The sequence below is a fragment of the Pseudochaenichthys georgianus genome, chromosome 10, assembly GCF_902827115.2.
Source record: "Pseudochaenichthys georgianus chromosome 10, fPseGeo1.2, whole genome shotgun sequence".
Classification (NCBI taxonomy): Eukaryota; Metazoa; Chordata; class Actinopteri; order Perciformes; family Channichthyidae; genus Pseudochaenichthys; species Pseudochaenichthys georgianus.
This window is the reverse complement of record NC_047512.1, coordinates 39916626-39980125: the sequence shown is the minus strand read 5'-3', so window position 1 is coordinate 39980125 and position 63500 is coordinate 39916626. Positions and strand designations below refer to the sequence as shown.

The following is a 63500-nucleotide window of genomic DNA, read 5'->3' as shown; positions in this document are numbered from 1 at the left end:
TATAAAAAGAAGTCCAAGTATGTGACACTCCAGAAGTTCTTTCTTCCCAGGAACGTCCTATAACTTACCAAACGCTCAGGCTAAGCTTGTTTAGTATTAGCTGTGAAAAACCAAGTGAATCTCAAACCAAACAACTGTCACATGTTGTGATCAGGGATCAAGGGCTGAGGCACCCGGCTGCACTCTTGGCAGGGAAAAGAGGAAAGACGGCTATGCCATCAAAGAAGGATCAGTAAACACATACCGTACATGCACACCGTCCTTCAAGTTTGTTAATTACATACCCCCCCTTTTTATTAGTTCTCATAATAATAATAATCCAATAACAGACAGGTGCTTCCTTATTGTAACATGTGGACCAGTGGTGGGAAATTACTAAGTACATTTAATCAAGTTCTGTATTTAAATACATTTGTGGGGTACATTTTTATTTAATGCTACTCTATAGTTTTATTCTACTTGAGGTGTTTTATTCAAGTAAAAGTAAAGAAGTATGGGCTTCGAAATATACTTAAGTAATAAGTAACTATAATTCCCAACTGTTTTATAGAGTTACTGGTAACTGGACCTCACTTTATAGTAATAGAACATTAAAGATCTTCTATTTCAAATGGTAATAATGTATGTTTCAACACTGAACAACCACCATTTACGAGACAAGCAAATAAAAACAAAGTGGGGAGAGGGAAAAAATTGCCTAGGCTACATTGTAGACTTGTAACTTTATTTAAAATTGTGGGATACAATTATTATCAACCCAACTAAATAATTGTGTGTGTGTGTGTGTGTGTGTGTGTGTGTGTGTGTGTGTGTGTGTGTGTGTGTGTGTGTGTGTGGTGTGTGTGTGTGTGTGTGTGTGTGTGTGTGTGTGTGTGTGTTGTGTGTGTGTGTGTGTGTGTGTGTGTATGTTTGCAGAATGACAGAGACAGCAAGATGGCATGATTGCCTTCGAAAATCAAACAAATGACCATTAAGTAACATGCTAGCTGAAAACATCAGTGTAACAATGGTTTCCTGAACCACACATTAATAAGCAGGCTCTGTATTTGATGAACTGTATATGTAAGGCAATTTGATTATTATTATTATTTATTTATTTTTTAATATTGTATTTATAATTTTCAGGTTTATGTAACAATTAAACATAACAAAAAACATGTAGCATACAACGCAAAGCATCCCCCCTCCCCCCAAATAACAAAACAAAAGACAAACAAAAGTCCCTGCGTAGATCAAAACACAGTGAGATACTACACATACACAGTGCGACTGTATATCCAGAGGCCTGTTGGTTAATCAGATGATATACCTTTGGTGGCGTAAGTGATGCATCTATAAACTCTAAATAAGGCTGCCAGATCTTCAGAAAGGTGTTATATCCTTTTCTAAGACTATATGTGATATTTTCAAGAGGAATACAACTGTTCCTTTCTAAAGACCATTTATCAATGAGGAGAGTCAGATTTCCATGTTACTGTTGTGTATTTCCTAGCCACACATAAAGCAATTTCCATACATTTAATTTGGCATTTAGTTGAAGATCTATTGACACTTGTGAACATTTGATTATTATTGAGGATATATATTATGATATATATTATGGTCTTCTGGTGGTGAATTAGATTGAAATAAAATGTGAGTTAGCTAACCATATGAATATATTTATGTTAACTAACGTGCACTGACGTTAAAGTTAACAAACACATGTGGTGCACACACATGTTGTCATTTTTAAACTATTGTTTACATAGGCTTTAATGCCATTCATTTTTAAATAAGACCATTATGCTAATTGTGCAAATTGCCCAACATATGCGGATTAGCATCAGGCAGTTTCTGTTGTGCTGGGAACCCTACTACTATACATTTCTAACATAAAACTGGTGTACTCAATATTTCCGGGTTCACTATGCTGGCAACTATAGTGAGGAACTGTTGACAAAATGTTGATACTAAACTTATTTGCGGTACGTGGTTCCTGGAACTGTCCTAGTAGATCGTGTTCGGATAAGACCGGATAAGTGCCTGTGGGAGGATTAGGCAAATTAAGCCGCTGACGTCACTTCTTCTTCTGCTTTGGGTTTACTGGCAGGCCACAAACAACTTCACGCCGTATACTGCCACCCGAACTCCCGGAGTCCGCCGGAGTTGGGGACTGGCTTCAGTAGAAGCTGCTGGGTAGCGTCCTCTGAGTAAATCGCCACAAGCACTGACACCTCCACATCACTCCACCGCTCCCGTGTTTTCTTTTGTGTTGCCATAAGTTAGTCTCTCTCCGTTGGTGCGATGGGCTAATGCTAATAATGCTAATGCGAGCAAATAAAATGGCAGCTTCACAAGACCTTTCGGAGTTTTACGGGGCGTGGTTTGCAATTCACCCAGCCAATTAGAAATTGTTAGTGTGGCCGACACACCCACAAACCACTTCCTCCCCAGGAAAGTACCTACTCTCTAGCAGGGACTATCTGGGGGTGAAAAGGTTTGCGCAAACTAGGTTCTAGTTCCAGATCTTTTTGGTGTGAAACCAAAATCGCCAGAACTATCGGCCATAGTTCCTGGGAAAAGTACTCCGGTGTGAAAGCGCCTCTTGATTCAATTATAAACCTGGGAAAACATTATAAAACTATAGGAGGACTGAAGTAATGCCAGGCACATCTGGGTTTTCCAGAAGATATTGTTGCAGGATCCTTAAATCCTTTAGTTTCTGCACAGTAATGAAAGGTCCAAGCAACATTATCCTCAAATACCCTTCCTTAACCCCTTTCCCGCTTTCCATAACTCGTACTCCCTTAACTTATAATTGAAATATGTTCACTTACATCTGTTTTTCTGAGTTATGGGGGCTCCCACAGTCATGTGTGGCTGATCATGGGGCCAGGGAAGATGTGGCTGAGACACCTTGTTGTTAGAGAGCCAGAGATAACCCTCCCCCTCTGTCCCTGCAGGGGCCCTGTCCTACGCTGAACTGGGGACCTGTATAAAGAAGTCTGGTGGACACTACACATACATACTGGAAGCCTTTGGACCTCAGATGGCCTTCATAAGGCTATGGGCCGAGCTCATTGCTATCAGGTAATGTATGCCTCCTTAATCCTCACTGAACCTAGCCATAAAACTGCATTCATCAATCATTCACATCAACATTAGGTCTGCCATGTAGACCTAATGTGTCATGACCATGTGTCATGTAAAAGGGACTTATTGTAATAATATCTCCACTCAAAATGATTACCTAATACTGCAGCAGTTGTATGGAGCTTCTTAGCATTACTTAGTTCATTGTTTGAGTTTTAGGGCCCACATCTTCACTCTTTGGGTTCACTCTCTGCCCTCTCACCATGCTGGTTTCCAGCAGCAAATAACACACTGTGCTCCACCTGCTCTGAAGCACTAAAGAGCCCCTTTAGTTCAGCTTTATCATTCCTTTAAGGGTCATTGTAACTGTTGATAATACCTATCATGATAATCATACCAACAGTATAATACAGTGAAACCAGGTTATTTTCTGAGATGCATGAAATCCACTCCAGCCAAATGGGAATATGTTCACCCATAATCCATCATGTGAGGCCTTGAGTATGACTTACTTGGAGCTATTGGCAGCTATATGTTTGTTCAAACTGTTGGAGCGCTGAGGACGGTGGTCTGAAGCCCACCTCGGCTCCACGCGTCCCTTGATGAGCTGGTTAAATTATAAAAGAAGGAATTCGAAACACCAGGATAAAGGATAAACAATAATCTGTATTAATGGTAAAAAAAACAACAATACAATTGAAAGGAGTACCCCTGCTCTGGTCCTAGTGCTGGTAGATCTTACTATCTTGGCAGCACTAGTTTAAACACTGCTTAGAGGTAACAGAAATCCTGAGATCCCATAATAGTTCCGAGCTGTGAGGTGAGAACATTCTCTGTGCATGTACACAGCCAAGGTGAGTAGTGAAAACAGTCTAGTGAACTGCCCAATTTTATGCTGACCTCGGGCTAATGGGACTCAATGAAAGCATGGGAAATGAACAGAGGTGGGAACCGCAAATGAAAACAAGAGCGAGGGAGACGCACAGATTTCCCCGGCTTCAGCAGCTCAGTGCTGCTGTGGGAAATGAAGAGGGAAACACTGATGAGCTATAATATGAGCCTGAGGCACAGCCTCATTCTTATTGAGCCAAGCCTTTAGCTGGCCATCACACACACACACACACACACACACACACACACACACACACACACACACACACACACACACACACACACACACACACACACACACACACACACACACACACACACACACACACACACACACACACACCGCACAATCATATGTGCTGAATGAGTACATTTTGAAGGCTGCCACTTCAGAGTGTGTTATGGTAGGCTCTGGTCTCCAGTCATTGTGGAAACTGGGCTTTACACATATTTCCAGAACATTTACAAATACTCAGTTTTAAGAAGATAGTGGACATATATTTGCACTGTTATTGTTTGTTTGTAGTTGTTATGTATTGATTTATCTGCCTTCTGAAAATAATGTGATTGGAAAACCAAAGTGTAATTTATTTGTTGACCTTATACAATAGTAATGACAACAATAAAACCTGGAACCAGTCCACTCAATAGCTAGTTTCCTTCACCTGTGAAATGCTGTCACAGGCTTTATACGTGGAGATATTCCTTTATTGCTCTTCATGGAGATAGCTGAACTGTCAACATTTAGTTTACTATATTCTAAATAAGAACATTACGTATGCTGAGTACAAGAACAATTGTTATCAATGTTGGGCCCTAAGGGGCAATAGAACTACAACTACACCCGCTCAGAAACACATTCTAATCTATTTACAATGTTGCCGATACAAATACGAGACAGTGAACCTGTAGTGGCCGTATAGTTAGAATAATAGTAGTAGAGGAGGACGTCCAGTGACTTGGTGGTAACGCATAACGTAGGTGGGAGGACAGGATGGCTCAAACAAACATAACCCGGAATACCACAGTTTAATGTTTCGACTACGTGAGCAAGTTCGGTAACATACGATACGAAATAATACCATATACTTGATTGTACCCGTAAAGAAATATTTTGGACTCATTCATTCTGCAGTTCCACAAAAGATAGAACAATTCTAAATACTACATAGTGCATGATAAAAAGCCAATAGCATATTCTCACATGACTTATGTACATGTACACAGTTTGCATTTACACGTATACACAGACAACCTACTGAGAATGGCGACCTAATGCACAACCCTCATGGCCAACATTTAAACTGCACACTACATGTGTTCTTGAGAAGCTGAATGGACCCTGGCAGTGTGTCAGCCTGCTTTGAGGAACCCGAGTCTCCTACCAGAAGGTCAGAGCCGGAGCTCTGGGTGGAGGATGTTGGGGGACCAGATGTCATTTGTTGTGCCTCTCTAATGAGTTACTGCTCATACATGTTTAGGGGGGGATGGGTGTTTTTTAACCCCCATCATTTTTCTTGGCAGTCTGCCTGAGGCGAGCGATCTTGATTCAGCTGCAGTGTGAGGTTATCATGCAGACTGTGATCTGATGATGCTCTCCATCACTGCGTGGTAAAGAAAAGCATGCACTCCTGCTCTACTCTGTAGGCCCCTTAGTGCACGGTCAACATGGACCCTCCAGCTTAGTGCACTATCAACATGGACCCTCCAGCTTAGTGCACTATCCACATGGACCCTCCAGCTTAGTGCACTATCCACATGGACCCTCCAGCTTAGTGCACTATCCACATGGACCCTCCAGCTTAGTGCACTATCCACATGGACCCTCCAGCTTAGTGCACTATCAACATGGACCCTCCAGCTTAGTGCACTATCCACATGGACCCTCCAGCTTAGTGCACTATCCACATGGACCCTGCAGCTTAATGCACTATCCATGTGAACTCTCAGGTATTTTTGGCTGCTGACCTGAGATATGGGTGCATTGTGGATATCTATCGGCCTTTGTTCACCCACTGCCTTTGGGTCCCACACCATCAGTCTTCTCTACATTTAGATGGTTAACGTCACAAGATTGCACAAATCTCTGTATTACAGAGTAGTAGGCTGATGGGCGTACTATAATAATAATAATAATAATAATAAATGGAATTTATAAAGCGCCTTTCACAGGACCCAAGGTCGCTGTACATGGTGGACAGACAAAACAAAACAGACAATGAGGAGCGAACAAAACAAACAAAAAATAAATAAAATAAAATAAAGGAAGCCGGGGGACCAGGAAAGGACTAGGGTCCGAAGGCCATGGTGAACAGGTGTGTTTTCAGTGAGGATTTGAAGATGTCCAGTAAGGCAGCGTTCCGGATCTCGGCAGGAAGTGCATTCCAGAGGGTGGGGGCCGCAACACTGAACGCCCTGTCACCCACAGTACGAAGGCGAGAGCAGGGGATGGAGAGCAGGCCCGTGTCTGAGGACCGCAGACTCCGAGAGTATATATATATACACTTAATTTACATTATGTCACGTTATGGGACAACAAGGGCATACTTATTTTATCCCAAACACTGACCTTTCTTCTAATCGTAAGAACATAGTTTTGGCGCCAACACTGTAACTGAAAGTGACACAAAACTTTATTGCATACAATTGCATATATCTCTTTAAGCATTAGAGTGTTAGGGAAACACAAAGGACCGACATTTACAGTAGATCACTTTTTGGCAGAAAGCTGGGTACCTACAAAACCTCCAGACATACACATCTTTATTAGGTCCAGAGCACAAATGTGCACAAATGTGCCAAAGACCCGACGGTGACCTAGAGACGAAGAGCAAGCCACCTCTTTGGAGCAGATTCATATTTTTCTGCTGTTTATGGGGAGCTTGAGGGTCTTAGGCTGCTCGAACACGCAGGAACATTTCGCACAGACATTGGGAATGGCGAAAATCTGCAGTGAAAAGGCTTTGAAGTTGCCAGCAGGCTCTCTAGCGCCCCCTATAGAGCATTTTATTTTAAAAGTCCAAACTTGGTCAGTCCCCATGACCTTTTCATAATGATTAGAATATTGTACATTTGAGGTAAAATTGCTCTGTAGTATTAACAAGTGTCATATTATTCCAGACTGCTCGTACATACAGTAGTTGCCGCCATTTTCAGAATTCAGTACACATTCAGCTCTGTTTGGGTCTTCACCGGCCCATGAAAGAAATATGTATCTCTTAGCTGCTAAATGCTCCACTTTCTTCTTCAGCTCTTCTCTCACTGTGTCTGTCTGCTGCTGAGCACCAAGTAACAGAGAGAAATAGAATGGGATGGAATGAAAAACTCTGCTTTGTGAATGACCATTCTTTGTGTGTTCAATACCCTATAACTATAAGCGAACAATATCAATGTACATGTGTGTGTGTGTGTGTGTGTGTGTGTGTGTGTGTGTGTGTGTGTGTGTGTGTGTGTGTGTGTGTGTGTGTGTGTGTGTGTGTGTGTGTGTGTGTGTGTGTGTGTGTGTGTGTGTGTGCGTGTGTTGTGTGCGTTGCGTGCGTGCGTGTGTGTGTGTTGGTGTCCTCCAGGCCTGCAGCTATGGCGGTCATCTCTCTGGCGTTCGGTCAGTACATCCTGGAGCCCCTGTTCATGCCCTGTGCAGTCCCCCCCATGGCGGTCAAACTGGCAACCGCCATCGGCATCAGTATGTATACCTAGACAAGCATTACTTTAAAACATCATAACAATGTCAACATACTGCAATAGTTTGACTCGTTGTAACCTCTGTGCAGTTATAGACGGAGAAGAAAATACCAGTAAAATGTATTTCATGATTGTACTTGAACACAGTTTCCGTGGCAGACAGTAATTGTCACTCTGTCTTTTCCATTTGCCAACATGACACAAGACGAGTTCTTGTTTGAAACAATCAAAAGATGACGTTCTGTTCATGACTTTAACAGCACTTGCAAGACCTTCAGACACATTAATTGCAAAGAACTTACTAAACTCACAAAGATTTACTAAATAAGATATTTTCAAGAGACTCACACATTATAAAATGATAAGCACTGGTTTTGGCGGCTTTAATTTAAGTCCCATTTCATCAGCTCCTCTTGACCCAGGCCCCAAACAACTCAAACACAGCTCCATTAAACATTAACTGTTGAATTGTGCTGAGACACAAACTTTGGTCTGCACTTTTTTTGCTGCTGCCATCAACCCTCCTGACTTCTAGATTCTAACGGCCCCTACACACGGCAGCGCGCGTTGCCGCTTCAACGCTTCTGCCCATTCACTTTGAATGGGGTGACGTCACGATTCATATGCCGAACTGCATTGTGGGAGCAAAGCGTAGCTTCTCTCGCGGTGCTCGCTGCAAAAGTAGAGCAATGTTCTACTTTTGCCGCCTCGACGGAGGCGTCAGCCAATCAAATCCCTCATAGGAAAATCTGACAGTACAAGCACTAGCCAATCAAACCGTGTGTATGTTGGGAGAGCCAGACCGCAGTTATTTCCCTTATGTCAAAAAATGGAGGAGAAAATTATCGTGGCGGTAGGGAATCACCCGGTACTCTATGACCAGTCCCTCTTTACATACAGGGATACAAACCGGAGGAGCCAGGCATGGGGGGAGGTGGCAGAGACAGTGGGTGAAACTGGTAGGTTTTCGCTTGTTTGGGTAGTTTATATCCAGTGTACTTCGTTTGAATGGACAGCTAGCAAGCATAGACAGTATATTTAGCCAGCATGGATGTAGCATGAATGCTTTGCTTTGTATGTCCGGGGCGGGACATTCATGTGATTGGTTGTTGGTCGTGTTGCTCGCGTTGACTCCCCAAGCTCAAGACACGCCCACCGCCAAGCGGCAACGCGCGCCGCCGTGTGTAGGGGCCGTAACTCTCAGATTTTGTCCATGAAGGTGACACTTTTTGCTGCATTGGCAGTGAATATTGACAATGGGTATAAGATAAGATAAGATAAGATGAGATTCAATAAGTTAAGATAAGATGAACCTTTGTTGATCCCCTTAAGAAAATTAAAGTTTTGGAAACACAGTATAGGACAGGTAGGAGTTCAAATAAGTATAATTAACTTAATAAATGGTCTGCTTTAACATTTCTATTATTCCTGTCCCTGTAGCTTCTGTTATGTACCTGAACAGTATGAGTGTGACATGGACAGCTAGGATTCAAATCGTCCTCACCTTCTGCAAGCTGCTGGCCATGGGTGCCATCATAGTGCCTGGAATGTACCAGCTCTTTAAGGGTAAGCACCTTCACTATCACCACCAGCATCATCATCACCACCATTATTAGCATATCCTCTAATGGCCTCTATTAGTAATATACTATAGCACAGGGGTGTCCAAACTTTTTTCCCTGAGGGCCACATACAAAAAAAAGCATTAAGGGGGGCCACTCACTAGAGGTGATGTATATTGCCTAATAAGTTAAGTTATAAATTAGCTAAATATATCAAATGTACGTACATTAGGCTTGACACTTGAACATGCTTTAAGAAAACCAACAGCATACATCACAGCTCTCTTTAGGGCAGGTCGATCGCGAGATGTGTCTAAAAATAGAACAACAATATTCTGTTTTATCGTTAATATAACATAATCTTCCTGTGCCAGAATAATGCACTTGAACGCATCAAAGCTTTGTGATTGGCCGGCGTAACCCCATGTGTCGGGGCATGGCTGGTGGGCAGTGGGCACTATTTCGCTGACGTTGTCCGTGTCAACAGGAGTGACAGTCCACACACACACACACACACACACACACACACACACACACACACACACACACACACACACACACACACACACACACACACACACACACACACACACACACACACACACACACACACACACACACAAGACCGCAATTATGGCAGAAGAAAAAAAGCCCAAAATATATAATTTTCACTCAGAGTGGGAGGATGATTATTTTTGTATCTATTCCAATTCAAAGTCTATCTGTCTCATCTGCAATGCGAGCGTGGCTTTATCGAAGAAGGGTCATTTAGGAGCGGCATTTCAAAACAGTGCACAAACGCTACGAGACGGAATTCCCTCCTAATTCTGTCCTACGCTCCAAAAGGTGAGGGGCCTGAGAGGACAGCTAAATGCACAGCAGTCCATTTTCCCCAGGCTCAACAACAAGAGCAAGGCTGCTCCAGAGCATCTTATCGTGTCAGTCACGTTCTTGCGAAACACATGAAGTCTTTCAAAGACGGCGAAGTTGTGAAAGAAGCATTCCTGGAGGCTGTGACGCACTTTTTGGGGACAGTAAAAATAACAAGCATTTCAACAGGTTTTTGATACAATACAAACTCAAGTTAGATACATTACATTGCATTTAGCTGACGCTTTTATCCAAAGCGACTTACAATAAGTTCGATCGACCAACAAAATACAAACTTGAAGAAAACAGAATCATATACGTAGCCTACATCAGGTTTCATAGAGCAAAAACATTTCAAGTGCTACCGTTATTAATCAGCTGTAAGTTTTAGTTTGTTTGAACTTATTCATTATAATTATTGTACACAATGGTATAAGAATGCAAACTTAAATTGATTATAGTCTATTATCAATTCAGGTTAAGAAACTAGTGTTGCTTGCATCCTATTTTAAAGGCATTTATTTTTATACTCTACTAAAATGCAACAAAAAAAGGGTTTGATTCTATTGCACTGTTGCAGCAGATTCCTGAGTAGCTTCAGATCTCAGTTGTCTTATTAGTAAGCCTAATTTATACTTTTGTAGCAACACTGTTTTTATATAATGGCAAAGAAAGGGTTCAGAGTCTTTTCTCTTTTTCTTGTGTCATATGTGGCAGCACTGTTCAATGTTTCTTGAAAACATTACCCACTGTAGTGACGTGTGAATAAACTCCAACTCTGTATCAACAACACGGTTGTGTAACTCCAGTTAAATACTTGTGTGTAGATTAGAAAGAGGTGTGTATTTACCTGGTAGTAGGCTGTCAGTAATGGCTACGCCTCTCTATTTGGACTGGTAGATCTCGGCAGACTGACAACTTTAAAAGTAGCTCTCTGTTCAAAAAAGGGTTTCATTGATTTTGTTAAAAATAAGTGTTGGCAGCTCATTCCTTAAAACCGAAGCCTCAGATTGCTTATTAAGGGGAAATATGATGGGTATATTTCAAGTTATTGTGGTTTTTGTTCGAAAATGTTTTAAACTTGAATTTATTTGAAAAGTGGGCCATATTCCATTATACTTTTTGAATTTGATGAGGGCCAATTCAAAATGGACAACGGGCCACAATTGGCCCCTAGGCCGTAGTTTGGACACCCCTGCTATAGCACATAAACTGTGTAAACTTTTATATTTTACGCTGTTTAACTACTCTGAAGGGTGGTATTCGCAGTGGAACACGCAACGGAGAAAAGGAACAATTGCTCAGCTGTATCAATTAACATGGCTTCCTTTGTCATACACAACAACATGCAGTGTAAATATAACCTCGAGGCCACGCGGGCCGTGAGACACAGCTGCTCACACAAGCAACAACCAGCTGGGGCTTCAGGGGGCCCTGCACCCTCAGAACACCTGCCTGCAACATCTGACTGTGAACATCAATCTTACACATGCATTGGGGATTTCTGGATTCAGCATTGTCATGACATATCATATACATGTTAATGGGAATGCTCTCTCATTAAAGTATTGAGAGTTCTTGAGCTGCAGACCAGCTCTAGGTTCTTCCTCTGACCCTGATACCTGATTATATATCGGAAATGTGGACCCACGGCCCTATCAGAAAGATGCTATCAGAAACAATGCCCGACTGTTTTGGACGTAATATGGTCTTTGTTTACATTAGCAAGCATCGCGAACACTCAGAGCTAACCTGTAGTGGAGAGAGCATGTGTAAAAAAGCAGGAAATAAAAAGGAACTCACCTTGTGGTAAACCCGCAAGAGAAAAAGCATTTGAGCATACTGTTTCAGAAATAATCCTTGATGTGGTTTATGAGGCTAGAATGAGGGATATGTTTGGTATTTTGAGCAAAACACTTCATAGACATGTTTTTTATATATTTGTATATATCTGAGACCTATGCTATTGCTTAAAAATAGCATGATACTGTAGAACCCTAACCCTAATGAAACTACATTTACAATACTGATAAACACCAAGGCTCCGTATTTATAGTATTCCAGTGTCTTTGTGATCTTTGGATTAATTGCACATTTCTTTGTGAGTATGCACTACAGTAACGGCAAAACAATATCCAATCAAATGATAAGGGGGGCGTGTGGCGCAGTGGATAGAGCCTTGGGCCCTTTCTCATTTCATCAAATCCCCCTCCTCGATTCCTCGACTCCTCGGTCCTCCGGTAGTGACCCGGAAATGAATTTTAGCGCCCCATGTTGAAGGACATCTAATTTCTCTAAATGCACTTCGAGGACCGAGCGTCGAGGAGGCTCTCTGGAGGAGCTCTCACCGAGGATACACTAATGGGTCCTCCACGGCTGCTTCGTGGATACATTTCCGGGAACAGAGATGTTTCAAACAGTCGTGACGCACGGCCGGACTTATCTCAGCCAATGACAGCTCTGCATGCATCCCCTGGATATTATTTTAGAAACTGCTTTCATCTTGTTGCGATGTTTCCAGAGAGAACAGCTGTCCGTGCAGAAAGCAGAGCAGTGTGTATAATCACTCAGTATAACAGGCCTACTCTCTTTATTTGCTTTAGTTTAGTAGATATCTACAAACAAAGAGTCGATATTTTTCTAAGATCATTTAGTGCTTCACATAATAAAATACACAACGGCTGTAGCCTGATTATATACTTTAGGTTAGGAGCTGTGCGTGTGTGTGGTACAGTGTGTAGGTGTGTGTGGTAGGCCTACAGTGTGTGTGTAGATGCAGCGGACAGACAGGTCGCAGTTGGTTTGGTGTCCTCTGCTTACTTTTAATACTTGTAAATAAATAAAACTTTTGGCCCGTAATTTATTTTCCTCATTGTAACGACCAGAGAGGGGGGGGGGGGATATATCCAGTCTCTGATAATGTTACGTTATTATGAGAGTGCTCTGTTTGATTCTGAAATGGTATATATTTATATAAATATATCCATATATATATGTGTGTGTGTGTGTATGTGTGTGTGTCCGCATCTGTAGCCTGTTATTGTCTCATTATACCGCACTGTGAATGAATCAAAGTAAATATATAAGTCATCATGAACACATCTGTCCATCAGACAGAGGGCTGCTGTGCCTCCTGTCATCATTAATGGACGTCTCTTTAAAATGACCGCTCAGAGGAGAGGAGTTCTCATTTCTCTCACCGCCTGCTGCTTCGCCTCCTCTCTCCTCGGTTCCCCTCCTCGGCTCCTCCGCTCGTATCTCCTGTGGGCGGGACTAAGTCTCGAGGATAGGAGTCGAGGAGGGGAGTTAGAGAAATGAGAAAGGGCCTTGGTGTTGGGATCAGGGGGTCACAGGTTCAAACCCCACTGCAGTCAGCATGTCGTTGTGTCCCTGAGACACTTCACCCCAAATTGCTCGTGTGGGGATTGTCCACAGTACTGAGTATGTAAGTCGCTTTGGATAAAAGCGTCTAACAAGTAACATGTAATGTAATGTAATAAGAGCGGTAAGAAGAGTCCTGATTTGTTGCTTGGGTTCTGAAAATTGACAAGGTGCTTAATAATACATTTGTATTAAACCAAATTAACACAAATGTCCAGCCAATTGGGGCCTCTCAACAGCCCTGTATTATTTATATTCACCCCTATGCATGCAGTGATCATCATCACAAACGATTCACGCCTCTCTACACCTCAGTACGACTCGGGCTGTTTAATGTGTCTGTACGAGCAGTTTGTGTTCATAAATGTGAGCTCCTGTATACGACAGAAGAGTTCTTACATCGAGTGTTTTAATCCATCTGACATATCTGTGTTCGACAGAATAATGCATTTCCAAGCTAATAGGGCTGACTATATCTCTATTCAATCAGTCTACTCAATTGACAATTGGTATTGTTAATGTCTCGGCTATATCACTGCTCATCTTTTGTAAGAACTGTTTGCATAGATCATTTAATTACTAACACAGTCCCTCTGAGCAATGGTGCTTCAGAATGTCAACAAAAATAATTGTGTGTGTGTGTGTGTGTATGTGTGTGTTTTTTTTTTTTGCAGGAGAGACCAAGAACTTTGAGAATGCCTTTGACATGAACAATGTGCAATTATCTGGTATGCCACTGGCCTTCTACTCAGGGATGTACGCATACGCTGGGTGGTAGGTATGGTCCTCGAACACACACACACACACACACACACACACACACACACACACACACACACACACACACATACACACACACTTTCAGAGTCGTGCTTTACAACTGGAGGTAAACAATAAGTGTTTCCTTTTGCAGGTTCTATCTGAACTTTGTGACAGAGGAGGTGGATAACCCTGAGCGGTAAGTTTGATTTATGTTTTGTTTTATATCATTATAGTGAATCTTAATATTATTTTTGCACTTCTGTGAAAGAAGTTGCTGATAGAGATTGACCCACAGAGAGGTTTAGCTTTGTGCTGTTGAGCAGCCTGCCACATTACTGTATTGTTTTACTCTCATGACGCTGAGGCAAATATTCGTAGTGGCCACATGGCGGTACTACAGCTGCTATGTTAACATACATGGATACTTCTGCTTTCGACAACCAGGCATGACGGGTAATGTGTGACTGTTTGCTCTCTCGAGCGTCGGGCCATTTTGTCTTCATGCGCCAATGAGCAGCTCTCATAGTGATGAACGAGGCCCTGCCTCCGACGCTGTATCCAGTTCTTTTTTCTCATACTGATATTCTGAACAATCTGTGCTGTTGTATTTGTAGGCTATTTTTATTTTATGTACAGCACTTTGGCTCGACCAAACATCGTTTAGAAATGTGCTATATAAATAAAACTTGATTTGATTCTTATTATACATCCATGGTTTCAACCAGCAGCTGGCAACCTAACCCCTCTGTACTCTGCCTGCTCTGCTGGTGAACATAATGTAGCATTTAACAGCTTAAGAGCTAACTAGACCAAACCAGAGCTAAAAGGGAGAGAATATTTTCAAATGTCAATGAGTGTATATCTGATAGGGATAGATCTATTGTGTATGGGATCATACAGCTCCATTGTTGTCAAACCCTATTCAAACACATCAATGAGCCACACTTAATACAGTCTAAGGTTTACTGTGTGATTTGCTGTGGACATAAGATTCAAAATCCTCAATATTTGTTTCACTGTTACACTAGCAAACATGTAACTTCGTTACCACAACAACACATACCGTAGTTTTTTTTACTACACATACACCATCCTTAACAAATCCTAACTAAAGCTCCAGACGTGGTTGAACTGTTTGAAATACTACAGTGTCTCCTACAGTGATCAGCTGTTGAGTGTTATAGTGCTTTCACAGTTCTTTCTATGAATAATACATGAGAAAGGTGAAGGAAACATACATGTGAATGACGGTGTAATGCTTCTGTTATTCTCCCTCCTGCCATCAGGACTGTGCCGTTAGCTATCTGTATCTCCATGGCGATTGTGACTTGCTGCTATGTGCTGACCAATGTGGCGTACTACACTGTGATGTCAGCAGAGGAGCTCCTGGCCTCGGAGGCCGTCGCTGTGGTAAGTCATGCATCTTAAGTTATTTTTAAGTCAAAGACCCTTGATAACATCTTATTTTCAGTTGGATGACGAAAGAAGGTTTTTTTTTTACATTTTTATTGGAAAATCACCAACTAACGTCAGGAAACAGAACATCTTTGAGCATTTCTGGCTTTTTTTGTAACACAACTTCTCCTGATCCTGGTAAATATAATTGAACATACATTTTTCAAGCTAATAACAAGATCTAATTTATCTAAATAGCCCATCTTATTTCAAGAAATCTTACCAAGCAAATGTTCACTGATCTTTTTACTTAGCAGCATTTTTCCAGTGTAACATGTTTCATTGAGTTGAGCTCTCACCTCTTTACTGTTAGTGATGTTTTCTCTTATGGAGGCACCACGGTTGCCTTCCTGCACTTAACATGGAATTATTAGCAAAGTGTCTCTGACTGCTCAACTTCCCAGCAGCTGTTAATGTGATTGTTCCAGCCCAGCCCTGTTAAAGCTAATTTCAGCCACCACTGCTTATTAGACTGAGGACTGCTATCAGTGCTACTGTAAGCCTTCAGCAAGCAGAGACTCATTCACTAAGAGATCTCTGATCTTTTCTAACGCAGTTAGTCGTATTGCCCTTTGTCGGATGAGTGATAGGAGAGCCTTAAGAAAGGTGTTAAGAGGATTTATCTGTTCTTAGAAGGCTGTGATGTGATAAAATAATTACAATCTGTACACCTTCCTCACAGACAGCTGGCAAAAGTTTACATCTCAAACTTAATTTGTCTAGAAGTTGTCTTGAGGAGGCTGGCCTCCGGGCACAATTAGTAATTGTATACCGCATACATTTAAGGTCAGTTCACATAATGTAAGTTTGGAGAGGCGGAAAGAGTTGAAGGGTTGGAAGACTTCCATTCGGACAATTGTCCCTGAGTGTCTCAATGTAACAGGCTGGAGGGAACCATGTTGTTCAGTTTGTGATCAGCCTGAATAGAACTACGGTGTAAAAAACTGAACATTATGAGTGAACAGCGATCTCACATCCCTCCCTATCCAGATGAGATGGGTTCAGAGGGTTTCAGTCATCTAACTTCAGACCAACATAATAAGCATTAAAACAGTAACAAAACTGTATCGCATCATTGTTGAGTGTGCTTCCAGTGTCCTTTTGTATACAACTACAAATACATAGGACACATTCAGATGTGTTTCTTCATACAGCCCCCACTCATCCACACAAGAATGGACTGTGATTAATCAGCACTGAATGGCTTCATGAATAATAAGCAGCTTTTGCTCCCACTTGTGCACGACCTATTTATGACAATTACTGCCAGCAGCACTGTCAACCGCTCAAATTCTAACCAGCTACAGTTAATAAAAAGACAAAACCGCAATTCAATAAACTGATAGCTGGAGAGTTTTATACATTCAAAGCAGAGCCCCGCTGTCATTTTATCCAACATAATTGTTTGCTTCATTTCTTTCTTTGGTTTTGTTAAGTACAATGCTGGATTCAGAACAGAGAGGAATGGAAGAAATGAGAAACAGCTAGCCAAGCTAGTTACAAAATACTCCAAATAAATGACCGGAAGCTCTAAGCCCCCCAATACCATGTTCTAGTTTGTTTGTGAGGTTCAGTTTGGAGCAACAAGCTAACTACTTCCTGTCATTTTGAGATGTGATATATTATTTTCTTGGTAATGGAGAATTTCTCAACCAGTAAACAGACAGACAGATCCAGTGAAACTCACGTCATGGTGATAGTGATACTTATTAAGTACTTTAAGCCATATCTCCACACTTTTCTCCCTTTGATGCCTGTTGTTTTGTCGCCACAGACTTTTGCAGAGAAGCTGATGGGAAAGTTCTCTGTCGTGGTGCCGCTGTTTGTGGCCTTGTCCTGCTTTGGCTCCATGAATGGCTCCCTCTTCGCCTTATCAAGGTACAGATAGGCTTCCTCTCCACTGGCTTTAAAGCTTTGAGTATCATCACCAGTATCTTAACAAGCAAAGTGACTAGAATGTGACCACACAAGTATAAAACACACACTTACAGTATATAAAGTGAGGCAACACTAACCAGGCAGAGTGGGATGCTGTTTGTTTTTACCTTTGTTTACCTTACTTTCAATGCCCATCCGTTCGCTGTCATTTCCTGTTTTGAAGACCAGCACACTGCCTCATACGTTTTCCTGTAGTCTTTATTATAGCAGCTATCGGTGGAATAAGTACATACACAAGTAAAATCATAATGGAAAAAAAACGCTGTTAAAATATGCCTGTAGAAAACGGCTAATTCCACAATATGATAACAACAAACAGTCAAGATAGTCAGATTAGCTTGGGTTGATGCTAACATCACCTGTCTAATAGCAGAGAAACTTTAATAACGGCGTTGTGATGCCAAAAAGCATCAACTCAGACTGAAACACATTCACCTATGGGGATGGGGGATATGCTATAGTTGCTTGTGTGACAGTCAGACAGTGAATGACTGTTTTCCAGCTAGTTAACGGTACTAAACGGTAGAATAAACGCTGGTGGAACAGCAGCATTGCAGCGGTCAGTAAATGCTGCTCATTAATCACATTAATAATCATCCGGCTGGTGGAAACACAACTGGGTCTTAAAAGAAGAACCTTTTCAGAACCAGAAAAGCACAGTAACATAATTCAAATGAGCTAGTTAGCAGCTATCACATGATCAGTGGAAAAACCGCTGTGCGATTACTGGGTAGTTGTTTTCCTGAATTATATGTATATATTTACATATATATATATATATATTTACATGTCATTCTTGTGTGTGTGTGTGTGTGTGTGTGTGTGTGTGTGTGTGTGTGTGTGTGTGTGTGTGTGTGTGTGTGTGTGTGTGTGTGTGTGTGTGTGTGTGTGTGTGTGTGTGTGTGTGTGTGTGTGTGTGTGTGTGTGTGTTCAACAGAATGTTCTATGTGGCTTCTCGTGAAGGACATCTCCCTGAGGTTTTCTCCATGATCCACGTCCGCAAACACACTCCACTGGCTGCTGTTCTCATACTGGTCAGTACTACAGAGTGGTGAAGGAAGGACGTCAGTTTGTAGGTCACCCCAAAAGTGAGCGTCGCACTGGTTACCCCGACAAAAGGCCAATTGGATTAATGCAACAACAAAAAAACCTCTTGGAAACAAAGGTTTATTATACTCACACATTATTTTCAGCAGATTAAACTCCACACGTTTAGACCACACCTGTGTTGTGTTAGGTGTAAATGCAATCGCATGAATTAAAAAACTAACATTAGCTTTGTCTACAGCTTTGTCACATGACTTCACATCACCACCGCTAAGCTAAAGGTGGAGTGATGGCATTTGGTAGACTCTGGTTAACTTCTTGTTTTATCACACAGAGAAGCATCAGAATTTCACCTGACTTTCTTGTCGAAAATGTTTGAGTCTCTTCAGCTTGTGTTAACAGAGACATATTTTAGGCTTCTAACCAAAAATACATTCAGAAAACCCAGTGAATTAAAACAAAGGAACCGGAAATGCTAAAATACTAAATCATTAGCAGTTTTTAGGACTCATTCCTGCACCACTCTATATGAACAATAGTGACAACAGTAAATATAATACCACTACTTGACTTATCAAACATTAAACACAACCAAGTTAGTTCTCAACACAAATCTATAATGACAACATATATACCTTGGTTCAAACTAATTCATCACTATACCAAATGTTAATTATCATCTGCTGGTATATTTCATTAAGGATAGTGTTGTTGCTAGGGTTACTGAGATATGGTTACGGCAGTGGCTCAGTAAGTAGGGGCTTGGACTGTGAGCCGTAGGGTCGCTGGTTCAAGTCCCCGACCAGACCTAAATATGGAGTGTGGACTGCTACTTGGAGACGTCCCATTTCACCTCCTGGGCCCTGCTGTGGTGCCCTTGAGCAAGGCATTCTGGGTGCTGTACAATAGCTTCCCACTGCTCCTAGTACTAGAGTCCGGGTACTAGGATGGGTTACATGCAGAGGTCAAATTTCACTGTGTGTGCTCTGTGCTCTGCATGTGTGACCATTAAAGAGGGTTTCATCCCTCCGATTCTATCTTCTACTCAAACCTTGCATTGTTAATATAAAAACTCTGGAGAGGTTTATTTAAAAACACTGCAATCTTTTCATTCACAAATGTTTGCCAATGATGAACAACGATTATTAAGCCTTTTGCCTGTGTGTGTGTGTGTGTGTGTGTGTGTGTGTGTGTGTAGTACCCTATGACAATGCTCCAGCTTTTTTTGGGAGACATCTACAGCCTGTTGAACTTCATGAGTTTCCTGCGGTGGCTGTTCATCGGTGTGGTGGTGCTGGGATTAATCTACCTTCGATATACCAAACCTGACCTCCCCCGGCCCTTTAAGGTCAGTTTTCCTACAGCTGTTCACACACTCTGAATGTTCCCCACAGTTTTAACCAACACACATTGTATTCCACAGTTCCTTTTTTTGTAGCTGCTTTATATTGCTGGGAAAGTCTTTAGTTGTGTTTAAAACAACTCAAATGTTTTGGACCCAAGAAGGAAGGAATAAAAGTCAGCGCTGAGCTTCAGGCGGTGTTTTCACGAGAACGAAACAGGTTGTATCTGCTACTTTTCTCTCGCGTATAGCCCGTTCGTTCACCCGAGGCCGTAACGGAACCGCGGAAATGGACCCCGCAAACGATAACGGGTCCCAAGGTGGATAGATCTGCAAACTGAACACTCTGGGGGGCCAAACGGCTCCGTGTGTACGTCCTATACGATAATTTTTTGATAACGATGAAGCCATAGCCCCACCTCTGCTGCTCACTGCTGTAGCATGGTCAGTAGCTACTGCTAGTGCTACTGCTACTGACCATGCTACAGATGTTAGTGCAAAATCTACAGCTCCTCTACCACAACCATCAGCAACAAGTGGACATGGAGAACTACATGGACTACATGTTGCTAAATCCACCGCGGGGCATAAACAGAAGGGCAACCATGGCAACCATGCTCGGGGGTCTTCTTTCCTGCTTTTGGTGTATTTTGTGGCAGAAGTACAGCGCCACTTACAGGCCCGCATATGTACTACAGCGTTTCCAGTGGTCTCGTGTGAACGAACACGTTAAATGAGCCAAATGCGTGTGAACGGAATACTTTTTTCATAACGAATTCGGTCCGTTTGCGCCCCCGTGTAAATGGGGTCTAAGTCTGCAATGTTCAAAACAACAGATATTGCCAGAAATTAATCAATCAATCAATGTTTATTTATATAGCCCAATATCACAAATGTTACATTTGTCTCAGTGGTCTTCACAGTGTGTACAGAATATCAGTATGACATTACGACACCCTCTGTCCTTAGACCAGGGATCACCAACTACATTTGTCCAAGGGCCGAAATGTAACCAATAGACGTTATCGCGGGCCAGCGATTTTTATAAATAGTATTCAGATTACTTTTGGAATACTTTCTTTTTCCATAACAGATGGGTATGTTTTGGTGCACAGGAGACACTTATTTTACTGTTTTCATGGCTTATCAAGAACTCAAACACAACATCTTGGTGTCATTCTGGACAGCTCTCTCATCTGCACCCCACATAAAAAACATCACCCGGACTGCATTCTTTGTACTGTCTTAAAACCTTTCCTTGGAATATGTTATGCATTGTAAGATGTCCTTGGGTGCTTTGAAAGGCGCCCCTAAATAGAATGAATTATCATTATTATGTATTATCTTAAACGATGTAATAACTTTTAAAACTTTTTCCAGTCACTTGCCCCATGCATTCAGCAGCAGCAGGCCATTCACTTTGATTTCATCCCGTTATGAAATGTCATCATTTCGACAATAAAGAAATGCTACATAAACGTTATCTTGCACATTTTATCTAACCATCTCCGTTTCTAACTTTCAATATATTTTAAAAGAGAACTCTCTCTCTCATCTGCGTGCGGGGGCGGGGCCTCACAGACACGCTGCATCTCTCTCTCGCTCACAGACACGCTGCATCGCTGTGCAGTGTGCACACAGTTCTGCCGGTAATGAATATTACATTTTGTGAGGAAACTTTTCCACCAATAATTCCAATAAGTATTCCAAAATGTATTCACTTCAGGTTTACGAAAGTAACTGTAATCAGATTACTCGTTTTTCAAATGTAACGCCAGCTGAATACAGTTAGCCTACTTGATTTTTGTATTCTGATTACGTAACGCCGTTATGTTTTCCGTTACAACCCAACCCTGGTTCTAGGCTACTGTCCCGCAGCTCCAGCCTCTCTGTTGGACTCTGTCGTAGCAGGACTACTGCTGTTGTGCGGAGCGCATTAACCAGACTCTTCACAACGAAGGATCACTTCTTCTTCAGGGGAGGGAAGGTTTCGCAGTACGCAGTCTACTGTCCCGTAGCTGCTGCCTCTCTGTTGGACTCCGGTACTGCACCTTACTCACGAGACGTTGTAAACAAATAAATGGGTGGGGGGCGAACGCAGTAACCACTCCGCCAACGCCACAGTCACACCCGTCGTGCGCGGGCCGCCAGTTGGTGGTCACTGCCTTAGACCCTCACATCGTACAAGGAAAAACTTACGAAGAAAACCCAGTTTAAAGGGAAAAATGGGAGAAACCTCAGGGAGAGCAACAGAGGAGGGATCCCTCTCCCAGGACGGACAGTCGTGCAATAGATGCCGTGTGTAAATTGAAAAGATAATACATTTGCAACATAGGTAGTACAGAAATCTAGGCAGAGTCATGGACTCTGACCTGCGTTTCAACAGTCACATTAAAACAATTACTAAATCAGCCTACTATCACCTAAAGAACATATCTAGGATTAAAAGACTAATGTCACAGCAGGATTTGGAAAAACTTGTCCATGCTTTTATCTTCAGCAAACTGGACTACTGTAATGGTGTCTTCACAGGTCTCACTAAAAAATCTATTAGAAAGCTGCAGCTAATTCAGAACGCTGCTGCTCGAGTATAAGAAAGTGGATCAGTCCTGTTCTGAAGTCTTTACACTGGTTCCTCACTAACACTAAGAAAGTGGATCACATCAGTTCTGAAGTCTTTACACTGGCTCCTCACTAACACTAAGAAAGTGGATCAGTCCAGTTCTGAAGTCTTTATACTGGTTCCTCACTAACACTAAGAAAGTGGATCAGTCCAGTTCTGAAGTCTTTACACTGGTTCCTCACTAACACGAAGAAAGTGGATCAGTCCAGTTCTGAAGTCTTTACACTGGTTCCTCACAAACACTAAGAAAGTGGATCAGTCCAGTTCTGAAGTCTTTACACTGGTTCCTCACTAACACTAAGAAAGTGGATCAGTCCAGTTCTGAAGTCTTTACACTGGTTCCTCACTAACACTAAGAAAGTGGATCAGTCCAGTTCTGAAATCTTTACACTGGTTCCTCTCTAACACTAAGAAAGTGGATCAGTCCAGTTCTGAAGTCTTTACACTGGTTCCTCACTAACACTAAGAAAGTGGATCAGTCCAGTTCTGAAGTCTTTACACTGGTTCCTCACTAACACTAAGAAAGTGGATCAGTCCAGTTCTGAAGTCTTTACACTGGTTCCTCACTGACACTAAGAAAGTGGATCACTCCTGTTCTGAAGTCTTTACACTGGTTCCTCACTAACACTAAGAAAGTGGATCAGTCCAGTTCTGAAGTCTTTACACTGGTTCCTCACTAACACTAAGAAAGTGGATCAGTCCAGTTCTGAAGTCTTTACACTGGTTCCTCACTAACACTAAGAAAGTGGATCAGTCCAGTTCTGAAGTCTTTACACTGGTTCCTCACTGACACTAAGAAAGTGGATCACTCCTGTTCTGAAGTCTTTACACTGGTTCCTCACTAACACTAAGAAAGTGGATCAGTCCAGTTGTGAAGTCTTTACACTGGTTCCTCACTGACACTAAGAAAGTGGATCAGTCCAGTTCTGAAGTCTTTACACTGGTTCCTCACTAACACTAAGAAAGTGGATCACTCCTGTTCTGAAGTCTTTACACTGGTTCCTCACTAACACTAAGAAAGTGGATCACTCCTGTTCTGAAGTCTTTACACTGGTTCCTCTCTAACACTAAGAAAGTGGATCAGTCCAGTTCTGAAGTCTTTACACTGGTTCCTCACTAACACTAAGAAAGTGGATCACTCCTGTTCTGAAGTCTTTACACTGGTTCCTCACTGACACTAAGAAAGTGGATCAGTCCAGTGCTGAAGTCTTTACACTGGTTCTTCACTAACACTAAGAAAGTGGATCACTCCTGTTCTGAAGTCTTTACACTGGTTCCTCACTGACACTAAGAAAGTGGATCAGTCCAGTTCTGAAGTCTTTACACTGGTTCCTCTCTAACACTAAGAAAGTGGATCAGTCCAGTTCTGAAGTCCTTACACTGGTTCCTCACTAACACTAAGAAAGTGGATCACTCCTGTTCTGAAGTCTTTACACTGGTTCCTCACTGACACTAAGAAAGTGGATCAGTCCAGTTCTGAAGTCTTTACACTGGTTCCTCACTAACACTAAGAAAGTGGATCACTCCTGTTCTGAAGTCTTTACACTGGTTCCTCACTGACACTAAGAAAGTGGATCAGTCCAGTTCTGAAGTCTTTACACTGGTTCCTCACTAACACTAAGAAAGTGGATCAGTCCAGTTCTGAAGTCTTTACACTGGTTCCTCACAAACACTAAGAAAGTGGATCAGTCCAGTTCTGAAGTCTTTACACTGGCTTCCTGTCTGTCAAAGAACTGATTTCTAAATACTGCTGCTGGTTTATAAAGCATTGAATGGTTTAGGCCCAAAATACATTTCTGACCTCCTGCTAAATGATGAACCATCCAGAACTCTCAGGTCTTCTGGGACTGGTCTGCTTTCTGTCCCCAGAGTCAGAACTAAACATGGAGAAGCAGCTGTGAGCCTCTCCGCTCACACAGGGTTCAAATAGGGACGGAAAGAGCAGGTTGGTTGATCACAGGCGTTTATTAGCTCCAAACAAAGTATACACGAGTCTCAAATGTTGCCCGTGTGGGAACCTTCTCAGGTCCTTTGGCGACCTTGCAGGATCCCGCCTACTGCAAAACAGCCCAGAACCAAGTTACGACATGCTTTTATTCCGGCACTGAATACCTGATTCCGATCAGCTGTCTGGCCTCCGGCCCTCCCTTCACTCCAGCAGCCGGCGCCCTAACCACACCCCGCTGCCACAGCAGCGTTCAGTTATTATGCTGCAAATATCTGGAACAAACTCCCAGAAACCTGCCGGTCCGCTGCAACTCCGACTACTTTTAAATCCAGGCTAAAGACTTGTATTTGTGCTGCTGCTTTTAATTGAACTATTCACATCTGCACAAACTGCACTGTAACTTTTATCCATGTATTTTATATATTAGCTTGTTTTATGTTTATTGTATTATCTTAGATTTTTAAAGACTTTATAATATGATTCTGCTACACTACTGCTCTTAATGTTTTTCATTTTTGTGAAGCACTTTGTTTGCCTTGTGTTGAAAGCTCCTATATAAATGACTTGCCTAAAAGAAACATGTGAATGTGATCCAATTCCACAAACAGTTGACTCCCTGAATATGCATGCATATACTTGTATCTGCCGACAAACACAAAATGGATAGTAATCTAAGCGTGTCCACAGGTTCCGCTCTTCATCCCGGTGGTTTTCTGCCTCACCTGTTTCTTCATGGTCTTCCTGTCTCTGTACTCGGACCCGGTCAACACAGGGATTGGATTTGCCATTTCCCTCACTGGCATCCCCGCCTACTACATCTTCATTTACTTTAACCATAGACCAAAGTGGCTTCAGAGGGCATTAGGTGAGTCATAATTGGAACATGTTAATGGAACTTCACATCCAACAGCAAAATGATGAAAATAAATGGATCAGACTATTTTCTTTTTCTCCAAGTGATACTATTTTAGTTTTTAAAGTAGTAGGTCAGGACATTTTTGCTGATAGTATCTTACTCCCAGATAGTCATAACCGTGTAAATGTTCTTTGTGAGCTCTTTTGTTTTTCCATCACACATTGTGTTTAGGTTAATGTGTCAAATATCTCCCCTTGTATAAACCAGAGATGTGTGTGTGATTGCCTTTGTGTCTCCAGACTGCTTCAACAGAACCCTGCAGATCCTCCTGGTGGTGGTCCCCGCTGAGCAATAACACCTCACAACTACACCCCCCCCCCTTCAGATCACTCAATACTGAGCTGAACTCAGACTCTGCATTGACAATTGTTTAAAGTTCTAAGTATGTATCTGCTGAATGTGAGTTTATAAAATGCGTTTTGATAAAGAATAATGTTTTATGCTGAAAGAAGTAAAATTCATTTTATATCTCTGTTTCATTGTTTGTGTGAGCATTGTGACATGTTAATGTGACAGTAAATAGCACAGAGCCTCACTAACTGTGTTTCTGAACGGAGCGAGTCACTGTTCATGATTCATGGATTCATTCAATAGATTTTGTAACACATTCTTACAGCTAGCAGAGGTGAAAGAAGCACTCTTATACAGTATTGTACTAGAAGTACCAGAGTGTAGGAATACTCTGTTACAAGTGAAAGTCCTGCATTCAAAATGTTACTGAAGTAAAAGTACAAAAGTATTATCATCAGAATATATATAGTTAAAGTACAAAAAGTAAAAGTAGTCGTTGTGCAGATTGGTCCATTTCACAATAATATATATGATATGTTTTATAATGATTGATCATTAAAGTGTTCTCAAAGCTGGTAAAGGTGCAGCTACACTGAACAAAAATATAAACGCAACACTTTTGTTTTTGAGATGAACTCAAAGATCTAAAACATTTTCTAAATACACAAAATAACCATTTCTCTGATTAGACAGCATGGTTATTGCACAGGTGTGCCTTAGGCTGGCCACAATAAAAGGCCACTCTGAAACGTGCAGTTTTGCTTTATTGGGGGGGTCTGGGGGGGTCCGAAAACCAGTCAGTATCTGGTGTGAGGGGTTAGGGTTAGGGTAATGTTGTGAATCGAGTGGCCTGTGTTCGTCGTCCATAACATACGCCTGCCCATACCATAACCCCACCATCACCATGGGCCACTCGATTGGCCACTCGACAACATTACCCTACCCCTAACCCTACCCCTCCCACCAGATACTGACTGGTTTTCGGACCCCCCCCAGACCCCCCAATAAAGCAAAACTGCACGTTTCAGAGTGGCCTTTTATTGTGGCCAGCCTAAGGCACACCTGTGCAATAATCATGCTGTCTAATCAGCATCTTGATATGCCACACCTGTGAGGTGGGATGGATTATCTCGGCAAAGGAGAAGTGCTCACTGTCACAGATTTTTTCAGATTTGTGAACAATATTTGAGAGAAATGGTTATTTTGTGTATATAGAAAATGTTTTAGATCTTTGAGTTCATCTCATGAAAAATGGGAGCAAAAACAAAAGTGTTGCGTTTATATTTTTGTTCAGTGTAGTTTGAATGACTTTGTATACTGCAGGGTAGCTGGTGGATTTACTCCAGGTGGAACTAAAGTCTGATTTAACACTTGATTATGTTTCACATCATTCATCCAGATTTGTAAAGTAACTAAATGTATTAAATAAATGTAGTGGAGTAAAAGTACACCATTTCAATCTGAACTGTAGTGGAGTAAAAGTACAATGTAGCAACACATTTATATAGTCAAGTAAGTCCCTCAACATTTTACGTAAGTAAACTTGAGTACATCTACTTAGTTACTTGACATCAATGACAAATAGTGGGAATCAAATGATTGAAGCTCAAGTTGTATGTGCCGTAGTAAACCACAGGTTTTTCTCCAGAGACACACGAACGTCTTACGACTATTACCCTGCTGTTCTCAAACTGCCAGCGTCTGTTCTGTCTGGGGAGCCAGCTGTACGGCGCTACAATGAATCAAACCGAGGGTCATCATTGTCTTTGAGCTTCACATTAGTTATTTCATCAATTTATAATACACACATATTGATAATAGCAGTTCTCTGATGTATCTTGAACATAAGAGGACATTATATATATATATATATATATATATATAATATTACCACCCTTTTATTTATGTCAGATTGGTGTGTCCTTCTTTCAGCCAGTTTGCAGATGCCCCCCCCCCCATAACTATGACCTTTGCCCTTTGATTTAGATGTTAATATGACTTTCCAACACTTCCAACCCAATGAGGACTGTGCTCCTGTTGTAGTCCACTCACATTTCATATCAGCCTGTCAGCAGCATCACCTCGCTCCCTCCTGCATCCCCAATGAAGTGCTTTGGCCCTGTACTGCGTTCTGTGTGTGTGTGTGTGTGTGTGTGTGTGTGTGTGTGTGTGTGTGTGTGTGTGTGTGTGTGTGTGTGTGTGTGTGTGTGTGTGTGTGTGTGTGTGTGTGTGTGTGTGTGTGTGTGTGTGTGTGTGTGTGTGTGTGTGTGTGTGTGTGAGAGAGAGAGAGAGAGTGTGTGAGTCTGGCTGCAGTCTGCTGATGTGGCTGCTCTCCATTTCTCCCGGGTGGGATTTGCAGGTAATCTGTCTGTGTAACCGCTGCCCTGTGGCACACTGCATTCCCTCTCAGTGCTGTAAATGGAGGGCTTTTATTGCTGATGAGAGGATGGCAGGAAGGAGACAAAATGCCCCAGAGCTTCCACTTTAGTGCTGAGCCATAAAAAGCTGGGTTAAACTCAGCTAGTGTTGTGTTCAAAATTCCAGGAAAGACAGACAACTTCTAAGTTTAACTATTTATTATGAGAGAGCAAAATATATATTACTTGGCCAAGGACTCCACACGTCATAGAAACTACAGGCAGCAGAGCTGTAATCTGTAACCACCATATCCGTAAAGAGCCTCGAACCTCGTGCGTGCATACATTTTATTACACAGGGTGTTGCCCGTACATTTATGATTGGTCAAGACTAGCTGAAGAGATACTATGGTTTAGACTTGGTTCTCTTTGGTTGGTGCGCAGACTTTGAAAAAAGTCTCTTGGCAACACGATCCTCCAATCAGCATTCGGCTGGCCTGTGGAAGTCCCTCCCTACACCATCATACGTAATAGCACCATCATACGTAATTTGTTTTCGCTAACGTTTCTACAGAAAAGTGGAATCTTCATAAGGCTACTTCCTATGTGTGGGAGCGAAGCTCACCCAAAGCTCAAGGCCGGAGTGATGTCCTGTTTATGAATAACTCTTTGAATTCTTTCAGCGTCTGCACTTGACCTTGCTACATTAGTATTGCAAGCTGAAAACGTTCTTCTGACTATTCCCCTCGTTGGTATCTAATCCATCAGAACCTGGGATTAGTGATTGTGTCTATTTCTTTTATAGTCATAGCAATCTCATGAGCACAATAAGCATATCATGTAATAATAAGAATCAGTCTTGTACTGTTATATAAAAATAGACTCCACAAATCCCTCCTTTCACACCTTTTAAGGTCTATCGATGTCTATCTTTCTTTTTACTGCGTCTCTGGTGTAATTTATGAATCTCTGCTGGTTATAGTAGATATAATTCTCCCCATCCACATCCTTGTTGATTGTGGGACAGAGGAATGTTGATTCAAAACCTGCTGATATTTGGTTTTTATCTTTAAACTCATCAGGAGGCTTTAGCTTAACCATTTAGTTCTGCTGTCTGTGGGGTGTTCTGCAAGTATGGTTAATTTGAGATTGAGTTACAGCCCTTTGATTGTTCATAAGATATTCTAGTACCATTTCATACTTTCACATGTCAAACACATGCTCTTTCATTTACACTTTTCGCTTTAATCTCACATTCTCTTCATCTTCATTTTCTGTTTAAACCACGTGTATGTATTTTCTTATCTCTGTAAATTATAAATGGTGTGCTTATTATTTCTAATATTAATATTTTCTAAATTAATTGTAGACCTCCTATTTGCCAGTGCAGCTTCAGAATCTTAATACTTGGACTGTGCCAACAAAATTAAACTTCAACATCTTTAGGTGAACTAAATAACATATTTCAATAGCTCTGAATTTCTGACAAGCATCTGTGTTATTCTTAAATCAAATCCTTGAGATCCTATTTAAAATCTAAATATAATAATGAACTGCTAATACTAATGTTATGGATTCAAAAACAACCAAAATCATGATACTGACAAAGTGAATGATTTTCTGGCGATACTGCTTCTCCCTGTCAGTGCTTAGATATTATCAAGCTGAAAAAATGAATACAGAATTCCAACATACTGTCATCAAATGTCTTTCTATTATGAATTTAAATTGCCCTTGAGAAACTAGTCTTGTGTTAATTTCTATCCCCATAATGACCTAAACAATAAAGTCTATGGCTTTTACTTCTAATTATTTACGATGTTGTCTAAATTAAATTCTGTCTCATAGCTTAACTTAACTTTAATATGTTCATTCTACATTTCAAACCCCACTTACTCTAATATCTGTTAAAATATCCACATTACAAAATTGTTCCATCATCACAGGTCAACTTCTTTGGTATTCCCATTCTGGACTTACTTCTCTCACAGTAGCCCCTTGGCCACTGCTTCTGCATCTGCTTTACCTGTTATAATTCAATCAATATTTAGAAACATTCATCAAACCGTATCTTATAGACATGGAGCAGGTTCATTCTAAAACTGTCAATCAATGGTCAGATTGAACATCCAAGTTGGGGCGGCAGCTTTCTTTCAGTCCCTAAATGAAAAATGTGGATTTTGAATTTGACAGCCATGTTGATATAATACATTATACACACACTCCCCCTTTTTACACATGAACTCATGTGTAACAAAATCCTGTAAGGGAAGAAAACTTTCAGATAATAATTGAGTATAAGAAAATACCAAACACTACACTATTCACAAATGTACATCCATTATTTTCCACTGTAAACACTCCAGTGAAAAGAAGTGTCTTTCAGTCCTAAAATAAACAGAATCTTCACATTTTAGTTTTAGCTTCACATTTTGCAAACCGCCACTGCCTGTGGGAGTAAATTAGCATCAAGTAGATTAGAAACGGGTCACATGTGTGGTTTTCCAATTTTGTGGAATTTTAGGAAATCTCTCATTTCCCACAGAGCCCCAGAATAATATGTTAGTCCAAAAGCATGCTTGATTAGTCATTGTTTTAAATCATGCAGTTGATCACATGCACAATACACTCACATTCACACTCACACTGTGTAAAGTCAAGTTTGGTCAGATTCACCCCAGAGTCAGTCATTGACAGTGCTTTACTCAAGTAACACTGTCAGTCAGGGTCAAAGGTCAGTTGGTCTCCGTCTTTTTGGCCATGTGTCGAGCTCTGCAGAGACTTTGATATTTCAGCATAGGCCAGTATCCTTTGTCTACAAAAATCTGTCATATATGGAGCGTCATCAGTTATTAATTCACGATTACAACTATAATGTTCGAGATATCTCCAACTTTTCATTGGGACAGCTGTTTCCCACATTTCCTGAAATGTGTTAGCCAACATTTTCACTTCCTTATAGTACTACTACTACTACTACTACTACTACTACTACTACTACTACTACTACTACTACTACTACTACTACTGCAGTTTATTAACACCTAATCTATATTAAAATGTCTAATAGATCTATTTCAGAAACTTGTACATATAATTATTTTCTTGTGTCAAAACATTATTACAGGGGTTTAAAGAACTCATTATACCCTACTGTCCTACTAGGGCATTGCGTTCCAAGAATGCAGGGTTGTTGGTTGTTCCTAGAGTCACTAAAAGTACAATTTGAGCCAGAGCCTTTTCTTATCAAGCTCCACATTTGTGGAATCAGCTTCCAGTTTGTGTTCGGGCGGCAGACACCCTATCCGTTTTTAAGAGTACGCTTAAGACCTTCCTTTTTGATTAAGCTTATTAGTGATAAAATAAAATAATCTAATAAGAGTGCATTGACGTAGATACGTTGTGCCTCTTCACCTATACATTTTAGTTCTTACTCATTCACTTAAATCCTAAAAACTTAGATCGTATATTTAAAACTTTATCCAAAACCTTTCCCCTCTCTGACCTCTCGAGGTTCTATTAGAGCAGGGGTGGGGAACCTCCGGCCTCCGGGCCGTATACGGCCCGCGAGACAATTTGGTACGGCCCTCGAGGTAATTTATAAACACACGCAAAAAAAAAAAAAATGAAAGAAATCTAGACCGCAAAAAAATTAAACAAGCGAGTGCCTGTTTTTCCTGGCCAAGGTCAGGGTCCTTGAACACAACACGAGCCTAACGTGTCATCACGTGGTATATGTCTCGACCATAGACTGTGGTCTCGACTGACAGGGGTGCAGTTCTGACGGAGAGCACCAGAACGCCACTCCAGCACTTCAAAAATTGCAGTACCGATAAGTCCATACACATGCCGCAGTTTCTGCGTGTCTGTGTCTTTAGTTGAAGGCCCAGTGGCGATCTGCTCATCTGTCATACTGATCAGACAGTCAATAACTGTGTTGTTATCATTAGCATCTGGTTAGCTAGCTATGCTAACGAATATAAGAAGCTTTTTCTACAACCAGTGAGGCAAAGGCACATCTTTATATGATCATTATAGTTATAAAAAAAATAAGAGAATAAAGTAAACAGGTATAAAATACTATATGACAGTTATTAATAAAGAAGAATACAGTTTGAAAGGGGAGTGATTTGGCAAATATCCATAAATTAAAAGAAAATCTGCTTACAGTTGTGTTTGGGTGTTGAGAGATGTGTCCATAGATCTCCTAATGTTGCTCTCAAAGTGCACCAGATTGATGCTTTTAACTTCAACATTTAAAAAAAAATCTTCCCAGGGGAGCACGCCACACCCTGCACGTGCATGCATACGCGAGTCATGGTGAGATATCTGGATTAAGAGGTGGCTTTTTCTTTGCACAGAATGAAATGAATGGGCTGTGATTTTAGTTTTTTTAAGCAGAGGTCAATAACTTGTACGGCCCTCTGAGGATATTGTAAAAATTGAAATGGCCCTTGAGAGGAAAAAGGTTCCCCACCCCTGTATTAGAGGGTAACAGGTTGCAGATAGTGTTAATTTCGTCAGCTGTTTTTTTATTTAGTTTTAGTCTTAGTCCTGTGTTAAATTTCCTTTTTAGTTTTAGTCATATTTAGTCACCTTCATCCTGTTTTTATTTAGTCAAGTTTTAGTCGACTAAAAGTCTGAGCATTTTAGTCTTATTTTAGTCAAAGAAAACTAATTATTTTAGTCTACTTTTAGTCAATGAAAACTGTTGAGTCTTTTTTAGTCATCAGATTATATAGAACATTTCAGTCAAACTAGTCTAGCCAAAACCAATAATTTGTCATTTTAGTATATAAATAAATAAGATTATCTTGTCCTTATTTGATGAAAAACACAGGTTGAATGATTTAAGAATGCAGCTTTGCAGAGAGTATCTGGTCAGGTTTGTGGTGGTTTTACCAGCTGTGTTATGGCCACATTGCTTCCCTTCTGATAAAACAATGCATTCGCTTTTTTTCTCCGCCTCATTGTAGCGAAAATGGGCCCAAATATCACATTGTTTCTTTCTCCCAAGCAGTGGTGGCTTTAGACCCCGGCCTCCTCACATTCGGCCGTAACTCTTTGAGGCAGCCATTTTCCAGTTACATCTTCAGCCCCCATCATGCCACTGTTCTTACTGCTTTGCATTTCATCTCCTCCTTTACAGTCTCTTTGCTGTTTTATGGAGCTTTGGTTCTGGCTGCCACAGGTGGAGATTGTTCTGGATGCAGTTCTGCAGTCTTGTTGTTGTTGGTTCAGCTCTGGTTCTCTGTCTGTTCCATGGAGAAGCGGCAGTCTCCTGGCTTGGGTTAGGTCTTTGTTTGCTCAGGCGGATCGGGGTCTTAGCCGTCTCACAGGCAGAGGGACAGTCCAGGTCTCGGGACGCATTACCTATAGAAATTCTAGCACACTGAGATTAAATAAATCCCACCCTTTTCCACTCTGTCTTTTTCTAATCTTACTATCTGTCTTGGTTGTTAAATGCCATTTTAACAACAACATTAATGTCTCCTAATGATGTAGAGCAAAATTAAATGATAAGTGAGATTTTTATAGATATCAGGGAATTCAATTTATAAAATTATTATTTAAGTTTATATTACATTGCACAGGTAATACCTGATTTATATTTCAACTCTTAAGAGTTTAAAATTGGATCAATATATTTTCCCACAGATAACACTGATTGGATGATGTTTTAATGCTAATACACTGATAACATCTCTCTTATGTAATATACACATGTATATATAGATATACTGTTAATAATATTATAACCTAATTGGTTTATTAATTGTGTATTATTGGATGCCCTCATCAATCAAATATTAATTATTTTTGCATTTAATTATGAACATCTCTAAAATTGTCATAGCTTTTTATTCATTTCATTTCTGTTTGGCAACATCACTGACAGTAAAGGGTAGCCAGCAAAGACAACTTTTACTTTATTAAGATTATTATCGTTTGAATATTTTTAAATGCATTAGATTATATTTACTTAACTATTATTTTTTGTGAATAATCTTGGTTTTAAAATGTTTTAATTTAGTCAATTAATAAGTTAATTCAAGTCTCACTTTGCTGTCAATAAATATACGCCATGAGGGAGGATATGACATGCATGTCTATATTATGCTGGTCAATGGGACACATCTTTTTCTTGTATTGGATTACACCGAACACTCCTTTTGAATGTAGGGAGTTTATGTTGATTGGTTATGTTGCTATGTCTGAATCGCAAAATAAATACTAGGAAATACATTTCCTGCTGAAAATGCGTGCGAATTCTGTAAACTGTGTACATTTGTTGCTGAATTTAGCTAAGAAAGCTGAATATTTTATTTGTTGAATGGTCTCTGTAGTTGCTTTTAGCTACAATGTATTTTATTTTGTAAAACACTTTGAATTGCCGTGTGCTGAAAGGTGCTATATAAATAAAATTGCCTTGCCTTGCCTTACAGAAGTCCTTAAAAAAATTATTTCAACCATTTGTAACATATTTACTCTTTCAGTAGACAATTTTCTCCTATAAATTGAAATACTCACATGTTATAAACACCATATCTCCACACACTACAAAAAGAACATCTCCATATATTCCCCGTTTAAATCCCACTGTTACTTAGAACCAAGGGCGCCGGAAGCGGGGGGGCCAGGGGGCCATTGGCCCCCCCACTTTTCAGCCCTGCCCCACATTTTCGCAGCAGCGGATGCCGCGGAACACTCTACAAATCCCGTTTCAATAATTCCCCTCTACTCTAAAGTCGCATCTAAAACGCGATCTGATGTATATTTTGTTATTTTTTATTGTTTAATCTCATTAGCTACAGGCATTTTTGAAGCTTGTAAAGGGAAGATGACAGCTCGCTTCTCAATCGCCACTCTGCTCTTCCACAGCTCTTCCCCTCCCTCTGCTGAAATTATGAATGTAAGGCGTATAGTAATCATATATATCACGGCAGGGTCCGTTACAGTTTGTTTTTATCTGATTTCAAATAAACAAAGTCTTGGCTCTCAGAATATTAAACTTGTTTCGGCAAATTCAGATGATAAATACAACTTTGAAAGCTTGTAACGGCATAATTACAAGCGGAGAACGGAGTAACTTGACGTCACAGCAGGCATAACAGCCGGTGTTTCTCGTGAGTGTTTTCCCCGGGACACAAACACAATACACACACAAACGCAAAAATACACAAACACACACACATATATACACACACACACTCTCGCGGGCTTCCCCCAGACCAGTAATCCAAACGAAAATATCTTCCCGCCGTACTATTTTGATAATTTGCTACGCTAATCAGATCGATGGATTCCAGAGAAGAGAAAACTTTGAAGGCCTTTTTCTCAAAATGATGACTCGGTGATAGTCATTATATAATGTGACATATTTCGCTTAATATTTGGAGTACAAAAACAATCCTGATATCATTAGAAAGCTAGGAATCTCCTCATTCCAACAGTGTATACAACTCAAAATCTGTCTTCGGGTCAATGCGACTGATTTCGATGGAGCAGGTCACTTATTAGGTAAAATAAAGCAGGCAGACATAACAGGAAGAATATGTACATTTTAACCCAATCAAATAGGACATTGTCACACCATTCAAATGTATCCATGTACATTACAACCAATAAAAAAGCTTAGATTTGTTTATTTGTTACGTTGTTTACTTTATTTTTTACGTTGTTCTGTGTGTGTCAGCCGTTAACCAGATAGAAAGCATAGATACACTTGCAAACATGTCTGAAGAACCAGCGCAAAAGAAAACTAAATACAGTCAATCTAAACTTAAATTTAACAACTGTAAGGTCACATCCCTGACATCCACATCTCCGGAGCCTGGACCTTCATCAATCATACAACCAGCGAAGCCACTGTCAAAGCCGCCGCCACCGTCGTTGAACCGAAACAAGCTGGTTCCGACTGCATGGAGGTTTGTTGTCAGGACATTGAGGCGGGTAAAGCTGTCCAGCTAACTGTCGAAAAAAAAGGAGACCGCTAGATTATTTGGGCAAAGAGAAAGATATTTCAACGCAGAATGGTACAAAAACAGAGAGTGGTTCATTCTTTGCAAAACCACTTAACGGGCCTTCTGTGAAATATGCAGATTTGCTGCTGTCAAACGGCTTGTAACTTTCTCAAAATGTGGAGATGATAGCTTTGTAAATACCGGAGTTAATAACTGGAAAAAGTGCCCAAGCCTCCTTGAACAGTTGTCTCTGACTGTACGACGGGTATCAGCTGATTATGACTGTCCATGAAGACTGATGCAGAATCAATAACCCACTGATAAACTGCGATGTTAACAACCTCATGATAACCTCATATGTTTTTAACTTAAGATCATACCTGTGTTTAGTCTAGAAAAAGGTAAATGTGTGCATTTTATTATAAAGTTGTGTTTATTTACAGACTGTTGCAAAAACTAAGAAGCTTACATCAGGTTTAAAACTAAAAGAGCTTTACAAAAAAGTAACACAATGAAAGATGTTTGGAGTTTTATTTGAGTTATTAATTTACATTTTTTGTCAAAGAGATGCTGATTTGAAACCCTTGTTACATACAGTTACGGCATTTCCTGTTTCTGCCGGAGAGAGGGGAGGCCGTCCCAAAGCTTGCTGCTGTATTTACTCCCTCCATCTGACAGGAGGGAGCCTCGTGTGTCGGGAGTGTGTAGGGGTAGGGTGTAGGGCGTGGTTTGGGATTGGGCCATACACACGCACTTTTTTGGCCCCCCCCCACTTCTAAAATGAATCCGGCGCGCCTGCTTAGAACAACAGTAAAAACCATCAGAGAGCATACTAACAGATCACAAAAATGTAAATTGACTCAAGACTAGGCCTATGTTTTCTTTCTATTATAATTATTAATATTATCACTTTTAGTGAACACTTATTCGTATTATCTAAATTCCCTGTCCATAATCCAGACATGCAAATTGTTTGAGTGTAAAAATGTGTTTTTACACTCATTATTATAATGGATAATTACTAATCCCTTTTGTACTTCTGATCAAAATGATGAATGTGTAATGCTTTAAATATACAAATATGTGTTAAATGTAATAGTTCTAAATTTAAACACAGTGGTAGTTCTGACTGAAATAATATACAATATGTCCAGCAGATGAAGCCAAACCTTAATTTATAATTAATCTCTCTTATGTGCCACACCCTGTTGTATACGTTCTTTGTCCTTTTCACTCTGACTTCTCCATTTTACAAAACCTCTAGTTATTTCACACTTTCTTATCTATTTGTTCTGTTCTTTTAATCAAACAGCATAAGAAGTATTGGTCATTTAGCAACAAAATGCTACATTTGCTGTTATTTTAATCAAACAGCGTCAAAAGTCTTGGTCTTTTTTGCAATCAAATGCTATATTTTCTGCCCTAAGTTATCCCTACTGTACCACCATCTTTAGGATATTACAGTGACGACAATCAAGGAGTCTTCACTGTCGTAATGTAATCACCCTTTTAAACCTATGCCATCTCTGACAGGCTTTCTCAGAAAGTCTTCACTTACTATAAATATCTTACTTTAAATCCAATCACTTGCCCATTCTTCGTTTTCTTCAAAACACAGCCTCCACACGGCGGTGGAGCCTTTCACAGCACCCCTGATGCTTTTTACCTGGCACGTCCCAACGTCCCTGACGTTTTAGTACCCCTGGCACTTTCGTGTCCCTGACACTTCCCAACGCCCCTGACACTTTATCGCATGCACATTTACAAGAAATATATCCTTTGCTCGCCCACAACAAACAGCCAACTATATATTTTTACTTTACCTCCTCTTTTCATCCCCCGACACTCACAGTTTTAACAGTCGTATGCAGCATTTTGGCAGTAAACAACAGGCTTCTGCTCATCTTTGATTTTGGCCCTGTGAGTATCGATAGGAATCCGGAGGAGGTCTCCGCCATCCTTCAGTCCCTCGGACTCGAAGTCAGGAGTTCCCAATTGTCTTTTTGGAATCACGTCGTGTGTCACCATTTTGTTGTGTTCAAAATTCCAGGAAAGACAGACGACTTCTAAGTTTAACTATTTATTATGAGAGAGCAAAATATTCACTTGGCCAAGGACTCTGTGACGTCATAGAAATCACAGACAGCAAAGCTGCAATCTGTCAGTCTATTTCCGGACAAGAGCCTCGAACCTCGTGCGTACATACATTTGTATTACACAGGGTGTTGCCCCACATTTATGATTAGTCAAGACTAGCTGCCAGCCACCCTGCGGAGAAAACCCATCTCGACCGCTTGTCTCCGCGATCTCGTTCTTTCGGTCATGACCCATCCTTCATGACCATAGGTGAGAGTAGGAACGAAAATGGCCCGGTAGACAGAGAGCTTTGCCTTCTGGCTCAGCTCCCTTTTCGTCACAACGGTGCGGTAAAGCGACTGCAGTACCGCTCCCGCTGCTCCGATTCTCCGGCCCATCTCAAGCTCCATTGTTCCCTCACTCGAGAACAAGACCCTGAGATACTTGAACTCCTTCACTTGGGGTAAGGACTCATTCCCTACCTGGAGTGGACAGTCCATCGGTTTCCTGCTGAGAACCATGGCCTCAGATTTGGAGGTGCTGATCCTCATCCCAGCCGCTTCACACTCGGTTGCGAACCGATTCAGTGAGTGCTGAAGGTGATTAGAACAACATCATCTGCAAAAAGCAGTGGTCCAATCCTTAGTCCACCAAACTGCAGACCCCCTCCACCACGACTACACCTCGAAATCCGATCCATGTATATTACAAACAGGATTGGTGACAAAGCGCAGCCCTGGCGGAGGCCAACCCTCACCGGAAATGGGTCCGACTTACTGCCGAGGACCCGGACACAGCTCTCGCTTTGGGAGTACAGAGATTGGATGGCCCTGAGTAGAGACCCCTCACCCCATACTCCCGCAGCACCTCCCACAGTAACTCCCTGGGAACTCGATCATACGCCTTCTCCAAGTCTACCTAACACATGTAGACCGGATAAGCGTACTCCCAGGCACCCTCCATGATCCTTGCGAGAGTAAAAAGCTGATCCATCGTTCCACGACCAGGACGGAATCCGCATTGTTCCTCCTCAATCTGAGGTTCGACAATCGGCCTGACCCTCCTTTCGAGTAGTGTGATGCCTCTGTAATTGGCACACACCCTCTGATCCCCCTTTTTGAAAAGGGGAACCACCACCCCGGTCTGCCACTCCTTCGGTACTGTTTCCGACTTCCACGCAATGTTGATGAGACGTGTCAACCATGACAGTCCCTCAAAACCCAGAGCCTTCAGCATTTCTTGGTGGATCTCAACCACCCCCGGGGCTTTGCCACTGTGGAGTTGTTTGACGACCTCAGTGACCTCCCCCCGGGAGATTGGTGTTGTTCCCCCGTCATACTCCAGCTCTGCCTCTAACATAGAGGGCGGAGTTGTCGGGTACAGGAGTTCCTCAAAGTGTTCCTTCAAATGCCCTAACACTCCATCAGTTGAGATCAACAACGTCCCATCCTTACTGTACACAGCTTGGATGGTTCCCTGCTTCCCCCTCCTGAGGTGTCGGACAGTTTTCCAGAACAACTTTGGTGCCGCCCGAAAGTCCTTTTCCATGTCTTCTCCGAACTTCTCCCACACCCGCTGCTTTGCCTCGGCCACGGCTGAGGCTGCTGCCCTTCGGGCCTGTCGGTACCTTGCAACTGCCTCGGGAGTCCCCCGGGATAACAAATCCCTGAAGGCCTCCTTCTTCAGTCGGACGGCTTCCCTGACCACCGGTGTCCACCAGGAGGTTCGAGGGTTACCGCCCCTTGAGGCACCTAAGACCTTGAGACCACGGCTCCCCGCCGCGGCTTCGGCAATAGAGGCTTTGAACACTGACCACTCTGGTTCAATGTCCCCAACCTCCACAGGAATGCCCGAAATTTGCCATGGGAGACCCTACCAGGAACACAAGGTTCCAGACAACACAGCCTCCAGGTTCATCAGGGCACACAAACCTCTCTACCACGGTAAGGTGCTGGTTCTTCAGAGAGGTGGCACCATCATACGTAATTTGTTTTTTCTGAAGCTTTCTGCAGATATATAGTGAAATCTTCATAATGCTGCTTCCTAGCTGTGTGTAGGAGCTCAAGGCCGGAGCGATGTCCTGTTTATGAATAACTCTTTATATTCTGCCAGTGTCTGCAGCTGACCTTGCTACTCTGTTATTGCAGGCTAAAACTTTCTTATGAGACTTTTCCCTTTGTTTTCCTATCCAATCCATCAAACCTTGGGATTGGTGATCTTGCCTATTTATTTTATAGTCATAGCAATCTCATGAGCACAATAAGCATATAATGTAATAATAAGAATCCCTCTGGTAATGTTATATACAAATAGACTCCACAACAGACTATAGCACCCCTTGCTGTTAAATACCGACTATGTGCAATATGTGCACTACAAAAAAATCCATTTAACTCCTCTGTCACTTCAAACTTTTCATCAACACCACGGACATATATTGCGAGCTGAGCGGTGTCAGTGATGTCCGTGCTCTCATCAAGAGCCACAGAGTATGCACGGAAAAGTTTGGCTTTGTCTCAGACAGGCTGATGTTGCTAAACTTTTCCGGACAGACTAATAATAATTAATAATTAATAATTATAATAATTCCTTACATTTATTATAGCGCTTTTTCAATGACTCAAAGCGCTTTACATATACACACAGGAGCCGGTGTGCCAAAGGACACACCGGCTTTACAGACTCAGCAGCGGCGGGTTTCATCCCTTGATCTGATGATCATTGCACAGCACACTGCGCCACACCGTCCATCTTCACGCCTCGAGGTCATCGAGGCGCTTTTACAAGTATACATTGGAATTATACATGTACTGTGGACAATACCCACAGGAGCAAATCCGGGTGAAGTGTCTTGACGCAGTGGCGGCAGGAGCGGGTTTCGAACTGGAGTTCCCCAGCACTCCCCCTTGATCTGATGATCTGATGCACAGTCCACTGCGCCACCCGTCCCTGTACTTGCAGCATGCAACATGCACTTTTATACAAACTCGCCTTCCGTAAACGGCTATCCCGCCTTAGCAATCATCCCACTCACCATATAGCTAGCTTCGACTGCTAAATCAGCCTCATTGCTTCCTTTCTTGAAGAGATTTTGTTGCTTCCATAGAATATTTTTTAGCTCTGTGACTCTTTTCTCTCTCTCGTCTCCCAGGTATTTTGCATACTCTGCATGTTTAGTTGAGTAGTGACGTTTGACGTTATACTCCTTGTATACGTCAAATAATAATCCTATGTAATAAAGGACTGGCTTATCTATAGCCAGTTGAGTAGCACTTGAACTGTTTGGCTCTATGAAACCTGATGTACTTATATGATTCTGTTTTCTTCAAGGTTGTGTCTTCCGGGTCGAATGTACTTATTGTAAGTCGCTTTGGATAAAAGCGTCAACTAAATGCAATGTAATGTAATGTATACAGCGATTTTCTCTGTGCATATACTGTAAGGCAGTATATTGGCTGTATAATGTAATGTATACAGCGATTTTCTCTGTGCATATACTGTAAGGCAGTATATTGGATTAGGCCAACCGGCTAACTCAAACATATCCAGGTTAGGTTGAACCAGCTTCGTAGTATAGGCCCCAGTTCTCAGCTAACGACTCTGCTTCTGTATGGCGTGGTCTAAGGCCCCGTCCACACAGAGACGATATCAGTTGAATCTGGACCCCCTGCAGTTCGCCTACAGAGCCAACAGGTATGTGGACGACGCTATCAACATGGCCTTTCACTTCCTCCTCCAGCACAAGCTCTCCCAGCTGCACGTGCCCGTCTCCACCTGCAGGTGGATCACAGACTTCCTGTCTGACAGGAAGCAGCACGTGAGGCTGGGGAAACACCTCTCTGACCCCCGGACCATCAGCACCGGTTCCCCTCAAGGCTGCGTTCTTTCCCCTCTGCTCTTCTCCCTGTACACCAACAGCTGCACCTCCAGTCACCAGTCTGTCAAGCTCCTGAAGTTCAGACGACACTACCCTCATCACCACATAGCTAGCTCAAAAGTAAAGCATCTAAAAAAAAACATATATTTAAACCTCTCTGTTTTTGCGAACAGGACATGAGGGGAGAAAACATATGGTGGGAGGAGGGGGAACACACACACACACACACACACACACACTTTCCCCGCCCCTCACCCCTCTCGCTTTAGAGGCTGTCTAAATAAAAAAGCCAGCGTCACTCTTACATATTTTTCAAGTCGAGAGAAAATGGCCAAGAGACGTCTTGATATGAATTTAATCAGAGAATGCCGACGCAGTAACCCCGACCAGAGGCAACACGATTGTCGGAATGACATGCCCGATTTCTTCTTCAGAAACAATTACAAAGCGTTAATGAAAAGACTTTGGCTCGCCGACTTCGTTGCAGTGATTGACCAGAGTCTTATTGAAAAAGGCATTTGCGAGGATAAACTGAAGATAGGACGCGCTTCGGAAGCCTTTCTGCACAAGCTTGTAAAATGCAGATGCCTCAAGGAGAGACTTGAAATATCCATACAGAGTTGGATGGAGAAGAAGAAGAATACTAACAAACAGCAGTCGGATGGAGAAGAAGCCAGGGACTTGTTCAATGCAGTGACTTTTTTCTTTAAGTAAAATAAAAATGGGAAACTACTATGCAAAACGCTCTGTATATATTGATCATAATGTAGTCCTTACCCGTTTAATAAGTGTGATGATGGGGACGATTGAAAACAGAACGAGTAGTGACCCCCGTGTAAAAAGAATGGCCGAAGTTTGTAAACTGGAAGACATTTTGGATATCGTTCGTTCTGGCAGTACTATTCCGGGTCATTGGGAAACGATTGTAAACGAAACATTTAAAGTGGTCCTGGAATCTTCATTTCCCGAAACATTCTGTAACATTATCTCAGAAATGAAACAAACATCAAAAGTGTATCATGTGCTCTCATTGTATGCTCTGTTTGTAGATGTAATACATCTCTGCGTCGAAAACAGCATACACGTGAATATTTTGACTGAAGTGAAAAAACTCCATCACCATATCTCCAGTAATATGGGGAATGCTAAGCTGGAGACTGTCCTGGGGATGCTACAATCAGTATAACTATCGATTTTGTGTGTGAAAAAAATTAAAAAAGTGTTTTTTACATCTAAAAACTGTTGTCATCATTATAGCAAGGGGAGCGTGTCTGATACATGTGTATTACAGTCCTTCTTGTTGTGTTTTTCAGTGTTTTCTGTGTGTCTGTACACACAAAGCACACTTCATTATCTACTTTTCAGCTTTTATACACAAAGTGTATCTTTCAGTAACTTTACCAGAGAATTTAAGCATAAATCTGTCAAATGTTCAAAACAGCCTTGTTTCACTGAAATACCCTCAAAATGACAAACTGCCATTATTACGAAATCTCCTCAAACAGAGTACTTTCTACAGATGAAGCCTTCCACTCAACGCAATATGTCCCACCCACTCAGCAAATCATATACAACTAAGGACGACCGTTAAAAACTAGCCATGGATCTGAGAAAAACCAAGTCTGATGTAGCCTGCCCTTATTATCACCAGGATAATGGATATGGGCTTAATGACTGGATGCTACAAAGTAGGGGAGAGGATGTCCCCGAAGAAGAGCTCTCCTCTATATCATATCCATGTAAGGTCTTTAGGACAAAAGAGGACCATGATAACATGACATATGAAGAATATCTTTCTTTAAAAGATGGTATTATAGATAACCTTTATATAAACAGTATATCTCATACCACTCGCCAAGATCGCAAACGACAATTAGAAGAAAAGAATAGAAAAAGTAAAGAAAAACGAAGAAAAAGAAAAAGCAACATGAAAAGGAGAAGAAAAATTTAAAGCAAACGCAGAATGCGAATGAAAAGAAAAGGGACCATAGGACGGAAAACTAAAAAGACAAAAAGAAGGAAGGTGAAAAGAAAAAGAAACAAAGTGAAGAAATTTAAACTAGAGGATGGTGTTGGAGAGCCATTACCGGATCATAATAATCTTATAGATCATCTCCCGCTAACCGACTGCTGCGAATGTGTTGAACAAATACCAAAAGCAATGGCAGAACTTTGCTTCAGTATAATGAGAGAAAAAGCGCGATACTGTGGAATTGCCCAAATTGGCGACAGTGCCAGAATATGTATTAAAAGACTGTTGGAGGATCTCTATTCTAGTGTCGGTTGTCATTACAGCGAAGGATACGCCAAAACGTGTGACGACATAGACAAAGCTTTTGAAGACAATTATATGGTACCTGTCCTTACAGCTAAACAAATCCTACGCCAGGTATTCAACAGACCACAAGAAGCACAAGAAGTCCCAGAAAGGATTACATTCAGAGCTAATAATGGAGAAACCGAAGAAGAAGCAAAGCAGATTATAATCGTTGCGGGTGAAAGGATAGAGAATTTGCATGTGATGTTAATGAATTTATCTGATATAAAAAATGCATTCGTATACTTCCAAGAGACCCCTAAACATCTACTTGGGCTGTGTGAATTGAACGACAAACCGATCACCGTCAATGAAACGCGGAGAGAAGCAGCAGTGCAAATCATTAAGTCTATTACCTTGTATGCACTACGACCTTAACTTGGTAAAATGTAATATGTTTTCTATGAAAATGTGTTGAATGTTGTGTTTTTTCAATTAAACAACCATTACAAAATGAAAATGTGTTTTATTGTTTTGCTTTCATATATAGTAATAGTATTGTAAACGAAACATTTATAGTGTATCATGTGCTTTCATTGTATGCTCTGTTTTTTTGACATTGCTTTTGGTATTTGTTCAACACATTCGCAGCAGTCGGTTAGCGGGAGATGATCTATAAGATTATTATGATCCGGTAATGGCTCTACAACACCATCCTCTAGTTTAAATGTCTTCACTTTGTTTCTTTTTCTTTTCACCTTCCTTCTTTTTGTCTTTTTAGTTTTCCGTCCTATGGTCCCTTTTCTTTTCATTCGCATTATGCGTTTGCTTTTAATTTTTCTTCTCCTTTTCATGTTGCTTTTTCTTTTTCTTCGTTTTTCTTTACTTTTTCTATTCTTTTCTGCTAATTGTCGTTTGCGATCTTGGAGAGTGGTATGAGATATACTGTTTCTATAAAGGTTATCTATAATACCATCTTTTAAAGAAAGATATTCTTCATATGTCATGTTATCATGGTCCTCTTTTGTCCTAAAGACCTTACATGGATATGATATAGAGGAGAGCTCTTCTTCGGGGACATCCTCTCCCCTACTTTGTAGCATCCAGTCATTAAGCCCATATCCATTATCCTGGTGATAATAAGGGTAGGCTACATCAGACTTGGTTTTTCTCAGATCCATGGCTAGTTTTCAACGGTCGTCTTGGTGGGGTCCTTCGTTTTAGATGATTTGCTGAGTGGGGTGGGACTTATTGCGTTGAGTGGGGGGAGTCAGTGTAGAATTGAGAGTTTTTAGAAAAAAGTTCTTTAAGCGTTGTAGCTTTTTCATCTCATCTCCAGCAATAGGTCATCATTTAAGAACAAGTAATAGTTTTGTCAAGATTCTACAGAAAAAAGTCAAAAAAAGTATAGTACGTCAGAAATATGTAAAAGTCATATAGTATGTTGAAAATCAAAAAAAGAAAACTCAATTCAATACAAATTAATGAATATTTTACCCTGTTCTAAAGTTTTGCACCCTTAAAGAAAAACCCCTTCCTTACCAACTACTTCATATTATACCCTTTGTTAAGTGTTGCGTACATCAGGGTGTATCTCAAAGTATCTTGGTAACATAAAATAACTAAAATATGTAAGTTTATCAGAAAAGAAAAAACCTTGTTTATCTGAACAAGTGTTGCATACACCAAAGTGTGTTTAAAAGTATCTTAGTAACACAAGAAAAAGAGAAGAAAGCGTTAATGTTAACAAACACTGGATTGTTCCACTGAAATAATAAATAAATAATTTCAAAAAGTGCTCTTAAAAAGAACAAATGTATTCAGATAAAAGTATTTTGTTAGACTATTAAGTCCATGATGGTTATATTTAACCCCTAACCCATTTGTATTATATGTTTGTTGTCCTAATAAAGCCAGAGTCACCTGAATTAATTTTGTCTCCAGACCTTTTTTATTTTTTACATTTTGTAACAATCTTAAAACATTTGTGGTTTGACTCTTTTTAAAAAAGTTCTTTTTCATCTATCATTTTCAACCAAGCAGCAAGAGGTCAAATGTAAGAACAAGTAATAGTTTGTCACGATTTTATGGGAAATAGTCAGAGCGCGATGTCACATCTTAAAGACAGCTTGAACTGGATAAATGGTTAGTCTTTTTCAAACATATCGTACGTTCTGCATGTTAGTATATCTGGCCCATCGATTTAGACCCTACTGCCCTAGACGCATGCCCTCAATAGGGTAGTCACGCTTTGGGAAGAGGTGTTTCATTTCACAGATCCACCTTGATTGTTATTGTGAAGAGGGACGGGGGAGGAACATTCAGAGGATGAAGAAGCATAAACATAACTTGTTTGTAAAACGGACAGCACGTCAGTTTCAAGAAAGATGACACCGTGTTTATGCATGACATGCAACATATCTTGAAGTCCTACAAAAAAAAAAAAAGGGTACAAGTATATTGTGTTGAAAATATCGCCAAAAGTCGTAATATTGTATAATGTATTAGTTGCATGTTGTATTTTTGCTAGCAATCACTATGTAGTTTTTTCCAAAAATATAATGGAAAAAAAAGCGAGAAAGACAAAAACAAAATACGTTGAAAAGTGGATGAGTATGTCTGTCTCTCGGGGGGTTGGTGTGTTAAGAGTCACAGTCTTAAAGAAAATCTGCTCAGAAAAAGTACTTAACTTTCTACCAGTTGTAAAGTTGTCATACATAAAAAACACTATCAAAAAAAGTAAGAGACTTACTGTTCCTTTGTGAGAGAATTACACACAAATCTGCCGAGTGTCTGTAAAAAGTCTTAAAAATCACAAAACTTGCCTTTTAGAGAAACAGTCTTTTTAAAAAAAAAAAGATATGATCAAGGGGCATTAAGATCTTTAAACTACTAATACCCTCTTCAAAGAGACTTCCCCTTCACTGTTCCCGCTTCATTGTAGGATTTCTGCCATGTCTCTACTTCAGTTTGACCATCTCTGTTATTATGTGATGGAATACTAGATAAATAAGTAATTAGATACCTTACCGTTACTGCGCTCATAAAGAATGATAAGAATAAGAATAATGTGTATTGAACTGGTTTAATTAATTAGTGATTTTATTTAAGGTAATTAGTTAGAAGCCCTATGTTATCAGTGTGTCTGCACAGCAGTTACAATGGTCAAACTACATTAAAACAGAATTGTCCCCATTCTTTCTTTAATAGTTACTAACATTAGATATTTTTAATGAGATATGGACCGCAAAACAAAAGATATCCCTGGTTTTCATTTAAAAAATCAAGTCACTGAATGCAAGTAGTTGCCTTAGCTTATTTTGTTATGAGATGATGATGTGAATTACTGTTCAAATTAGTTAATGTAATAATCGTTTGGTTATTTTATGCATAGCCTAATGTTACATGTACGTGCTTAAGAATGCCTTCAAGACAGAGGAGACTGAAGCATATCTTCGGCTGTAGGCGTCTGAACCCGGCATACAAACTGCATTCGTTTCTTGATTGGAGCACCCAACGGATGGCTGTAAGTTGTCACCGGTGTCTCGCTGATTAAATTCATATCAAGACGTCTCTTGGCCATTTTCTCTCGACTTGAAAAATATTTAAGAGTGACGCTGGCTTTTTTATTTAGACAGCCTCTAAAGCGAGAGGGGCGGGGAAAGTGTGTGTGTGTGTGTGTGTTTGTGTTCCCCCTCCTCCCACCATATGTTTTCTCCCCTCATGTCCTGTTCGCAAAAACAGAGAGGTTTAAATATATGTATTTTTTTAGATGCTTTACTTTTGATTAATTTCATGTTATTTGCAAGTATTTGTAAGTTACATTCAATACTATATACAGGATTAACCACACAGGAAGTGGTTAGGAGGCGGGACATATATCCTATGCATATTAATTGATTGAAAACAACGGCATTTTATTTTTCTCATTTTTTTAATTTTAATTTTATTTTGTAAACCGGAAGCGGGCGGGACATCCGCCGGAAGTGGGGGCGGGACATCCGGTATAACGGGGAGGGACTTCCGGTCTAACGGGGCGGGACTTCCGGTATAATGAGGCGGGACTTCCGGTCAAAAAAGGCGGGACTTCCGGCCAAAAATCCAAAAATGGGCGGGGCGACCTGTCACATTCCATGCATACTAATGAGACGGACATGGCATTTGTATAACTACTGACAGTGTCAAACATTAAAAGATTATTTTGAGTGGTTCAACATGTTGTTTTTGTTCTGTAAGTTTAGCTTTTTCAACAGTAAAGATAAAGCTACAAGAACCCCTAAAGCAGGGGTAGGCAAGTAAGTTTGGCCGTGGGCCAATTTTTTGCTGAGCCACAAGATGGCGGGCCAGAACATAATCAAAGCCTAATTCAAGGAATTGATTTTGGTAAGAGGGCGCAGCGCCCCTGTTCCCCGGTTCAGAAAAAACTCTGATATCGCTGATAACTCTCCCCATCAACACTCTGATGCGCAGTCAGATCCGCTGATTGGTTCACTGATGATATAGGCGCCCAATCCAGAGCCTCTGGCTAGACCCGCCCAAAGGGAGGCTCGTCCTCTCTAGCCCCATTTCAGTCCCAAAGCCGGGGCTATTATCTGTATTTTAACAGACTTATCTTTTAAATTGAGGTGTATTTATTGTTCTCTTCAAAGTTAATTTTTCTCTGAAATTGTAGGGAGGATGGTTCTCCCTTTCCTCAATAGACGAGCCTCCACTGAGTAAAGTAGAGTTATTAACTAGGGAGCAGTGTTATTTAACATACTTTTATTCTGATAAGTATTGTCAAGTTCTCTGGGTTTTTGGCATTTATTTGAGTGAGTGAGAGAGGCTTGAGGGGCAACAGAGGACGCATGGACAACTGGAATCCTTTTTCCTTTTCTTTATTTCAACTTTTCAAGGACACATTAGGATTCTTTCAGGTTGAAAACCTTTAAAAAATATTAAAGGACAAAATAAATCAATTACAGCATGTTTTGCTTTGCAATTTAATATATTATAACCTAAATTAATCAGTAACCAAGTATTTAACTCAAACTCAATATATTTAATAGTTAAATAAGTACTTTAATTGACCTGGTTCCCCACAACCACACATTTGCCATATGTGACCCGCTCTATCGAAATCAGTCGGAAATCACAACGGCTCATTTCAAAATAAACGTGAATTTGCGTAAAAAACTAGTTTTTCGGGTGTTTTGTTTGATTTTAAATAAACAAAGTCTTGGCTTTCAGAATATGGAACTTTTATTTCCAAAATCACACGATAAATACATGTTTGAAGCTTGTAAAGGGAAGATGACAGCTCTCCCTCGCGCTCTGCTCTTCCACTGCGCCGCTTCCCCTCCCTCGGCTGACATTATGAATGTATGTCGGGACAGATTTTATTTTACCGGACAAATTTCAATAATAATAATAATAAGAAGAAGAATGGTGTAGCAAAGTTTCCGTTAGCAGGTAATCACCGGACTATGACAGGATATGCTGATGTTTAAAACTCAGTTAATGGGAGTAATTGTTATATTGCTTCAGTTTATAATCGTTACAGATCGAAAACTTCAGATTCATTTTTCAATAAATGATTCCACAAACAACATAATTATTACATTCAAACAAACTACTTGTAGTAGATGAAGTACATTATTCAAACGTTTGGATAATAACACGGGAGAAACGGATCCTCTCTTTTCCCCTCTCCCTCTCCCTCTCTCCTGACAGCCCGTCAGTTTCTCATGCAGCTGGTAAACAGTGGGCGGGGCTTCAGGTGATTATGCAGCAGCTGATCTGATCTCTCTCGGTCCGGATATACTTCACTTGCGTTTATGTCCATATCGATCAGATCCAGCTCCCCTGTTCGGCCTTTATAGAGAGCACCGATCAAACTATTAAGAGTGAATATCGGCCGATAATGTCCGGCGGCCGATCGATCGGAGCATCCCTAATTATTACCAGACATTTTGACCAACAGGTTTTGAATTTACCGGTTTTTAATGAATTTTACCAGATAAAAACCGGTAATTACCAGCTAACAGAAACCCTGATGTGTGACTCAAGGTCCAATGTTGTAAAAAAAAAAAAAAAAAAAAAAAAAAAAAAATCTCAAAATAATATTTTATTTTTGATTCTCAAAATTACGGGCCAAATATTATTGCTGGCGGGCCAACAATGGCCCGCGGGCCGCCTATTGCCGACCCATGCCCTAAAGTAATTGTGTGGCATCTAACTCTGTGCTACACAGTCCACAGTCTCCCCTTCCTCTCTTTTCCTGTTCATCCTCTCCTCTTCCTTTCCTCTTCTGACCTGCCATTTGCATCTTCTCTACTTTCCCTCTACTTTTCATCCCCTCATTTCATCTCCTCATCCTCCTTTCCTCTTCATCTCCTCCTCTTCTTTTCATCTCCTCTTCCTCTTCGCTTGCTCCCTTCTCCTCAGTTTGTGCAGCCCCTCCAGACCTTCCAGACCTTTTACTTTTACTTATTATCCAAACACACACCATTTCTCCATTCTCCTCCCTGGAGTCCTGTTCAGATGCAGTTCTCTGGGCGGCCACATGGGGATGCTGCAGTGCTTCATAATTATTTTTAAACGACTGTTAAAAGCACAGAACAGTACACTCCAATGAAAAACACCAAACGTTCAACGGCCAAACCAGGTTTAAAATAAGGATGAAGATAAAATGTTTTTTGTGGGTGAGCAGAGTTAAAAACCACAAATCAAAATAAAAGTTAACAAAATGTTTATTGTATTAAAAGGTGAATAAACAGACGACAGAATCACACCTAAGAAAGAGGTCCTCATTGAGTCCATAATGTATTTGGTAAAGGACATGACCACCACCCACACAGAAAGATATGGACACAAGATGTGTGCAAATGTATTTAGTTTCCTATCCATGTGGACATGATTTAAGTGTGGGGGGGGACCTAACCTCCTCAAGGAGGGTCCGGGGGGCATGCTCTAAATATTGAAGTTAAAAGCATCAATCTGGTGCACTTTGAGAGCAACATTCAGAGATCTATGGATACATCTCTCATCACCCATATGAAACAGAACTGTAAGCAGATTGTATTTTCTTCATGGATATTTTACGAATCACTCCCCTTTCAAACTGTATTCTTGTTTATTAATAACAACTTTTTTTTACTGCCATATAGTATTTTGTACCTGTTTTTCATTTATTCTCTTATTTTTTGAGACAGAACCTCTCATTCTGTCAGGAGAGGGCTGTCCTCCACCTGGTTGTAGAAAAAGCTCCTTATATTCGTTAGCATAGCTAGCTAACCAACCATGCAATATTCCCCGGTGCCGGTGTTGCAGTATAACGTGAGTCCTGACAACTGGTGACATTCTATTATTTTCGTCATAGGAATCCGGGGCGTGTACGTTGAGGACCCATTGTTGACTTACCATGTCGATCGCCTCGTTTGTCGTTTACGTTCATCTTTTGCTATATCTGCCTTCCTAAGATCACTTTGATGCACATTCAGTACTCGTATGTGAGGTTGTGGGTGAGAGGTGGATATCGTGACGCTTACAGGGAGGTATCGAACATTACAAAGTAGGTGACTGTGTGGATGCCTGTTCAAAATATTGCAAACTTGAATACATCATTTAAATTATATATTTGTGTCCGACTTTCATTTGTACATCGTTCTTAATGTGATGTATAGTAGCTTTGATAGCTGTCCATACCTTCAGACAGCCTAAAAGTAAAACACAAGTCGTTTATTCACAGCCCGAACGCTCATCGAGATGACTGGATCACTCATGACAGGTTGTGATCAGCTCTGATTAAATTGTGATATCAATGCTGTAGCCTACCTATTCTCCAGGGAGCACGTTTTTTTTATGAAATACCTGTATCCCTCTCATCACAACAAGACTCTACACTGTGCAGGAAAAACAATTACATACATGAAAATAACCTTGATGCATGGGAATGAAACACACAAACTATCTTCCGTGGCTATACTGATATGTCACAGTAACGGTCAACCACAGAAACGTAAGTCCAGCGGGGCACACGTTGAATACATATAATACAGTAGTTATATTATGCCTTTAAGCCATGCTTTAAGCCTATACGTTTAACCCATAAGAACCCGGACCCATTTCTACTTTTGGGGAAATTAAGGGGAACGTCATTTAGACTAAATAGACCACCTAGAACACATTTCTGACAAGTAACCCCCCCCCAGTGTCACATATCTTAAATGTGACATATATGTCACATTGGGCTTTAATGGTAAAGTAACTCTTATTTATAACTTCATTAATGAGGATGATTTTTTTGGTTTACATTTGTTTGAACATACTTTGAATTGAATAATAAAGAATATGTTAACTAAATATAATTGAATCAGCTAAATTAACTGAGCAGATCATAATCATATTTGTAATTGTGCATATATGTCACTCCGGGTTTACTGTGAATGTTTAGGGTTAATGTCCCGATGTGACACCAGTGTCACAGCAATATCTATGGCATTTGTTTCATATCAATTTCATCAATAAATGTTTCTACAACAGGTTATATGTAATCAGAATCAGAAAAGAGCCCAAGACAGCTTAATGTTTAACGAATGACATGTCATGTAAGCATTTTTATTCTTAAATGGCTTGAATGTTAACTTTAGCAACAAAAAACCTTTCCAAATGTAACTAGTTCTGTCACATGTGTTAGCCTGGCACATGGACATCTTGGACATGTTGTTATGGGAACACAAAAGCAAATGACAAGGACCATAACCCACCAGACTGTTCAGTGTGTGTCACTTAGGGACTTCATGAGATCAAAAAGGCTAAAGCTGTATAAGGAACTTTCCAGAAAATGTAAAGTTCATGTGACACCTGTGTCTAAGCAATTCTGTCTGTCTTCCGTGTTGCACCATGAGGACCCACTGATATAAAATGCTTAACTCTCTAAGTTGCAACCATGCACTTTTTGGAGGGCTAAGCGCTAGCTTGACATAATTTTGGCTTCATTTATAGAAGGAAAGACAACAGTGATAGTTATGTTTCAGAATAACATTTATAGGAAATTGTTAGAACAATCTCACTGGTCCCCGGCTTGAGCTTCAACCTCAGGATCCATGTATCTGTGATCCTCTCCAGAAGGGAAGGAGTCATCACATCAGGGCTGCCAAGTTTCAGTAAAAAGTAGGAGTGAGACCTTTGGGGTTGATGCGTTCGACGGCGATTTTTTTTTGGCCTTTTTTAACGTCGATTTAGAGGAATATCTCAATTTAAATTAACATTAAGACTGTTGTGATGTCTTCACCCCCATGCCAGCTGCTCTCCCTGCACTGTCGGCCTTCTCATGCTTATATAGTGTTAATAATTGACCATCACAAGTAGAAATGAAAACAATTGTAACAAGAAAAAGTTTAACAAATAAAATACATTTATTTATAAAATGTCAATATAATGAAACAATAGCAGCCTTTTAAGAACCAATAGCAGCCTTTTCCTTTAGTGCATTTTTTCTTTAAGTGTAACAACATTAGAACCTGAATAATATATATATAATATATATTATAAAAAAAATAAAGTGCATGTCTTTGTTTATGTTTTTTTCTTTTACATGACATGTCTCATGTTGTAGGTGTTTGTGGCTGATTTTGATGCCTTGATGACAGAGGGAGGGGGCTCCCATTTGAAACACTGTGGCTCAAGGTTTGCCATCTTCACAGTCATGATGGATGACAGAGTTCCATCAAGAGCCAAACTGTTTCGGGTTTTGGTTTTGTTCAGTCCCACCACAGAGAACACTCGTTCAGCATCAGCATTTGAATGCGGAAGTACCAACACCAACTTGGCAATACGAGAGAGCCTCCCAAATCTGCTCATCCCGGTCACCTTTGAAAAATGTAGGAAGCCTAATTACTCTCAAGTATTTTTGTATAGAATTAAGTTGATTACGTCAATGGGTATTTCAAAGGGTGCAGAATAATTCTTACCTTATTCTTCATTGATGCCATGTTCCCCCAAAAGTTCTCTATGTCGAACGTGGCTGGGTCTTCGGGCATGGCAATGTCCATGGATTGGTAGTCCAGAAACTCCTCACCCAGTTTGTCACGCTCATCAGGTCCGTTGTATGGGAGAAGTTCAGAAAACCTAAAAAGAACACAATGTGCACTGATCTGGTAAAGTAATGTAGCTGAAACAGGTTGTTTTTCAGATGTGGTCATTAAACTTTACAATCTATTAAGAAAATGTGCCAATAGTCTTTAACCTGCTCTACTTATTAAGTATATTGAGATAACTTGTGTTGTGATTTGGCACTATAGATAAATGTACTTGACTTGATACCCCAACTAACCTGTCGACAAAGTACAAGGCGTCTTCCACTCCACACTCTACCCTCTACCCTCTGCTGGACATCCAGAAACATGGCATGTTTTATGAGGGGCTCTCTCATGGGGAGTTTCTTCATGGCAGACTCCACAGCCCTCACCAGAAACGCCACTGCTGCCTGCTGGAACCTCTGCACTTGCTGCGGTGTAATGACTCCTGCATCAAGGAGCCTGTTGAGTGTACCTCGAGTAGTGAAGCCGATCACCAGCTTTTCTCCTACGAGAGACACAATAAATCAACAACGTCACCTCATTAAGTTGCTGTATGCGATTCTGGAGAAAGATTGATGCAATATGTTCTCATTCCCAACACCAACATGTCAGTATGAGACCGGGAATGAGACCGGTGTTGAGTCACTTTAGCAATCATCAACAACCACAATAGCTAACTTGAAAGCACCCGTTTAAGTATCTTCATCACATCAGTGACACAAGGTACAGTCACTCATTTGGGCTAAAAGGATAACATAGGAAAGTCCTGTGGACTTGTTTCCATTGTGGTCGTGTGTGATGAGATGAGATGATCAAACTCATAACTTGTCTGCACAAGCAGCCCTCTAACAAACACCAACAGTACGATGTGAGTGAGATCAGTGAGTGGATAGTGTACCTGCATCTGCTGATGTGAAACTTGGAGGATTACCTGGCAGTTGGTTTGATGGGTCCTTATAGAGGATGTCATGCAATTCCTGGTGCTGCAGTGCTGCGGGCTTCAGAAACTTCGAAAGCAACTTGCGGATGAAACTCCGTATCTACAAATTTGTATTTCAGAAAAGATTTTCAAAATTAAATGTAATCTAGAAGTAGAGTGCTAATGAAAAAAGGAACAAACATAGTACATTATTACTAGCATACTGTATCCCAACCTTCCCAATGTACCTCATCATGTAGAAGGAAGATGGAGGACTTCTCTCTCTGGAGGAGGAGGCTGAAGGTGGAGAAGACTGGCAACGTTGCTTGATAGAACAGCAGGTACACCTCTGTCATTGGGTTAGAGAATGCTTCCAACAGCCTCCTGAACCACGGTTGTTTCTCATCTGTGAATACAAAAAACACAGGTTGTGCATACTACATACATTTACTTTTCAGTCTGTTATAATACTCTTTCGTTCATTTGGATCATTGAAATGTGATGCCTACCTGATGACTTGAAGTAGCTGGCCAGTGGCTCATACTGCTGCAGGATACGAGTCAAACACCTCTCCAGGCTCAACCATCGAATGGAAACGTGCATAAGTATTTCTAAATACTCCCTTCCATGGAGCTCACAGAATTCTATGACAAGAATGGAACATCTTAATTTCAATTTAATTGAACTCTTCTGCATTTCATTTGGACTGCACATACCTGTCAGGTAACCTTTACGATTGGTGCTTCCTTTAAACCAGTATCCCACATCCACAGTCAGATCCTCTGGATCAAATCCACACACCTGCAATACATGATGATTTATAATCACATGACTCAGGCCAGCCTGTTTGGCAGTGTTGTGGATTACGTGACAGGGCACCCATGGATGTAGATGTCTTCTACATCATCATCTTCTGTCTCCTCTGCAGTCTCATTCTCTGTGCCCTCTGGACACTCATTTTCCTCCACTCTGTCATTCACTGAGAGATCCAAAGCCTCCTCCACTGTTTCCTCTGACCTGGCAAGTTTGGCCCAGAATGACAGCAGATCTCTCTGCTGCTTCTTCTTCTTCTTCTTATCTGACATCTTTCAGACTTTCAAACTAACAGACATAAACATCAGACATAAATCGAAGTACAGTTAAGGAATGAATGATCCAGTCTTAAAGATAGCTACATGTTACTGTTTGATTGATTGAATATTTTATTAGACATAAATGCAAACAACACAGGTACAGTACTGTAAATCCCCTTAGCTCATAGCAAGCATCCATTAGCTCACACACGCGTGATGATTTAACTAACACGGCTATAACTCACGGTTGTTTGTTGTTAAACCCACCGCAGCAACCTGCCACACTGCTCACCAGCAGCTTGTGTAACGCTCACGTAGTCAGACTCACCGTTGACTTCATAAAAATAAAAATAATGTGTTTGTAAAATTAAAATGAAGTGATTACCTACCGTTTGACCTCCCGCTTCAGATGAAAATGGGTTCTTCATAGGATAGAGACCAGACGCAATGACCCGCCCTAAGCTGCCTCTGATTGGTTTATATACGGTGCCTTTCTCGGTCAGCCAATCGGGGGCAGAATAGGGCGGGCTCACCCTATCCCTGACTCGAACTACAGCAAACCTCAAGCAACAAGTTATGGAAATATATCATTAAATAAAAAAATAATTATAAAGTAGTGAGAGGGGGGGAAAAGCGTGTGAAATGGCAAGTGTGGCGTGAGGCGTGTGAAGAGGTTAAATTGCGTGACTCTCACTCTCAAAGGGTGAGACTTGGCAGCTCTGTCACATACAGAGCATCAACTAGTTCCTGAGCAGTGTCCTTCACATGCTGATATCCAAGAGAGGGAGTCACATAGTCACAAGATGGAGGAATAGAAAGCAGTATTCAATGTTTACTTCAGATTAGCTCCACGTCAGAGATGAGCATGCTTGTCATACGTCTATCTCCATAGAGGCTGAATCATCATGTTAATCACATAGCTATCACATGCCTCAAACAGTCCTGATGCTCTTCTAGGTAATCACACATCCTGTCATGAGTGATCCAGTCATCTCGATGAGCGTTCGGGCTGTGAATAAACGACTTGTGTTTTACTTTTAGGCTGTCTGAGGCTGCGGCCCCACGAGGACGAATTCGGTCGTTTGCGTTACTGTTTAGTGTCATATAGACCGTTCGGCCACACAAGGACGACCGAATATGGCACTAAACGACTGAGGAAACGACAACGGGTCCCAAGGTGGATAGAAATGCATACGCCACTCTCTGGGGGGTCAAACAGCTCCGTGTGTGCGCCCTATACGGACATTTTCAGATCACTGATAGTGATTGCGCAATAGCCCCGCCTCTCCCCACCTCTTCTGCTCACCTCCGCTTACCCCGCGCCAGTGCTGAAGTGTTTCGCCACCAACAACAACAACAATGGCGGATCGCAGAGTTGCTATCGTGCTCCGGACGCTATTGACCATGCTACAGTTGTTTGTGCAACATCTACAGCAATAATGATGAGGCAATAGCCCCGCCTCTCCCCACCTCTGCTGCTCACCCCCACGTCAAAGTAAACTGCACCCTGAATTCAGATTATTTATCTTTCTCTCGCGAGTGAAGTCTAATCTGACAGGACGGAGACACGCAGCTCTGCTCACCTGCAGCTCCTCCCGCTGCAGCAAAACACACACTTCAAGTCAGATCATCACCCTTAGCTATTTTAATTACCTCTCAAACTCCCTAAACTAGTTATAAATATGTTTATTTTTACAGTCGGCCGGGTCACTGATTACTGGATGAGCTGCTGCATGAGACAGACACTGGCGCTGTCCGAAGAGAGGGAGGAAAAAGAGAGGCTCCGTGTATTTTATCATTATATTATATAGAGTCGTTATTCATTTGTTTTAAAGCTCAATAAATAACAAAGAAGACCTTTGACCGGCACTTTTATAATTTTGTCCGGAAGATTTCAACTTTAATACACGCTGACTGGCGAAAAACTCTGCCCGGTTCCCTCGGCCCCCACCGCGGAGAATAAACAGAAGGGCAACCATGACAACCATGCTTCTTCGCTGCTTTTGTGGAGGAAGTTACAGCGCCACGTAGAGGCTCCTGCATATGTACTGCAGCTTCTCCAGCGGTTGGAGCTAAACGGAGCGGTCTCGTGTGGGCAGACACTATCCGGATAATTATTGCATGTGGACGGAAGCCGTTTGCGATTGCGTTTGCGTTAATCCTATGCGTTTAGCCGTTTTCGTCCTCGTGGGGCCGCAGCCTGAAGGTATGGACAGCTATCAAAGCTACTATACATCACATTAAGAACGATGTACAAATGTTTTATATGTATTCAACGTGTGCCCCGCTGGACTTACGTTTCTGTGGTTGACCGTTACTGTGACATATCAGTATAGCCACGGAAGATAGTTTGCGTGTTTCATTCCCATGCATCAAGGTTATTTTCATGTATGTAATTGTTTTTCCTGCACAGTGTAGAGTCTTGTTGTGATGAGAGGGATACAGGTATTTCATAAAAAAAACGTGCTCCCTGGAGAATAGGTAGGCTACAGCATTGATATCACAATTTAATCGGAGCTCACCCACAACCTCACATACGAGTACTGAATGTGCATCAAAGTGATCTTAGGAAGGCAGATATAGCAAAAGATGAACGTAAACGACAAACGAGGCGATCGACATGGCAAGTCAACAATGGGTCCTCAATGTACACGCCCCGGATTCCTATGACGAAAATAATAGAATGTCGCCAGTTGTCATGACTCACGTTATACTGCAACACCGGTACCGCTCTCTCTCTCTCTCGCTCGCTTGCTCACACAAAATACGCTCGTGCCACACACACACACACACACACACACACACACACACACACACACACACACACACACACACACACACACACACACACACACACACACACACACACACACACACACACACACACACACACACACCACACACACACAGCCGAGCTTGAGTGACACACAAAGACCCAGAAGTAGTTGTACTGTTATGTAGCATATTATTTTCGATGGCGTTATTGACTGTATGATCAGTATGACATATGAACAGATCACCAATGGGCTTACAACTAAAGACAAAGCCACGCAAAAACTGCGGCATGTGTACGGCTCCTTATGTGTTCTGCAATGTTTAAAGTGCTGGAGCGGTGTTCCGGTGTTGGTACCATTATGTGTTCGGCCTACCAGATGTGTTCGTTACCAGTGTTGGGACGCCAGTTGTCATGACTCACGTTATACTGCAACACCGGTACCGCTCTCTCTCTCTCTCGCTCGCTTGCTCACACAAAAGACGCTCGTGCCACACACACACACACACACACACACACACACACACACACACACACACACACACACACACACACACACACACACACACACACACACACACACACACACACACACACACACACACACAGCCGAGCTTGAGTGACACACAAAGACCCAGAAGTAGTTGTACTGTTATGTAGCATATTATTTTCGATGGCGTTATTGACTGTATGATCAGTATGACATATGAACAGATCACCAATGGGCTTACAACTAAAGACAAAGCCACGCAAAAACTGCGGCATGTGTACGGCTCCTTATGTGTTCTGCAATGTTTAAAGTGCTGGAGCGGTGTTCCGGTGTTGGTACCATTATGTGTTCGGCCTACCAGATGTGTTCGTTACCAGTGTTGGGACGCCAGTTGTCATGACTCACGTTATACTGCAACACCGGTACCGCTCTCTCTCTCTCTCGCTCGCTTGCTCACACAAAAGACGCTCGTGCCACACACACACACACACACACACACACACACACACACACACACACACACACACACACACACACACACACACACACACACACACACACACACACACACACACACACACACACACACACACACACACACACACACACAGCCGAGCTTGAGTGACACACAAAGACCCAGTTACAAAGTAACGCGTTAGTACTCTAACGCATTACTTTTTAAATTCAGTAACTCAGTTACCGTTACTACATGGTGCGTTACTCCGTTACTGCTTTAGTTTTTTTATATAGTCAACAGCCAGGCGAACAGAGATGAGAACTGTACTTAAGTACAGTACTTGAGTAAATGTACTTAGATACTTCCTGTGTCACATGCGGAGACGGGCTGTGGGCGTGTTTGTGTTGTTTACTAACAAGACTATCATGGCGGCGGCGGAGCTCAAGTCTAGTTTCTCCACCTGGAGATATTCTCACTATTTCACTTTTGTCGAGCACAAAGAAAAGAACGTTTCTGTTAAATGTAAGTTGTCTCCTGGCGGGTCAAAGAGCCTATCTACTGCCCAAACCAGTCATTCAAATCTCTTAAAACATCTGCAAGAACAACATGCTGGGACGAAGCTAGTAGCTAAGATCACAGAGACTCAGCCGACGCCACTCCACCTCCACCTGCACCTAAGCAACAGCGGCTGGATTTTAACCAAGGGACTGCTAGCCAGGGAAAAGTCGATAAAGCCATTGCACGGTATGTTGTAGAACACATGCAGGCTATTGCTACAGTGGAGTCACCCGCTTTCAGGGAGCTAGTTAGCATGATAGCATGTCCGGGCGGCACACGGCATATGAAACGGAAAACTTTTTCCAACTACCTGGAGAAAGAATATACAAAAATGTAAAGCCAGCTAATATCGATGCTATCCAGATTGCATATAATGCATGTCAAGTTGATCAACAGATTGTATTATTCTCCAATGCAATAACAGTACTGAAATGAAGGCTATAAGGGCATTAATATAATGGGAGCCCTTTTTTAAGTAACTAAAACGTTACTTTTCACAGTAACGCATTACTTTTTGGTGTAAGTAACTGAGTTACTTTTGAAATGAAGTAACTAGTAATGGTAACTAGTTACTGGTTTTCAGTAACTAGCACAACACTGTTCGTTACACTTACCAATGACGTCACACATTGGCTGTACGGCAACCCAAGAGGACATTTTACACGGCCAAATTCCGAATGTATCGAAACTCCGGACTCAACATAAGAGCTTGAGCCTCTTCGGGGGGTGCTAACATTTAAACATACACTTCATTATTTACTTTGTCCGTTATTATATGTAGAAGATATTGTTTTTTTCTCCGTCATGGTGTTTCCATATCAACAACTTCAAAATTAAAGCATCCAAATAGATTTGTGTTCTACACACCAAAATACGTTATTTGAACACCCCTCTCGATCGATTTACAAAAAAAAAATAGTATGGCCCGCCCTAATACACCAACGCAAGATATAAATAGATATATAAATATAAATATAGATACAAAGATATACATTTTTCAACACAGAATCATTTACCAAATTACAAGTCCAAGTCCAAGAGCATGTTATTTTATTTATGAATATGGAATTATAACACTGGAGTTTTTTATTATTTACAATAACTTTATTATATTATAATATCCGAATATTTGTTCGTTGGAGTACTATTTGGGTTTCAATTTCATTATTCGGATATTCGTTTTGTTTGCTTTTTCTTCAAATTGAATTGATTGAAATCTCCAATATAGAATAACAAATTGAATGCCATGAATAAACCGAAATACACGTGTTGAAGCGGTTCGCTGCTGATTACTACGCCCCCCCCCCCGCGCGGGCCGAATATTCGAATATTCGCTGCTGATTACTACCGAATATCCGGAGACCGAAACATTTTATTCGGGACAGCCCTAATAACTTGATCATTCTGCTTCAGTTTGTTGGCTACAGCCTGTTTATGGTAGCAGCACGGTAACAGCTTCATCCTTTGATCAGACCACCGGTATGCCCTAGTCAGCGCCCCTAGTTACACCAATTACCATGCGATTACCGTACAGCCAATCACAATGTGTGACGTCATTGGTAAGCAACGGACCCCGAACACATAGGTATAGGGCGAACACATATGGTACTGACACCGGCAGCACTACACCAAGTGATGACACGTTACACTTGTGTTGTGTTCAAGGAACCTGTCCTTGGCCAGGAAAAACAGGTAGTCGCTTGTTTAATTCTGTTGCAGTCTAGATTTCTTAAATGTTTTGTTTCCTTCTGTGCTGCGTTGCGTGCATAGCTTCCTTCTGCAGGTAATGGGGAGATGCGCTCTGGCGGCGGTCTCGTTCAGGATCCGAAAATACAATTTAAATATTTTGCACACTTATTCCACTTATTCCTAGTGTGCCACTGGTACCGCGTGCTAGGGTTGCCGACCCCTGCCCTAGAGAGTCCCACCAGCCCCATCTACTACTTCCGGCTCATTTCATTCAGTTAGGAACCTAACTAAGCTAGAAAGACTGTTGCAGCGCAGAGAGAGGTATTTAATGTCAAGGAATGCCTGAGGGCAAGGTCAAAGGTCAACTCTTAGAAGTAGTTGATGAAAGCGTGTGTGTCTGTATGTCTGAGTTCGATATACTGGGGCTGTGAGTCAACTCAGTGGGGGGGGGGGGGCTGATTCCTCTGGCAAACTGTGAGTAATGGGGCAAGTGTGTAAATGTGTATGTGAGTGTGTGTGGTGGACCTTGAGGTTCTAGGGTCGTCCCCATTAACAGGAAGCAGCAGACCCCCTCAGGTAAGAAAGGTCTGCCCCCAGGGTTACTCATGGCCCAAATGGATGTGACAAGTCTGTGTGTGTGTGTGTGTGTGTGTGTGTGTGTGTGTGTGTGTGTGTGTGTGTGTGTGTGTGTGTGTGTGTGTGTGTGTGTGTGTGTGTGTGTGTGTGTGTGTGTGTGTGTCAGTCAGCCTATCTGACAGTAGGAGCCTGAGGCCAATCAGCCTCCTTGCCTACACAGAAACAAACCTCAGAACGCCACCCATTCATCCATATCTGTTCAGAAGTGGCTAACAACACACACACACGCACGCACGCACGCACGCACGCACGCACGCACGCACGCACGCACGCACGCACGCACACACGCACACACACACACACACACACACACACACACACACACACACACACACACACACACACAGTGTGACTCAGGTTGAGTAAGTAACAGGAGTGAGGTAGTGAGGATGGCTGATTAATTTAAAGTGACCCCCCCACAGCTGCAGAGAAACATCATTACTGCTCGATGAACGCACACATATCCAACAATAGCACACTAAATGGCATGTATTTTTCTTACAGGCAAATTCTAATTTTGGTTTGTATTTG

General features: G+C 41.3%; 1 protein-coding gene across 1 annotated transcript; it reads left to right on the top strand.

Moving 5' to 3' along the window:
• Nucleotides 1-2950: 2950 nt before the first annotated feature.
• On the top strand, nucleotides 2951-25965 carry slc7a11 (solute carrier family 7 member 11). Its single transcript, XM_034092144.1, has 11 exons — nucleotides 2951-3072; nucleotides 7533-7648; nucleotides 9088-9213; nucleotides 14135-14234; nucleotides 14374-14418; nucleotides 15509-15632; nucleotides 17452-17555; nucleotides 18553-18649; nucleotides 19861-20010; nucleotides 25263-25440; nucleotides 25731-25965. The coding sequence occupies exons 1-11, from the start codon at nucleotides 3032-3034 to the stop codon at nucleotides 25784-25786; spliced, it is 1137 nt and encodes a 378-aa protein (XP_033948035.1). The 5' UTR covers nucleotides 2951-3031; the 3' UTR covers nucleotides 25787-25965.
• The last annotated feature ends 37535 nt before the right edge of the window (nucleotides 25966-63500 follow it).

Excerpts from the sequence above, each read along its gene's own strand:
- slc7a11 (XM_034092144.1), top strand. The coding sequence starts at position 3,032 with ATGGCCTTCATAAGGCTATGGGCCGAGCTCATTGCTATCAG. Across the intron at positions 3,073-7,532 it reads GCCGAGCTCATTGCTATCAG|GCCTGCAGCTATGGCGGTCA; the intron begins GTAATGTATGCC and ends GGTGTCCTCCAG. Across the intron at positions 18,650-19,860 it reads TGGCTGCTGTTCTCATACTG|TACCCTATGACAATGCTCCA; the intron begins GTCAGTACTACA and ends GTGTGTGTGTAG.